Raw genomic sequence first — 72,089 nt, forward strand, 5'->3', positions numbered from 1 at the left:
AGAAATAGGCAGTACTGGAATGTAGAAATCAGCCAAAATAGAAAGAAGAGTAGACCACTTACAGAAACTCCCATCCTTCATGAACAAAATGAAGCTGCTGGTGGTTCAGTAGATTATAGCTTCACTGTTGCACAGTTGAGAGAAGAGATCAAGACCAGAGGGCTTAATCAGAGAGGGCTTTCAAAATTAAAGAAACCTGAGCTGATATCTCTGCTCAAAACTTCCTGAAAGTTTACCCATTAACCCATTGAGTGGCAGCACTCTCCACTTGACAAGTAAATATGTCTGGTGTGAGACAGAGAAAAATAATAAACTAGGGCGCATCAGGGTGCATTGCCACTTAACGGGTTAACCTGCCATATTATTTTCATTCTCATCCCCATAGCCTATCTTAAGCACAGTCACAACAGGATGTATCTGGTAGCATCCATTTCATTGAGTTGTGTGATAGGACAAATGCGTATCATTGAAGTTGATGACTGATGGCAGGTCCTCTGCTGCCAGTTATATATTTTGCCAGAACCCCTTATCATGACTATGCATAAGAAGGGCTCTGGGAATGAGAATGTGCCTTTTCTGCATCCAGTTCAAGCTAACCCACTATGCTGCAATGCATCCCAACAGACCCTGCTAGATCATCAAGTGTAGGTTGTAATTAACAAAAACACAATTTTTGTAGTTTCAAAACTACCTGAAAAATATGAAAAGAACTTTGATTTTTTCGGCTAAGGCCCTTCATCTGGAAATTAGTAGCATGGGTTGGGGAAAGATATGAAATTTTATAGTGAATACAAAAGCAATCCCATGATAATAAATTAGAAGTAAAACAAGAAATTTTGAACATAATTTTCTTTATATATAGTCTATAAACAACATAAAATATTTTCTGTACATAAGAAGAACATTTGAGATATATGACTGATATGGATACTGTAAATAAGCTAGTTTAGTTTTGTATATACATAACCTTTATATTATAGGATACAATTTAATTCAGCATCTCAGTATACATGTACCCAAAAGACTGTGCAAATATGGTGTAAGTTTAGTATGCTTTTGTTCCAAAAATGTGGTTGATATAAGCTATATCACTTATCCAAACAATCCAAACGTGGACTGACTGGACAAGTGATATAGCTTCAAACTAAAACCATTTGCTTTCATAAGAAAGCACATATATAAATAAATATATTTCTTTGGTGTGTGAAAACACCATGGATAACTTTTGTTCAGGTGCTTTGTGCTTGAGTGCGAGCATCACCTCAATTCTCATCTTGTCCACACACTCCTCAATGACCTCTGAAGGTGGACAAGGCTTGCTAAAATACCTAGGGTCGAGATAAGAATAAAGTTTCATCCTAATATATGTTATAATTAATAGTAACTAGTTCAATGATTTAATCAAAATCACCTAGCTATGGTAGGGAGTGAAAGTTGCCAGATTTGGTACATATAAAGAGAATATTTGGTTTTGCACTAACTACTAAATTGCACATTTAAGTGCCAGAGAACATTACCAGATTAACTCAAATTTATAATCATTAGAAAACATTTACAGAAGCCACCTGCTTTGTAGTAGAATTTATTGCAAGCATACCTTAAGGACGCTTGAGAAATGTGCTCCTTTGGCTCCCAAGTATTCTTGAAGGAGCTATACCCCTTCCATTTTACCAAATAGTTTTCAGTGCCCTAGAAACAAATGAAATGTTCAAAGTTGAAACTTAAATAAAACAATATATAAAAAATATACTAAAAGGGAAATTCATATAAAACAAAACTATTAAATAATACAAGTATTGTGATAGCCTGGTAGATGCTTGCAAAAATTTTTAAATCATAGATATAAGAAAGAATAGAATGATATAACTAGTGTGAGATTATTTACTATACAAACAGGCAATTATTTACCTTTTTATCCTTCCTTCGCGCTATCGATCTTTCGGCATCATACACCCCAGCTATCCGACGTCTTTTTGTTGATTTATTTTCATCATACAGTATATCGACCGAACTTAAATTATTTAAAACACTGTATGGAACAGCGCCTTTCACGGCAGATCTGGTCGCCATTTTGTATTCTGAATATACTTATGAAGCGATTTTTCGCTGACGTAACGCGGCCGCAAAATGTCCCATATTTCTGGTAATGATATTAAAAGATGTTCGATTTTTTAAATGATAGTCTTGAGACTACCAGCTGAACTGCTTCGCTCCATATTAGGGCTCATCAGCATGCCTAGGATACACTTTTAAAAATATACGGTTAAAATTTTTTTTTGAGATGACATTGAGGAGAGAATTTACTTATTCCCAAAGTATTCCTTAGTCCCTACTTTGAGTAGTCCCAACTTTGAGTATTATTGTTACCTACTAGTACTAGGGCCGATGCTGAAGCGTCAGAACTTAGGAGAAGTAGGAAAATATTCAAAACACGAAATTAAAATCACGCTAGGTCAAGTTCAGACAATTATATCGCGGACTGACGGCAGAGCTACAATGTCAACATCATGATGTATATTCACTCAGAATTTTCATATGAACGTATTTATACATGTGATATACATCAGGAATATGAATAATAATAAGTATCTAAAAGTGAACATGCTAAGTTTGTGTCTTTCATATCATATTTAAGTTATATATTCATATATAGCAACCTTTGACCTGGCCAGCGCAGACTTATGTAAGTGCAAGCCTTTTTCTTGCCATTTCAAAGTGTGTTCCAGCCTCTGCTCCTGTGAAGAGTAAAGCAGAAAGTGAAATTATTGCAAATACATCTGCCAAGCGAAGTAAGTCAAGAGCTGAAATGGAATTTGCTGTTGACACATTATTGGTGAAAACCGTAAAAGATATGCAGGAACCCCAGTCAAATTCTAGCACTGTTAATGATCAAGATGAAGATATATTGTTTTGTAAAAGCCTTGTACCAATACTAAAAAAAATGCCTGTAAGACAAAATAGGCTTGCCAAAATAAAAATAATTTATCAATTTTTGTTTGATATAGAGTTTAATGATGAACTGTGACTAATTTCATCAAAATAGAGTGAACACAATAAACACTCAAAATTTTAAAGTTAAAGTTGTATATATAGTATGCTTTATTTACTGGAAGTTTCTTTCATAAGATGTAAATTAAACAGTATTTTATTTGTCAAGTGAATGTAAGGTTCGCGCAGGGTTCAAATTAACGGTGTGCAAAGTGCAATTTGCACATTGTTTTGGCCAAAATGGAGAAGAATAATTGCTATTTATAGCATCAACACGCCCAATTGCAAATTGCTCGCATTGCTTTGTGTCACAAGGTGCTACAAATTTAATTTGCTGCAACAATAAAACTCGCGTTTTTTTCCTTTTTTGCTATCATGGCTTCCTCGTCAAAAGGTTGTACCAGCAAAGTGAACACAGTGAAAAAATGGAAGGAAGCACTAAACGCTGATTGGTTTGAGTACCATGATGATGGCAAAGTGGTGAATTTATTGCGTTGTAAAGTTTGTACAAGCAAGGAGGAGAGAATAACATCGGCGAAAAACTTCTCACGCACATTTATCATTGGATCAGCAATTGTAAAGAAGAACACCGTCGTTAATCACATGAATTCCGATCAACACCGGATGGCAGTTAAGCTGAATTTGAAGGAAACCTTGAAGGAGAAATATGTGGACGAATATGTTAACAAAACCCCCATTGGCCAAGGACTCAGCAAAATGGCAGTGGACGATCGCATAAGGATGGGGCATCTTTTTGCTGCCGAGCGTAGCGAGCCAGCACACTATTCTTTACACGGCAGAGATTTCTTCAGAGTTCATTTGACCCAGTCTCCCGCGCCGAACTATGTATAGTCGAAATCTAGATTCGTGTCCATTTGTCCGATGGATTGTCTGCATTTTCCAGGCCAAAGGTCGATCATCAAGTCACTTTTAAAATTGGGGGGACAAAATATTAGAGTCGTCGATACTGGACAAATAGGATATGCAGGGATATGTTTTTTTTCTGCTTTAATACAGACTCATAATACACGAAGGCGATTCATGAATGTTCATTGTTCAATCTTAGAGGAGTCCTTAATTGGCTACATGGTTCTCAAAGCAATGTTCTCATCTCAATCTAGAGCGGTGCTTTTATTAGTTTATCGGCTATAAGCCTATATGGTTCTTATATGACAAATATTAAATATATTATGGCTCATATACCCAAGCAAATGGATATTGTTAATCACATACCATATACGCAGTAACGGAAGTAAGACATTTTTAGAACAAGGATATATTTCTTCCTGCACTTAGACAGATACACATACATCAGGGTGATGAATTTTTATTGTCAATCTAGCGTGGTGCTTTTATGAATTTATCGCCTATATCAGTATATGGTTAATGGTTCTTATGACTTAATTCATAGTAAGCAAATAAGTATATGGGCATGAATATATGCAAGTGAACAAATATTGTAGGTACTAGACAAATGGGATATGCAGCAGGGATATATTTTTTATGCTTTTATACAGATACATATACATGAAGGCGATGCATGAACGTTCATTGTTCAATCCTAGAGGAGTCCTTCATTTGTTTATCGGCCACATGGTTTTCATGGCAATGTTCTCATCTCAATCTAGAGCGGTGCTTTCATTAGTTTATCGGCTATAGCCTATATGGTTCTTATATGACAAATATTGAATATTTTATAGCTTATATACCTAAGCGAATGGATATTGTAATGTCCAGACACACCGAACACAATTTGACAACGCGATGCGATTTTACGATTTTCACTGACCGATAACTTTGATCCTGGTTTAATTTCTGCATATATTTAGATGCGCTATAACATTTGAAATTATTTGCTTGACATATTTTTTTAAATCTTCTCTCATTGAGTGTTTTATCAGCTTTTGAAAACTTAAAATTCTTGTTGCGTTGTCGATTCATGTCCGGTGTATCTTGGCCTATTAATGATGTAATTGTATACGCAGTAACGCAGGATCGGAATCGGCAGAAGATAGACATTTTCAGAACAAGGATATATTTTTGCCGCTCTTATATAGATACATATACATCAAGGCGATAAATTTCTAGAGCGGTGCTTTTATGAGTTTATGGCCTATATCAGTATGTGGTTCTTATGACTTAATTAAACATATGCAAGCAAACAAATATTGTAAATGTTATTGAATATTGGATATGCAAAATGTTTATCTCGTTAGTCCATTATTGTTCAGCTCATCTGACTTTTACGGTAAACAAATAAAGTTTGGACTGTGGGTATTCAATACTACAGGGTGTCCCAAAAGACGCAAACAATAGCCTTGACGATTATTAGAATTTGAATACCCAACATGAGGACCCGCACGATGTGTGAAAAAATTAAGGCAAAAGGTGTCCGTTACTATGACATAATTTAGCAAGGCGTTTGAGGGCTGACATGTGTAAATTAAATTAACTCGCTCGAAGACAAGGCGCAAGTGTAATTCAATTCCCCCAGTTCTATGCGTGGTTTAAACATTGATAAATCCGGTTTTATATTAGTACTAGTTTAATAAATAACTACCTATAGTTGAACACATCTGTCAACGCCATCATTTGAGACTAAAAGGTAAACGCGCGCAAACTATTGAATAGTATCGCGAAGCAGTTGGTAGTGCAATAGGTCTGGGCATTTGCGCAATGGATATGTACTTTCGAATATATTCACATTGCTTGGACTATAACAAGAATTGGTACTCTTATAACGACTTGCTTTTTGGGTATCCGAAATCGATTAGAAAGCATGAACGAAGCGCAGTCTTTCAACTATTCCCAGGCGAAGTAAAGAAGGTCAATATCACCAACCTTCAAGACCGCAATGGCAAAATGCCATCCTACCGATGGTTCAATGGCCAAGTGCAGAAAGCAAAAGAAGTTTATGCTATAACCTCTCTTGGGATCTTCATTCTGGCGGTACGACAAGCAAGTCCAAGTCAGGAATGCCTGGAATGCAGAAGCGTTTCAAAATATAAAAATATAGTCAACACAGTGTGCTTAGAACAGTTCATTGCAGACGCCACAGATGATAACTACGAGCCAAGCCCAAAGCGCATTCGCTTGGAAAGACAAATACGTCTTCTACAAGAAAAGAATGAAGAACAAGTGACAGTTATTTGCTCGGCACGTGCTCAGAATGTAAAGACAGGGTTTCCCGCGCAAATCTCAAGTCCGCAATCGTCAACAAGTGCTTTGATACAGTCGAATGAAATAACACCGCAAGAAAGGAAACGCGTGAAAATGAAAGGCGAACAATTCTTTAAGTCTCTGAAGGTTATCGCAGATGCCCACCAGGAAAATATCAATGAAATCATCGGCAATTTAGCCTCAGAAGGCGATCCGTTTTATTCTGATAGTCATGTTTTCTAGGCTCGGCGCGAAAAAGGCCTTTTCTTTGACCCTTTCTGAAAAAAGTCACTCAATGCTACTTGAATCACTTCGTATGCCAGATTGGACCTACGTTCTCCTAAAAGTCAGAACGAAGATATCCGATTCAGCATGGCAGACGCTTTTAAATCTTACTCAGCTGGGACGCACTGGGGTATGTTGATATTTGATACTGTATATTGATATTATCCATAATTTATGTGATACTTTCTTTTATATGAACGTATGAAAGTCGGTCTCGCATTAAATAGCGAACTATTTTTAATTGCATCTAGTAATTGCAAAAGCGTTGCACTACGTCCACAGGGTTGTAAACAAAGAATGCGATCATAAAAAAATATAGAAACTGTTTTTGTCATATAATTCAAACAGTACAAGCAATGTTTGTACAATACCAGTAGACACTAGCCTTAACTTGTTCATGTTAAGCATTCTATGTTAGGCTTAGAACCATGGCTCTGTTGCATGAAAGTGTTAGACATTTAACAAGATCATTTGGCTCTTTAGGCCAGTTGACAGTATCTAACTAGTGCCATTCCCTACAGAGCCATAAATGTTATATATATATATTTTGATTTACTATTGCAAATGCTGTGATTTGATTGGTTACTTGGATTGATTGATAGATAACGAGTAGCAAAACAATAATTTTTCTAGTAAATTTTTGAAAATATTGAATTACTTTGTGGAGTATTTTAACTAGTATGATTCTACTAAAATAATTAAATTATTAATTACACTATTACAAGTAGTGCGTTGCGGTAACTTCACAACAAATATTTTCTAATGCAAATGTTTCAGAAAACCAGACTTTGCTATTCTTCCCACTAAAAATCAGATTGGTGCAATAAAAGAAGTTATCTTTCGCACAACATACCAGGCTGTTGGTATTGGTGAATTGCCTGATGGACTACCAGGTGGACAAGTTCAATTAGCGTCTGTTATGGCATGGAGTATTCGGGAAATGAGATTACATCAAGTGGACGGGGCTGCCAATGATCGTACACTGCACTTCAATTTGAAATTGGATGGTAGACCTTTCTGGGGTAAGTCTAATAAAGGTTTAGAATATCTTACTCTTAATTAATTCACTTTTGACCCTATGCCCTTGTTTTCATGCGGTATTTATTCATGTTTCGCCGGTGCACAATAGGTTTTGAAATTTGCGATTGCGCTTAACTTTAAAATGAACTAACTAGATTTCGTAGTCGCACTAGAGTTAGTCGTAGGCGTAGCGATTCTAAAAGTATTAGAAGCTAAACATGCACATGTTAGGTTGAGACATCAAGACCGAATGATTGTATTTTCAAGGTAAAGAACAAATATCGTTTGGTATGGTGCCGCTAAAAGACATGCCATATTCAACTTCGCAGAGCTCAAAAGCTGTAATACCACTTGCAATAGCAAACTGTGGTGAAAATGTTATTAAAATGTTAAACGTTAGTGGATAAAATTGATTATTACAATTTTTGATTACCCGTGCAAGTGATTCTCAGTTTCAAGGAAATGTATGCACTTCAATTATTTTGTAAGCATTTGTATATGAGACAGAGTTTTGGAAAAGTCAGAAATATCGTAATTTTCTCAAATATAGTCTTTTAATTTTATAGATATATTTGTTCAGTACTATTATTAAAAACCCGGAAAAACCTGGATTAGCGAACTTAAAATAAGAACCAAGGGTAACTTGTTATATATATGTTTAGGCAAAACATCAAAAGCATGATTAAAGACATTACAGTTGCCAAAGAAGAAATTAAAAGCAACAGAATGACAGTCGATGGCAGAAGATATCAAGTCAACTTCACAGGTTTGAATTTTTGTTATCCAGGTTTTTCAACTGATTCAGGTTTTTGTCTCCATGCAAATTCCATAATTTTTAACCAGTCCAATCCGAAAGGCCATGCAAGCAATTAATAGGACTCACTGCAGTAAGTATTTCCAAATGTAAAAAAATTAATTGTGGTTTATGCATGTGGAACAGTTTTTTCAATTGTCAATTTTGATTGTCATCAAAAAAGAAAGGAAGGAAGAAGACCCACCAGCTGCAAAGATTAAAAGAAATATCCTTGGAGGAAGAGGATTAAGTGTAGAGTTTTGCGTATTTTGCACTGCTATTAGAGTAAGTATATAACAGTTTAGGACAACAACGGCGGTAAGGAATTTAGGAATCTCTAAACTATCCGTCCTTCGTTCAGCCGCCGGATACAATTTAGGCATGCAACGGCAGCAACGCGAATATATTTTACTGTACATGCATAATATATTTGATTGAAAAATTCAATTCATTTCAGTGACAGTTCTTTGCAAATGCATATATCGAGCTATTCGTGTTGATTTGACATGTGTTGTTGAATTATATACAATTCCCTTCACATTATTTAGGCATGTGCTTGTCCTGGGTTAGCAGCTGTTTTGCTAAAAACAAAGGAAACATTGGAAAGTATGAAAGATTAAATATAGGATTTAGAATAAATAATTCCATTCAGACTTTAAAATGCTGTTGCAATTAGTAATAGTTAGCAAGAAAGGTGAGTAATTTCAACTCAATAATATTTGTTTTCTTTTATACTATATAGTTGGAAAAGGATTCGTGATGATCTCACACTACTGCTGGATGAAGAAATGCATTCAGTAAATTTATGTGCATTACACTGCGAAATGAGAAACACGGAACAAATTCTTGGATCATTGGGCCTATACGCATAAAAAATTGGGAGTTTGGACAATCTAAATGCGAAGCTGGGAGAGTTGGGACCAAAATCCATGAAGAAAAACTTTGTAAGAATTAAGGATTGCAGGAATAAGAATTTAGAAGTCACGAAAAACCACATAAAGATAGCATCAATTTCAGGTAATTAACAGAGCCCAAAAATATGTCATAATTATACTATTCAACCAAACTGAACGGTCTGTGAAATGTCTATCTGTTCCAGGTCCGACTGAACGAACTTTCCTTGCCAACATAGAATCCATCGTAGACTCGGCCCTTGTAATAGATAAGCTCGTCGATTATATAACCATTCCGGCTGCCGAAGATTACCTTCTTAAGAAAATTGGATTTTGCGAAGAGATTAAAAAGGTAGCACTATATATAGACACAGTTCTAACATGTGGTGCTCTGAGAGCCGAACTACATGCATGAAGTACATCATGTTTAGGACTTTGAACTAACAAACAATATGCAGAATACATATATCTATGCCACACAATAGTGAAAAATTCGTAGAAAAGCATTTTGTTTAAAACATCTAAAGTATATTACTATGAGCATGAACAGTAAAATATATGGTATGCGCAACTTTTTACATGTAATGGTATAATTTTATATTTGCTATATAACATATCCTTAAGCAAATTTTGTATTAAAGTTTTTAGAGAGCAATCTGCCTGGAAAGACATTCGTGCGAGACTGTGGTGTTCGTCAAGAGGTTATAACCATCATGCCCAGAAATGAGTTCATCATTAAATCTACAGTAAATCCATACATTTATTAGGATTTTAATAAATTGTACGTCATATGCAGCAACATATAATGAAGGGCATTTCTCATTTGAAAAAAAGTGGGTTTTTTTACTATTTTTTCGACATTACTATTATGTCTTTTAGCAGTAAATCAAAATGAATACTGATTTTCCATGATAGGCAAGGTTGAGATGCATGTGCGAGAAAAATTGACCTTTTGGGAAAAGATGAGTGGCAGAATTGAAGAAACCCTTTGTGTTATCGATGCTATAGGAGATACAAATATCCAAAGGGTTGTAGCCGAAATTCAGAGGGAATTATTTAAAATGGTACATATCGGTCTAAGATTATATTGATATTGATAAGCACATGCATACTGTACAAATGCAGGTGGTTGTACATGCTTGTACATGTAAGATTTTTAGTTTAGTTTAGTTTTTGTAGGTGTACAGTATACAATATTAGCTAGAACGTTGTTCTTGGTGCGAGTATGTGACAACACTGAACTAATAATATTCTTTAGGTCGGATCCATGTGGAAAGAAATTGCTGAGGTAGTCCGCGATACCATTTTTCAAGAAGAGGAAGCTGATGAAATCGATGTATTTGACCTAAAGGTTCGTACTTGTATAAAGTATAGAAGAGTTTATAGAGTTACGAAGTCGTAAAACTTTATTGTATTGTTTACATTTCCCAATAACGATTGCCTACGATAATGAGAATCATCTATAAGCACCACTTAAAGTTAAAGTAATCAAATTAATTATACCATAACAACTGTTAATTCTGGTGTAAGGAGTGGAGCTACCACCTTCGTGATACCTTTGGTCCATTGCTTGGTACTGGCGACTATGGTCATCTAATTATTGAGCATGCCTCAATGTTGATGCGAACTTTTGGATCAATGAGGGAATTTAGCAACCAGGGATTTGAAAGTTCTCACAAGGTAGATCGCAGGCTTTACTTACAAGCCACCAATCATGATATTCAGGCAAAAGGTTCTTCAGGTTTGTGAAAATAGCTTAGGGTAAAACTCTTCCGGATATGAGTACTGTAGATACACATGTTTCAGTTATATTAGAAATTTTCCCTTGTTCTCTTTTGCAGTAAAACAAATTTTAACGCATGTCTATGTTGATAAGTTGTTGTTCCTTCGTCACTCATTGAGAAAAGCCTTGGAGTGCTTTAAAGCAGGTAAAGGGATTTACTTATGACATTTTGGAGATAGTCCGAGGATGATGATTATGATAATTGTTTTTTAATATAGATAAGGAATTTTACTTCCGTGGTTGTAGATGGAAGGTGAAGAAGGTAAAATGGACATTGGATGACATGAAATGGATGCAGAAAATGTGCTCATTGTTTGACATGTTATTTGGTCCTGATAAATTTCAGTTCAAAACCTCCAACAAATGCCTTGTAATTCCAAAACATCAACAGCCCAGCTTCACCTACAATCACAGCATTTGGGAACAACAGTTTGAACTGCCTGAAATAAAGTCAGAGACTAAATCAAAGGCTAGATGCTCACTCGAGAATGCTTTTACCAAGGTCAAATGCATCAATCCTGTGGATACTCCCAAAATAGATGTATGGTTCCCAAATGGGGTGGCTATGCTTATTTGCAGGATAATATTGTTATTAAGCTTATAAACACATGTCCTATGGATAACTACTTGACCATCCTTTATCTACATTTGAAAGATCATCCACCAGTGCTACATCATTTATTAGAATTAGCTGCTGTGCATGACTATGCTAGATGTCTCATTAATGTCGTCCAGGCCTTTGATGATGCGCTGCTGGTACTGGAAAGGTACATTGGCTGCAACAGTTTCCTAAATTCAAATTCTTAGAATCGTCCACTGTAAATATTTGGGGATGTGAGCAAGACATGTTTGTTCCTTGTTTAACACTTGCACTAGAAACATCTTAACAACAACTTGTACATCGCAGGACTGTCCCCGGCAAATACAGGAACACAACTACAACAGCATTCAAATTCTTGATTGTGATGTGGACACAAATGAAAATGTAACGTACCTCGAGTCACTATTTTACTACTGGTTGTGTCCTTCACCCAAAGCGTGCAATATAGTATTCCAGCAACAGCCTGCAATGACAGCACCAACAAAACTCGGCCATCCTCGACTTGATCTTTCCGATGATTCCTGGACTGAGCCTCTGTGTTGTGGAGGTACTCGCTTGTCAGAAACTCGACACTTCGCCAATGGACTATCCTGGTTTCTTCCAATTTTCCTTGGAGACTTGGCACAGACAGACAAGCTTCATGGGCTTGAAGAAATTCCAGCCAGCCTTCAGATTTCAGAAGCAAAATACCATTTGGGTGCAATCACATTTTGGAATAGAGTCCACTATTGTGCAAGACTCCAATATCATGGCAGATGGTATGATTATGACGGTATGCATAACATTCCTCTTAAAGAAATAATTGATGTTTCAGCTCCATCACCAATAGGTTTTATAATATCTTCCTGTGTGTATTTTAAAGAATAAACCGACAGTAAAATAGCTGTATGAATATGAATTGATCAATCAGTACAGTAATAGTAGCATATAATTTTGTATTGTAGATCTACAATTTCCAAATTTAAAAATAATTAGTGTTCTGTATAATCAGTCAAGTGAGTTGCTGTTGGAGTGATGAGCATTTAGTGAATGCTCTTGTGTCAGAAAGATGTACTCATCTTTTGCTGACAGATTAAGAAGATGCAGTCATCTTTGCTTGATCAGTTGAAGCTGAATGTCTGCTCATTTACTTTACAGCAACTTGAATATAAACCAACAACCATAATTTATCAAATCATAAGTTACTATTAAATTGTAAGTCAGCTAGGGATGGATGCATGATACTGTTTTTCTTTATCAATTATCATATTATACAGCTGAGTCTGAGGTTAAGCCATGTATATTTTGCTCAATTAATGCCTATATATTGTATATGTTGTATATTTTGACTTTTGAGGCATTATATTCAGTAAATTGCTATTGCAAGATAATAAATGACAATTCTTTCAGTGAATGCTCTTGTGTCAGAAAGATGTAGTCATCTTTTGCTGACAGATTAAGAAGATGCAGTCATCTTTGCTTGATCAGTTGAAGCTGAATGTCTGATCATTGACCATACAGCCACTTGAATATAAACCGACAATCATAATTTAATTATACAATACAATTATACAATTACATTATCATAAAATAATTGGGCAATTTCACTTCTTTTTTAATGTCTAATGCTTGTACAGAAGTCAGATTTTTGTAACAATTAAAATACTTTTGAACAATAACAATATCGAACTTCTTTTGCACAATGTTACCAGGTATTAATATTGATTGTTTATTATAGAAATTGACTTTCAACATCAAAAAAGAATAAATAATGTTGTGAAAAAATCTTCTTATTTAATTTAAGAGGATATAAAAAAAGTAATATAAGAAGAAAAGCCAACCCTGGGTTAAATAAACCATGTATATTATTGATGATATAAGCCCCGTTTACACTCCACTCAATTTATTGGCACGGCGGCATGTTGAATTTACGTGCAGTGCAATTACATTTCAGTTCAAGAAATATCATTGCAGGTAATGAATTCATATCAGCAATAATCTAACACATTCCAAATAGATGGGGGATAGCACAATATTCAATACGAATTTCTTAACTTATTTTTAATTGCATGTATCCTGTCAAAATTTTACTCGCTATTGCGTCGAGCTTTTTCTTGGGGATTCGAATTCTAAGCCTTTTATTGTTTGCGTTTTTTTGAGACACCCTGTATATTCGGCGACAACGCGCAAAACGCCACCGCAACACTTGGTCTTGGGGAACTGTCAACTAACTCCATTTGCAACAAGCTTAATAAGCTAAAATCATTATCAGGAAATGAGATCACAACAGTTTAGTTAAAATATGTTTCAAAATGTTGATCTCGTTAGTCGAAATGACTATTTTTTGTATTTTTGAGCGTATATATAGCGCTTTTGAAGTATTAAAGCATTTCAAGTTAACATCCAGTTCCACAAATTAAATAACGATCTTTTAAAAATGAATACTGTAAGAAAAAACAAAACCTTGACTAGCTTAAATTGATCACCCTAGTCACGACCGAAACCCCCACGGTCGACACATCGCCGAACATCTACCCACGTAAGTTTTTAGGACCCGGGATATTTTACTACCCACAGATGACGATATTGCATTGTAATTCCTCACCAAAGTCCAAAACAACTCGACCATACTTGTATTAACTCATGACTACGGTGATATAATAAAATGAAACTTGAACAATAATAACGAACCATACTACATGAAGTACAACATACGAACAAAACACAATTAAACCTCGATGTCCACACACAACCATAATTGACACGTAAACCCCACTATCTCCCACACAGACTTTGACACCTGACCCCAGTGACGTAACATACTAACGCATTTTATGCACACACGTGTAATCCCTGACCCCTTTTCGATCAAGCTTCTTGAACGGATACAAGCTCTGCTGTTAAGCAATTTCTTACACGAATTTGATAAAATTCCACACGGTCTCACAACTTTAATCATTAAGATGGCTCATCGCGTTGGTCTATCGAAGTACAACAACAACTTTGGTAAGACACACAGTTTAAATTTTCTATTTTACCCTTACGAATACACTCTCACGCAGTCTTGATCCTTTATGATTCTCCTGTAAACACACACAACTTTTACTCACTTCTTATCTTCATGGTTCTTTTACACAAAGCCAACCCTGCTCCCCGCTGACGAGTCCGCAAAAGGATGAAACGCCGTGTACGGGGATACTGATTCGCACGCTTGCCTTTCTTGTCTTCTGTTTTACTTTTCTACCTACCTCCTTACATCACCTTGACTTAACACCACCAATAACGCTACACAACCTATTACTACTAACGCAACTACATAGTTTCTTGAAGAACTCCATCATACACAAACAAAACCCTTTTTAAAAAAATTTTATTTCAAACACACCACATGGTTGGCAGTTGTCCAACAAATTCCAAACTACCCCATCTGGTTATTTTTATTTATTTCTACGCCCCTCAATTCGCAATTAACTATTCAACAAATTACTCATTATGTTCCCCTTTAGCCCACATACACATAATGTTCTATTTTTTTCTCTAGTTTGTTTAATTCAAATTAACTTATAACTATATAAGAACTACCATATAATTCCAATTACCTATGTCAAAATATAAAATAAACATCGCTACTTTGTGTTTTGGCTTAGGTTACATATCTGCAGCAGAATTTTGTGTTTTACATGATGAATACAAATCCTACAATCCAGATTTTCCATATGAAGAATATGTGCCTTTCAAGCTTGACAATATGGATGAAAATGAATGCCTAGCAGAGTTTCGATTTGAAAAAGAGCATATTCCACTTCTAGCTGAAGCGTTGAGAATCCCAGCTTATTTCATTATGCTGCAAAGAAGCCGAGCGAGTGGCTTAGAAGGGTTGTGTATGTTGTTAAGGAGAGTTGCATATCCATGCCGTTACAGCGACATGATCCCTTGATTTGCTCGCCCAGTTCCAGTATTGTGTATGATCACAAACCAGGTAATAAATTACCTTCACCAAACTCATAGCCAGTGGAATCATACTGAATTCACACAGTGAAATCATACTATTCCTCCATCCTGAAGCACTTGAACAGCACGCTCAAGCAATTCATAATAAAGGTGCTCCATTACCAAATTGCTTTGGTTTCGTAGATGGAACTGTCAGACCCATTTGTCGTCCGAGAAGGAATCAACGTGACGTTTTCAATGGACACAAATGTGTGCTATAAAATTCCAGTCTGTTGTAATTTCAAATGGGCTTATTGCCAACATGTATGGGCCAGTAGGTAAGAGTATAATTATATTTGTTTGAATTAAAATGTTATTGCATTACTGAATTAACCATTTTTTTCACATTTATTCAGAAGGAAAAAGGCATGATTCAGGAATGTTAGCAGAATCTGGTCTGCTGCAGCAATTTGGTGAATGCGCACTCAACCAGTAACCAACCAATGTGTCTTTATGTGGACCCAGCTTACCCTCTTAGGGTTCATCTCTAAGCATCTTACCGCATTGCACATCCAACCGAACAAATGAGGCTCTTTAATACCCAGATGAGTTCAACAAGAGTCGCTGTTGAATGGTTATTTGGAGATATAACAAATTATTTAAAATTTGTTGATTTCAAAAAGAACTTAAAGATTGGCCTTAGCAGTGTAGGTAGAATGTATGTGACATGTGCACTACTGCAAAATGCTCACACATGTTTGTATGGTAACCAAACATCTACTTTTTTTGAGCTTAATCCACCCACACTTAAACAATACTTTGTTTGAATGTCAATATGAACATTAAATAACAATTTCTATAAAGCTATAAACAACAATGTCCAGTAAAAACCATATAAATAATATTAAATCAAAGAATTTTACTTAAGTACTATTATTACAGTCAGTGCAGTATATTACGGTAAAGCACAACTATTTTCAACATATAATGGTGAACAATCACATTTTGATTAATAATAAAGAAAATTTCACTCACCAAATTAAATATAGAATATAAACAGTCAAAAAATGCAAATAAATACCTTCCAGTGGTCGCTGAGTTTGTCTCCTGAGATGCCATGTGAAATTGGACGTCAAAAAATGTGATAATCTTGAAACTAATTTAGCGTTATCTCGATGACCAGAAATCATGCCAAATCAAGTCGTTGTAGAGGCGACTACGACGCAAGCCCATAAGATAATATGCAAAGTCAGCAAAAAAACAGAGGGTTCACTTCCGGTTAGGCATCATCATCGCAATTACGCATTTTGCTTAAGGTCGCTATTGATAGCGTACATACATTAGAAAAAGGAGACCTTTAGAAAATGAATTGACGTTTAATAACATAAAGAAAAATAACAAATATTTGCCATTAATTTTTAACACTGCATGCGAGTATTAGGGCTGTTCACATGAGTTAGAATTGACTTTGAATCCGAAATGGCTCAGCATTCCATTTCACAAACCCTGTCTATTAAAATGTTTACATGAGTCAGGAATAAATTACAACTTGATCTAACACAGATTCACTTGACATTTTGATCCGGATTGAAAATTACTGATAAATTTAACATCAAAAGAACTGAATGTCATGGACCATGTCCTTCAACGTGTCCTCCATTTCTCTTAACACAAACTATTGTATGCTTGTGCATATCGCGAACTGCTTTTCTGATGACGGCAGGCTGCCTCGTAATGCATTACACTTGTTGCTTCATTTGAGTATTTTTGCACGTTTTTAAAAATTGTACTTTTTACTGGTGGATTGCGATCATGAAACCTTTTTCGAAAAGCGTTTTGCACCTCAGCTATACTGCGAGTCTGGGTATAAGTTAAGACTACAAAAACTCTTTGCTCCGAAGTCATTTGAACCATTTTTGTACTGGTAGTGTGCTTAGTCATCTGTATATTTTTGGGTCGTTATTTTTCCTTATGCTATTAAAGTTATTTTCAAATTCCCAGGAGCAGACAATCTTGTGTACAAACGTCAATTCATTTTCTAAAGGTATCCTTTTTCTAATGTATGCATCAATATTTCACACACTACGGTTCAGCATATGTGCAAATGCAATTGAAAAGGCATTCAAATTTTAACAATAGCTTGATTTCTAAGGGTCTCCTTTTTTTTTGATACACCCTGTATATTGACATACGCTGTCACCATGCCATGACTCATCGAAATATTAAATATCTAATTTGTCAAGTATCTAATATTTCTATGTCGCGATTGTACGTCACTACATGTAACTATGAAGTATACCCAGATTCCCAAACCCATGGGAACTCAGATTACTTTGCAATTTTACATGATGTTTTTGCATCTTTCAGGGATCAATCCATGAGAATAATCTTACTTCACTGTGAATCTAGTCCTGGCTATGACCGATGCTTTTGCTCTGTTTGGTATCGTAAACTTTGAATCTAAACTAGCAGTGGCTGGCCTGGACGGAGCAAGTGTTAATAATGGAAGAAATACGGATTCAGCAGCTCGTTTGAAAGAAATCGCTCCTTGGCTTACTGCTGTCCACTGCTTCAATCATCGTCTCGAACTAGCTGCAGCTGACGCGTTCAATAGAGAGTTTGGCAATCGCAACGTGATTGGCAACGGCAACGTGAAATGCGCGAAAAAAATGGGACGAGACAAATTCTCACGTTGCAACGTCGCTTTGACGTTTACCTTCAACGCTAATTTAGTTGTTTTCACGTCGTATGACAACGGCAGACAAAAACCTCGACAAAAACATGAGTGAAATTGCCGAGAACAGGTAAGCATTACGATTTCACTACATAAAACACATGTTTTATTCTTGCCAAATTTAAATTTTTATCATTTTAGAAAACCTATCATGAAATGGACTCGCACACATGACTTGGAGTTACTTCGAGAGATTTTGGCGGAGAGGCCATTTGAGCAACCGAAGGGTTCTAGAATGATTGGATTAGTTTGGCAAAAAATTGTAGACAACTTAAATGCGAAGACTTCTCCATGCTTTGTTTTAAAGGATATACGAGCTGTGAGAGAGAGATATGGCATACTTGAAAAAAAGTTCAAAAGCAAGACTCGTGAGGAAATAAATGCGAGTGGTATCAGCGTTGAAGAACCAGACGAATTTTACGTTATGATGGAGGAAATAATTGGCTTGTTTGAAAGCAATGAAGAGCGTAGAGAAAAGGAGAAGGAAGAAAAATGTGCGAGTGAAAAAAGCGTAGCAGAAGATACGAGACTTAGGGCTTTAGAAACGATCGGTGAAACGAGAAGAAGGAGAATGGAATCTGATGACGATAGCGATCTGCCTAGTGTGTCTACAAAACGAAGGGCAACCTTGGCATATTTTAAAGAGAAGCACAGAAATGATCTAGACATAAAGCAGCAGGAAATCGAAGTACGAAAGCAGGAAATCGAGCTCAGAAAATCAGAGTTGGAGATACAAAAGGCTCAGAACGAAAACCTAATGAAGCTTCTTGTTGAATTAGCCAAGAAATGACAGTAACTGGCTTTTGCCTATTTTACTAGTTCTGTTACAGTTGACAGAAGTCCTTTGGATTAAGTCTTATTTCATAGATTTTTTAAAAGCATTGGACAAAGTAAGTTACTAGATGCTTGTCATACATATATGCTAATTTGATGCCAATTTTAAGTAATAGGACTTTCAAACTATTTATTTATGTATTTATTTATTTATTTATTTATTACACAGTTATTTATTAACAAAATATTTAAAATCTATCTTCCAGATTATTATTCCATATAAGTCTTAATACTTCAATACTAGAGCTGGGCAACAAATTTAAATGATTGGATGGAGAACTGATGTACAGTGAATAATCATTTTCATGTCAATCATTTGCAGAGATAATTTATTGCAAACTGGATTAACAAGTATTAATAAAAAATCATCAGTTCTCATCTATTATATATTTGTGACCATGCAAATGTTGCCTTGTGACTAAAATTTCCACTGATTACAACTATGAGAATAGGTCAGATATTGTTTATAAAGTACTCTTCAAGGTTTGGAGGGGAAATACCAAATGCTTCAGAGACAATGTTTCCATAACAGCATGTCAATGCATTTTCTAAAAGAGCAGCTGTAATATAATATTTACCAATGGGGCTTAATCCTAAGCATAAATTCCTTTTAAAATCAACAAATTTGAAGAATGTTGCTATTTGTCCAAAAAGCCATTCAACACTGATTCTTACAGAACTCATTAACCTATTATACTCTTTCATTTCGTCTGTAAGGGGATTGTTCTGAAATGGGGTTTGAAGATGGATCCTTAGAGGATATGCTGCATCTCCATAAACGCAAAGTGGAGTTCCATCTGGGGCAAAGGCATGTTGATCTAATTCTGCCATTACTTGAGATTCTCCAAAAATGAAAGCATCATGTCTTCTGCCCTCTATAAGAAAAAACCTTTCAACTTCATATCAGACTGAAACAAACATATCTTAATTTGAATTTATTATTGAATCTGAATTAATGTGGTGGTAATATTTTTTAAGTTTAAGCTTTTACTATCATGTAATTAATTAATTTTTATGGTGCATTGAGGTAGAACCAGACTCTTTTAATTTTATTTCAAGCAAATAAATTTCTTTCCTAGTTAAATGTTGGTAACTTATTAAGGGGTTGTTGGAATCAGATAACTTCATGTTTATTAGGAACCATTATAAATTGGCCAAATAAATGTTTTTATTTCCTGTATTGTCTGCCAATGACATTTTCTCAGTTGTTGTTCCACTTATAGTTATACAATTGCATGCAATGCAATAAATTCAAAGGCCCCTACCCCATGGCCCGGAAAGGTTTCCTATGATTCCATTTGGAAGACAAATGCTCTGAAATTTAAGGGCATGGGTTCGCTTATGGCCATTGTATACTTCTCGTTGGTTTGTGACTGGTCTACAAATTGGCCTGACGGTGCCATCAATGAAGCCGAAGCAGTTCGTTAGTGGTGCACCTTTGTTGTGTATAGAAGTGGCATAAAGCTGTAGGTTTTCGCGTGAAAGGAATGATTGATTCCAACTTGTTAGTCTAAACTTGTTTCTTTCGTAAATAAAATTAACCATGAAATTTACAATCCTGCATAGTTCAGGGACAGATCTGCCAAATAATGGCACCATATCGCAGTATCTCACAGGAAAGGCAAATCTTTTTAACAGTATACATAAGGCTTCAAGACTATTGCACGGGGTGCATCGTTGTATTCGGATTTCGTCGGGAATCATTAAAACTGTTTTTAGTCTGGAAATGTCTTCTTTTTTAAATCTAAACTCAACTTTACAAAACAGTTCATCTGTTGTATTCCAGTTAAACTTATCGTATCCTTGAAAAGGAAAATTTGATTGCTTAAACATGTTTTCATTTTCTGCGATTAATAAAAAATATTCTTCTTCATCAATATCTTCCTCTGCCAACAGGAACAGGAGTAAATCTTCATATTCTACGTTTTCATCGAGTATGTCTTCAATATTTATATTTTCCGCCATTTTCAATTTACCGCCAAAACACCCGTCGAGCAAGAAATGCCAAACATTTCTTTTTCGCGACGGGTACGCCGTCTTCGCCTCAACCCCCGCGCAATGTGGACGTAGCCGTTGCCAATCACGTTGCGATTGCCAAACTCTCTAATGATACGTTTTTCGCTCAGTTAGATGAAATGTTGCGTCAACTATTTTCACTGTATCAAAAGTCGCCAAAAAGGCTCGGAGAACTGAAAAAACTTTCTGAGGCATACGGAGAGGCTGTGGATAAGCCTGTGAAGGCAAGCGGCACAAGGTGGATAGGTCACAAAGTGTGTGCTGCTAAAGTTTTCCTTGAGAACTATGGCATGTATAATGCAGCATCTTGAGCAGGTCGCAACTACCACACCAGATATCTAAAAGCAGAAGATAAAAGGCTTCTTGGCTAGGTGGAAAGATGCTCGTTTCCCAATGTTCGCTGTTATCTTCGTCGACATTGTTGGCCCTTTGCGTGTTTTGTCCCTCGGACTACAAGCTGATGATAATGACCCAGTGAAAGCTTTGAGGAGAATTAAAGAATTTCACTGGACTATGGTCAAGCTAGAGGCTAGCACTTTCGACACGGCTACTTTTGATGCGTTCAAAAAAGATTGTAAAGCCTCTGAAGATGACGAGACCCAGGTTTTGTATCAAGATGCGGTACTCACAAATTATCCCCGTGCACTCAATGGCGCTGCTGGACAAAGATGAGAAGTGGATAGACATGATTATTGTATGTTTGGGCAATCGCTTTAAAGATCTTCAAGAGGCACCAGTTTATAAGCATCTTTGTCCTATTCTAGACACTCAATCTTGGCCAGGCGAAGAAGTTAATTTGTTCAGCAACAGAGATGAATACGTCTTTTAAAGCAAAACAGCTGTGATGTGTTGCGTGATACAATGCTAGCAGAGTGGAGTGCGCTGAAGTTGTTGATTTCAGAGACGTATGGCAAAGCTATTCCATATTTGGATATCTGGGCTGCCATACTCTCTTCACCAGGTATTGATTACGCCAATCTCCAATGCTGTGGTTGAACGAATGTTCTCCACAATGGCGAGAATGAAACCACAGCTATGCAACAGAATGTGTCGGGACAGATTGGACAGTCTTTTAAGAATAAGTGAGGAGGGTCCTTCAGTCAAAGATTATTATCCAACTGCTGCACTCGAGCAGTGGTACAGCCAAAAGAAATGAAGGATTGGTTTTGAAGGCCACAATTATCAAGCAAATAATTATTATATAAAAATATAAAAAAGTATAAATTCGAATTCAAAAAGTTGGAATTATAGTATAGATGTAAGATCAATCGTATTACTTAACCTGTTTTTGACGCTGGTCTTCGCACCCTGTTATGTGCTATGTACGATAATGCGCGATTTGGTAAAGACCAAAGGGATTGCAGACTCAGGATTGCATGTCGCTTGGTCACTTTCCATATCAGTATTTCACATGTCGGAGAAAAACATAGAGAAAATAAACGTTTCCTCCTGTAAATTTTACTGAGTATGATCCGGATCTAGAATTTGGGAAGTGCTGATTTGGCTGAACAAGAAATTGTATTTTGTCAAGTGAGTATAAAGGCCGGGTCACGCCCATGTTTATTTTGCTACAAATGGCATCAATGTGAAAAGTCAAAATATGACTGAACATCAATCAACGTTACATGGAGTGAGTGGGTAGATGAAGAAATAATGTAGATTCGTGGCAACATGAATACAGACTGAAGGGCTAAAAAATTTGTTTATTGCATATATGACACTGTTCTGGAAATAATATAACAGGATTCTTGTTTAGATTATGTTTGTTGGTATCTCATTTATAATATTTATGTGAGAGTTAAGGAGTGTTCAATATATATATGATGGGGGATATGTATATATGATGGGGGGGGGGGTCACAAAGGTTTTTGGTCTTTTCTAAGGGGGGGGGGTCATGTGAGTTTTGCTGTTGCCAGAGAGGGGTCATGCAGATATTGAGAGTCATGTAACTTATATTGGTAAACCATCTGCTATTATTGTGGGATTATTTGTTTTCTTTACACATGCCTAACATGCTGTCTATCTTTGCAGTGTACATTTACATATGTTCAACATGTCTTAAAACCTCCCACAATTATTACAGGATCATTCGAACTAGAACCATTGATGAGTAAAATTGTCTGGCGTTAGACAAGTAGGGGTGCACTGTATGTGACTTAATGCCTAATTATTGTTTGTTAATTTGTTGAAATAGAATGCTTCTGATAGTTCACAAAACAACGGCAGTGATGAAGGTGAGAGTGATGACGATATGAGAGAAGCTGGTAGTACAAGTAACATGGGAGAATCATATGGTTCAAATGACAACAATGAGCAGGTAATTTTTTCACATTTCTTATTCCAGCTGAAAAAAGTTATTCAGCTGTTATAACTTGTCTAATGTTATACTGAGTAAAGTTGTCTGCTATTAACCCATTAGGCTGCAGAGCTTCCCCATTGACAAATAAAATAGTCTGTGGGAAATAACAAATAATGATAGTTGGGCCACAAATTTCACATGCCACCAACTGCAAATTTCTGTCCTTTATTATTTGGCTCATTGTGATATTTATTTATTTATTTATTTATTTACTGAAATTCGCCAATTGTAAAAATCAATTGGCAGGGATACCACAACAGTGTACACCAATTACAGTGGGCCCTTACAAAAAACAGAGTACATTCACTACGAAGCGCAGCCATACGATACAACAACAAACAACATAGAACGAAACAACGAAACGAAACGAGACAAAACAAAGCAGAGCGAAACAAGATAAAACAGGGAAAACAAAACGTATACAAGATTCAACTTCCACCGACACTGCCACTGCCACTGTAGGATTTAAACCAACCAATATAAATTATACACACAAGGTCAGCAAGAGGCAACGACAGTGGCGGTGAGAGCCAAATCCCGGCTTTCTAAAAACAACAAGTGATCGGTCTAGCCAGGACTCGAGCCTTGTTACATTTTAGGCAAATGGATCTCCATGTCCGTGGATTATTATGTTCATAGACTAGATTTAAAGCAGTACGGTAGTAATCCGTTAACAAAGTTTTAAAATTGACCAAGCTTAAAGATTGATGTCTTAGTTCATCAGGCAGAATGTTCCATGTTCTGGTTGATCTATTGATGAATGAGCGTTGAAATGTCACCGTTCTGCATTTCGTTTCCCGGAGCAGGATGCATTCTGGGTTGTTCTTGGCCCTTGTTCTTCTTGAGTTACCAATAACGATCCTTTCTGGAATAATGTCATCGCTAACCTGCACCAGACCATTCATCATCTTGAATAGGAACACAAGGTCTAAGTATTCGCGCCAGAAACTAAGTGGTAATAACTTGCTTTCTATAAGCCGGTACTTATAGTTCATCTGATAATTGTGTGGAAGGTTTAATATAAATTTAGACGCACAACGTTGGACCTGTTCTACTCGTTTAATCAGTTCGATTGTTTGGGGAGCCCAAGTCTGTGTGGCATAACCGAGGTGAGGTTGTACAATCGCTAGAAATAAACATCTTCTTGTTCTAGGATTTTTCATCTCCTTACATGATCTCTTGATAAAACCCAAAAGTAAGTTTGTTTTTGAGCTCTGTTCAATAACTTGCTTGTTCCAAGTCAAGTCGCTCTGAATCCATACGCCGAGATCTTTTTCGTGCTTAACATCATAAAGTAATTGGCCATTCATAGTGTATGGATAGACTAAAGGAGTTTTTTTCCTTGTTATGCGCTGAGACTTACATTTTGAACCATTGAACGTCAATCCATTGAGTGCGGCCCAAGAATAGAGATTGTCGATATCACTTTGAAGATCAACGCTATCATGGTGATTTACAACTCTCTTTAAGGCTTTGGTATCATCAGCGAAGCAGGCGACTTTTGATGACGAAACAGTCTCGGGTAGATCGTTCACATATAAGACAAAAAGAACCGGTCCTAGGATCGAGCCCTGGGGAACTCCCGACGTTACCTTTTGTTCTTGAGATGTTGCTCCATGAACCGTTACTCGTTGTTTTCGACCACACAGATATGAAGTGAACCAACTCAGCAAACTTCCGGAAATGTTAAATTGCCGCAATTTAGCAATGACGAGAGAATGTTGAACTTTATCAAAAGCTTTAGACATGTCCAGGTATATCACATCAGTTTGCTGGCCAGAATCCAGCAACGAGCCAATATAGTTGAGAATTTCGACCAGTTGGGTAACACAAGATCTACCGGGAATGAAACCATGTTGCGCTTGGTGAAACAATTGGAGGAGGTGATCCCGTAGTCTGACTAGAACACACCGTTCCAGAACCTTGGATATAATAAATAGCAGAGATATTGGTCGATAATTCTCTACATATTCCTTGATTTCTTTCTTGAACACCGGGACAATGTTTGCCATCTTCCACTCGTCTGGAAACACACCTGCATTGAGTGATTGATTGTATAGTAGTGTTAATGATGGTGCAATTTGTTCGGATGTTTCTTTCAAAAGCCTTGTAGAGATCTCGTCAGGTCCAGTTGCTTTTGTAACATCAAGTGAGCGAAGGGCGGCTGCTACCTCGCTAGGAGACAGAGAAATTTCAGAGAATTCCGGCCCGCTGGTAGGTGGTAATTGTGGAGGAGGAGTGGCTGTGTCATTAGAGATAATGGATGCAAAATGATTATTGAAGACTTTGGCGATCTCAGTAGGAGTGGAGACTAATTCTCGAATAGGCTTATCAGTGTCGGTGTCGGGGCTAGTTGATGGTATTGAGACTTGGAACACTGCTCGCATTATTAGAGGGTTTAAAAGCAGACCAGAATCTTTTCGGATTTGACTGAATAGCTTGTTCCAGGCACGCAAAGTATCTAGCTCGACTTTTGTTGATCATACGTTTCACTGACATCCGCAGTTGCTTGAATTTGGTGGTTAAGTAACTTGATGATGAATTTCTCAATTTCTTACGTAACGTTTCCTTCTTCCGAATCAAATACAGTACATGAGCGGATATCCATGGTGGTGAGCTCTTACCTTTTATCTTTTTCATAGGAATAAAGTTACATACTTCGGCCAAATACCTCGCTTTCCATTCTAACCAGGTTCCATTTACATCAGAATTGCTTTCTACGATGTTGCAAAAGTCAGTGTTCTGCAAGCTCAATCGCAAACCATCAAAATCACCTTTCTGATAGTCATATATGAATCTATTCAATTTAATTGGTGCTTTCACGTTCACATTCACATGGAAGATGAGGCAATTGTGATCCGTGAATATTCCACTTTCCTCTGGTTGCAGAATGGTATCAACTTGAACTTTCTCTGGAACACTTTTGATGACTAGATCCAAGATGTTATTAGCTCTAGTTGGTTTGTGGTTAACTTGCGAGAGAAAATAGTCATTTAAGAGTTCAGTGAATTGTATCTCTTCAACACCGGTGGTTTGATCTGGAGAAACCCAAGAGATTTTAGGTAAATTAAAGTCTCCACAAATAATAATATCGTCATATCGCGCCGACAGATTAGCGAGGTACAAATCAAATTGTTGAAACCAATCTCTTTTGGAGTTCGGTGGTCTATAGCAGCAGCACACACACAGTTTAGATCTTGATGCTGTAGTGAGTTCCACAGAAGTCAATTCTAGTTCATTCTTTTCATCAACTATTTCCTGTACTGAAGTAAACGAACCCGATTTCACCACCAATAGCACCCCGCCTCCACGAGATCCTCTATCCTTTCTGTAAACTTCATATTTCAGTATATTTCAGCGCTTTCAATACCTTCAAGATCTGCATTTTCGGTGTAGATCAGATTCTGAAAGCAGGATATATTATTGACTTGTTGCCCATTTACGTGGTGAGAACTCTTCAAGCTTCGAGTATTGATTGCAAGGCAGTTTAGCGATGAACTGGCAGAATGTTTTTGTGCTGATGCGTCGCTTCTTGATAGAATAGGTTGTTCAATTGCTGGGGAGACATATACTAGACCAGGATTAATTTCTACGTCATTTGCCAATAAAATCAATATGATGGGCAAGGTGGACCTCTGTAGCAATACAAATCCGCGTACAAAGCAATGAACAGATAGCAAAGTTACACGTTTCTTAACTTGACGAGCTTAATAATAACACGAAGAACCAGAAACTTTTGTTGATGCGTAGAACAAATGAAGCTTACTTTCTTCCTTTTTTTGAAATCCGCGTAAAACAAGCCACAGGAAAATAATACTGTAGCCCCAATTGAAGATAATCATTGCTAATTGGTTTAGTATTGGTCTAAATTTGTTCTAATTAAATCAGCACACGCTAAAATAGATTTGATTTTAAATGCACGTGTTCGTTTGCACTCGTGATCAACGGTCTTTAGTTTGCGCGAGCGGAAACTGTCCAACGGGAAAATTAAAATTCAACCCTGAACCGTGAGCAAATCCACCAAATTCCTTTACGAATGATCAGGATAACTGAATAATTACTAATAATTTCCAAAGACCAAAACTTTATCCAACGTTTCGTGGTATATTTTGTTGATGGATCCAATAAATAGTGGAAAAAATTATTCAATTTCGCGGAGCAGAGCGGCGCGCGGCAGCACGCGCCACGTATCACGTATATCAGAGGGTCTATATTATGTAGGATTTTGTTTTTTATTTCATAAAATATATTCATTCAATTTGTAATATTTTATTGAAATAGAAAATTTCAAACAACTCAAGTGATGAAGATGGGAGTAATGACAATAGCATTGAAGCAGGCACAAGTAACATGGGAGGTGGATCAAATGGCAACAATCACCAGGTTATTTCACGTTATGTTTAGCATTCACCTTGTATATGTACATCATCATTCTGTTCAAGTAGTTTTCTGGCATTAAGCTGGTTTTCCACTGCGATATCTTTCGCACGAAGCGACTTTATTCCTTTGTTATTTGAGCAATTTGTTCCAAGTAAAATGTCGCTTGACGCGAAAGATTTCGCTAGTGGAAAACCGGCTTTAGGGACCATGCTCACACACTGTTTTTCAGTGCTTTGTGGATCAAAATGAGCCTATATATCCTGGTTCAAATGTTAGCAGAAGCCAAAGCCTACTCCTGATCCTTAGTTTCTTCCTGTGACACAACCTTACTGATGTGGCACTGGGCGATCTCTTACTGATACTGAATGTACTTTTGCCTAGTACTATTCCTGCTACAAAGTACAAGTTTTACAAATCACTCAAAACTGGAACAGTCAAAGGTATATACTGTACTTCATTCATGTTTTAGCTGTGTTGTCTTTTAACAACTGTTCTTTTAAACCATTTGGCTTTTCATTCTTTCTGATTTTAGAAACACTTCTACTGTTCAACCTGCATGTCCTATTTGGATAAGGATACCAGCATTGGAAGCTGCCAATCATGTAACAGCCCATTCAATAAAGATGATGACAGTAGGAAGAATGGCAATTATTTATAATTATATTCTCTTCTACAGCAATTTAAAACATTGCTGTCAAATACTAAGCTATTTCCATATTTAACTAATCAAAACTTAGATATTAGCCTTAAAGGACATTGGCAACGAAAATTTTTATTTGCCAAATCTGTTAAAATCGTGTAGGAAATACTTAATTTAATGTTTTTGTGTGTCTATCGTATTTGGTTCTTGAGAAAATTTCCAAAAATGTTCATCGGTGGTCCGCCATTTTGAAAATAGAGCCTTATGCTAATTTATGCTAGCGTATATTTGTGACGTCATTTGATGGGTTCGGGAAATATGATTATATAAACTATTGTTGTATTCTCATATGGCAACTTGAAAAATTTGGTAGAATAAAGTATAGAGGGGGAACAGAATCAAATACGTATGCAAAATAATGCATCGACATTGCAGGGACATGTTTTTCAAAATATTTGGAAGAGAACGTTGATTATGAGCTATGTACACACATATTTACACACATAGTGCACGTCGATACACAACACAACTAATAACCAATCTCCCAAAGTTTAGAATTCTACTTATATTTAGATTAATACTAAAGCTAAGGCGCGCAATTTTTCCCCTGTTTACAATTTTACTATATTTTAGCATAAACAAGACGCCTTTTCTGGCGTTAACTCCGGCATGCCGCGCACATGCTAGTCTTCAATATAAAGGCTCTGAACATAAACAATACAGTTCATATTCATTTAGATGGCTTGCAAACCTAAATGTTGTTCGATCGCAAAATTCAAAAGCTCATTGTACTTTAAAAAGCATAGAAGTTCAATTGTTCAAAAATGTAAATAAACTGCATGATACGTTCACTTTGTCTTACACTTTGGAATTTGTGCTTTGTATATTAAATCTTCAATCCTGTGCAAATTAACTGTGACGTGTCAACGCACCCATAAATGATCATATCTTGTTAAACGGCGAAATAGTAGCGATAATATTAAAATAGGACCAGAATGGTTTATTTGTTCCTTTTGGAGGAATTGCCGTATTATGTGAGAGAAATCAAATGAACATGTCATATGACACGACAAAATATTATTTGAGTTCACCACACAACGAAGCCGCGAGTTTGCAAAATGTTCGTATTCGTCGTACTCTAGTGCTTTTTCATAGCAGCAATAATATTCTACAGCCCTTGTTAATAATGCGCAATGTCCACATTTACACCAAGTAAGTTCTTCAAGGCGCCCGGCATTTGCTCTTTCAAACTCGCAATCGAAATCCTCATCAGAGGAAGATGGATCACTGCTGTTTTCGGCATCGCTATCGTTGCTAGATATATATCACAAGATTTTCCCTGCGCCTCTGGCTCATATTGGTAGGGCAACACTTCCTCTAACTGCATGGTTTTCGTTATTATGTTCCATGACAATCATAAAAAACTACAACTCCCTTTTTAAAGCAAAAAATCTCGATAAACACAGTAAACACGCTAGTAAAATATATTGATGTGTTTAGGGAACCCATCAAATGACGTCACTTCCGCCAAATATAATTTTTTAAAATAACTCATAAACGAAACTTTTTGGAACAAATTAAGGCCATATCTATAATTAGACGGTTGAACATTTTAAAAATAGCAAATAAAAATTTTCGTTGCCAATGTCCTTTAAGTCAAGCACTGTAAAGTTAATATGTCAGCATTGTACAAGGAGCTCATAGTTAAGCATGGTCTTGGTCCAAGTGACATGACGTTGACATGGAATACAGATGGCAACCATATCTTTAATTCTTCCAATTTCTCTGTATGGCCTTTACAAGCTTCTGTCAATGAACTTCCTCCACATTTACGGGCTAAAAATATTCTTGGTCTTTGGTTTGGCCAGAAGCCAGACATGAATGTATTCTTGCAACCATTTGTTCAGGAATGTAGAGAGCTGGAATCAAAAGGTTTCATTTTTGGCAATGAGATTCATCCAAGGAAAGTATTTGCTTTGCTTTTATCTGCCGATCCCCCAGCACAAGCAATTGTACGTAATGTAAAGCAGTTCAATGGTCAGCATGGGTGTGATTGGTGCGAATTTGACGGAGTAGCTGTTCCAACTAACAATGGTCCTCCTGTTAAGTACTATCCTTACAGAACACCAGTTGTTTTGCGTACTGCTAAAAAGCAAGCAAAATATGCACTAGAGGCTACACCTAACGTTCCCATTAAAGGTGTGAAGGGAATGACATTTGTTGACCTCTTACCAACTTTTGACACATTTAGAGGGACAATAACACACTACATGCATTCTGTGTGCCTAGGAGTTATGAGGCAAATGGTTCACCTTTGGGTTGTCAGCAGTCACCATGGTGAAGAGTATTATATTGGCCAAAGAGTTAAGTTGATCAATGAACGCCTGCAGCTTATTAGCCCTCCCAGTGAGATTCATAGAAGCCCTCATAGTCTTTCTCAAAGATGCTTTTGGACAGCATCTGAATGGAGGGCATTTATCTTTTACAGCTTTATCGTACTTCAAGGAATTCTCCATTCTCGTTCCTGGAATCACTTCTTTCTTTTTGTGTACGGCATTTTCACTTCTTTCTTTTTGTGTACGGCGTTTATGCACTTTTGGGTGACTCCATATCTAATGACTCAATTGTCCTTGCTGATGTTTGCCTTACAAAGTTTGTAATTAAGCTTGAGCAGTTGTATGGGATTTCCAGCTGTAAGTTTAATGCTCATTGTTTGACACATCTTGCACAATGTGTTAGGGACTGTGGTCCTTTGCAGGCAACTTCTGCCTTTACTTTTGAGTCGCACAATCACACGCTTATAATTATGTTTCATGGGACACAATGTGTTCCACAGCAAATAACGGATACCTTTTTGCTTAGAAACAAGGTTGCATCATTGACAAGGATTTGTGTCAATGATGATTCTTCTACTTCTGTGAGAGATATACTTGTCAAGCTGACTGATAATGTAAGAATGACTGCAATGGGTTAAGCCCATTAGGTTCTGGTAAGTTAGTTACATTAGATGCTAGAAGGATAGTTGCTTTGGAAGGTCTTTTGGATGTAGATGTACATAATCAAATTGGAAAGCTTTATGACAGATTTGTTTACAATCATCAATTGTCACCCAAATCACAATGTCTCTTTTGCACATCCAGTTTTTGCATATGGAGTCATTTTAGGTGAGTGTCAGACCATCTTGTACTTGTGCATTAGATGTCTGTAGTGGTTTTCTGATAGAAGTTGAAAAAACTAGCAATGTCATTGCACTTTATCCTTCTCAAATAGAACAAAAATGTATTGGTATGAGTTCAGAGAATAAGACATATTTTTATCCATTCCCATACCGTATTTGCGAAGACTAGTGTTGTGCACACGTTGTTGTATGTAATATTTGTAACATAATACTTTGTTGAATAATAAATTGAAATTGCTACAGTTTGATACAACTGCTACATTTTTATATTTCCTTTCAGGTGGTTCGTTACATTTATCACAAAAACCCTGTTTATTACAGATCTCACCAAATTGTGGAATGCATTAAAAATTTGTATTGCCACCACTCCCACAAATGTCTATGACCACACCCACATTCACCTACATATTTTGCATCTTAACAATTCTAACAGAGTTGGTTTTTCTTCCAACAACAGTAGTTTTTCTTGCAAGTAAATAATGCACGAAAAACTATAGGGTCCCTGTGTTTAAGGTCATAGCTACAAACTCCAGTATCTGTTACTAAAATTAATATAATTGAAAGTAGAGTTTGAAAAGCTAAAGTATTCAATTAGTAATTTTTTATATTATAAAATATGTCTAATGAAAATCCCTGACAGTCAGCACAGTATAAAAGTAGTCATCCTCAAACAAAAATATGCTATAGAATATCCCATAAATTTCTATAGAATATGCTATAGAATTGTATTCTAGAATATTCTATAGAATATGTCTTTGGATTTTTAGTGTGAATATGTGATAGAATAATTTTGATATTCTATAGAATATTCTATAAGATATAGAATATTCTATAGAATATTCTATAGGATTCTATAGAATATTTTCGTAAGGGTAAGCAAATATCTGGCACAGAAAGTCTTTTAGTGTCCTGAGCATATGATGGTATGTGTTGTAGGAGTGGTTTGAGTAGATGGTCAGCATATTGGGAAAGCTTGACTGTTGGTCCACCACAACTAGAGATAACAGGTCGGCCTGGAATGTTAGTTTCGGGTATTTTTGGTAAAAGGTATAGTTTTTGTGTTCTGGCTTGATTGTCAGTTGTGAGATATTTAAATGTTGTGCAGTCGATTTCAGTTAAAATTTCAGTGTGGCTCCTCCTTTGTCTGCTGGTTTGATTATTATATCATCATCCTTTTTCAGATCATGGTTGGTTTTGAGGCTTTGTGAGGTTATGCTGGTTTTGGAGTTTGTTTTTGCGTTCCAAATTCAGTTTTGAGATCGCAGAGTACATTTGATATGTATTCTAACAGGTTGCTGTTGTTGGGGTCCAGTGCTGTGGAGCTACTGGGTAGTTTAAATGGATTTTTTTAGTGTCCTTTCTGCTTCTGAAGAAATATTTATTGTACATGCTTTTTTATATTTCAGAAAAGAGTCATATGGTCTTGTTACTGTTGTTGTTGTTGTGCTAGTTGTTCTGGGGGTTTGTGATAGTCAATGGTTACATTAACTAGTTCTTGTGAGGCATCCATTAAGATGTCCTCCCATCTTTGTCATAAGTGTTTGTTTAAGAAGTGTTTGCTATTGTGTGTAATTTTTAGTCCAGGGGGCAGTGTCTGTGCTTTTTTGTGTTCTTCCTGTTTTCAAGTGTGCTGCACTTGAGTTTAGATAATTTGGTTTTCTGTGTGCTAATAATGCGGAATGTTTTCAGGAGGTGTGGTGGTATGTTGTTGGGGTTAAGAATGGTTTGTGGGTTGTCATTGTGTGGTGTGTTGTTGGTTTTGATTTGGGGTTTACTCTTTGTCTTTGGGTTTTTTGTCTTCTTTCAAAATACAAAAATCTACCCATTTACCATCTAATTGAATCAAAGTTTTTCGATCCGAAAGCATCTTTTACTTGTGAATTCTTCGTACACTTTAAAAGAAAAAAAAATTTTTAAAAAGGTTTTATAATTTATGATTCAAAATATCAGTTATGCTGACATTATCAAAATTCTAATTTAGCCAATCGCACACTTGTAAACGTTTGCTAGTTTTTAACTAGTCTTAAACTCCTGAGCTAGCCAAACCTAACCTTCAATATTATGAAATGACCTAAGTGTAAAGCCAATAGCTGATGTTTCAAATTTTTCGGAAACAAACACTTGAAATTACCTGTTTTCCCACTGGATTATGTTCCATTAAGTTATAGACTTTCACACATTAAGTGATAGTCACTATAGCTAAACCTTCAAAACATCAAAACAGCACAAATAATATAAATAACCAAGCAGTAAACAATGAATGTTGTTTTTCGATTATTGAATTTATGCAGTGATTGCAGCCAACGCTATAAAAGCTTTAAAGTGATATTTGTTATAATAAAACTCCAAATTACACTTTTAAAGGGAAATAGCAATATATTTTAATAATAGACTTTAAAATAAAGCCCACCCTATAACATATTAAAAATCAGTAAAAGTTTAGTCTTCAGACAATTGCATCTTCAGAAAATCGCAATTGTTTATACTCGTGTGATGCATCCTTGTCGATCATCTTGGATTAAATTTCGAACAAATTAGAGTTATTCTGAAGTTTCTGTGTGACGTCACAACCTGGGTTGTTGGTTTTTGCCTAATATATACGTTTCAATATGGCTAGTAAAGAAAGCGTCAAAACTACTGAAATAAAAGACAGCAAAGAGCAGATTATTAAATTGTGCATGTTTGAGCCAAATAAAAGGGATGAAGGCATGCATAAATTAGATGTACTGTTGGATGTTGTGACAAACACTCACTGCAGTATATACTGTAATATAACCTTTTATTTTGTTGTATCGTTAATAAAACTTACTGTATCTTGTTTCTTCTTTTATTTTTATGGCAATAGATTTTTCTCCTTTGTGAACTTTTGGGTAAATGACTGCCCATTAATCTTCCCCCTGTTGTGTCTTGGCCTGTTTCCTTTGTGAATTTTCGTTGTAATGCATATTGGAACAAAACAACCTGAAATAAAATAAAATGATCCACTTATTATGATTTACTATTCACACAAAGTACACCAATTTGTAAGTTGATTAAATTCATAAGTTGAATATGATATTAAAAACCTGGCCATCAGAAAATGATATGGGTAGTATGTCTTCTTAGAAGCAAAATGGTTGTCCAGTGCATGTTTTGCTTCCAATGAGGATGTTTGATGGTAGTCTTAAAGCTTTCGAATTGCAGTTACCAGTCTAGGTCGTGTTAAAATTTCTTTAAAAAAATAGTAATTTTGGAAGTGGGCATATATGAATGAGCCTGTGTGCAAAGTCATGTTAATTATACAGATCAATATATGGGCATCATACCTCGCTTGAATCAATCGCGATCCAATGCTTCATGAGTGCATTTTTTAAAAATTTTGAAATTATCATGAACATGTACATCAGTTATATGATTTAGAAGGCTCAACCACTTTTCCTCTCTTTCGTCTGCTTGTGTGCTTGAACTGGCCACCCAGTAAATATGACTTATGATTGACTAGAGAAAAGACTCCCATCAATATTTACAGTCCTAATAGTTACTTGTAAAATACTGTAAATATTTACCCCAATCCAAGGCTGTATTGCTCAAAACTTCTTGGTTTTTGCAGCTTTCAATAACTTTTTCTTTTCACCTATAAATGCAGACGTCAACCAAATTAAGCCATACAAATTAAAAGCATGATCACGTGATATGAACAATTTTAATTACCTTTTGCTAAATGCCAAACATCATAAGTATTTTGGTATGTGGCACCTGGGTGTGTCTATCTGTAATTATCTCTTTTACTGCTATTTCTTTTTCTTCTAAATATCTAAGTTGCCTCTTCAAGGATTGCAATTCCATTGCATTAGAATTCTTAACTTATGTGGTCTATAAATGTAATGAGATATGTTAGCAAGTTTTGGTTAGCAAGTAGCATATTATTACCAGCACCCCATCAATTTACCTTGATTATTTGAGTGTCCAGAATTACATTTTTGTTTACATCCAGTGTACTTCCAGCACCAAGTAACCCACAGTGTTCTGGACTATCCACTCTCATGTCTGATGCTACTTCAACTGGTTTGCCATTTATTTCACTCAACAGTTTACATTGTTCCCGTTTCCACACATTTAATACAGCTGGGATAACATATGCACTTTGTATACTCGTTAACTCTTGTCTCTTAAAGCGCAATATGTTTAAGGACTCCAAAAATCTCATTATTTTGTTCAACTCCATTCCAGTGGTTAGAATACTAGAAGCCAAAAGTAGGTTAAAAGCAGGTAATCTATTAATAAGGGGGTCTCTTGACCATGATATATCATGTGCTGCTGAAGTGGAACATGAGATCAAAATTGTAAAATAGCTTCCAATCATACTCTTCACTGAAACAGAGCAGTGACTTCCACATTTAAAGCAGACACCAAAGGTTGTGGCAATGGACTCCTCACATATAACAAATTTTAATTGGTCCTTGACAGATTTTTCAGTTGTAAGTATTATTGGTTCTTCCCCTTATTCATCTTGCATCTCTTCTTCATCTCTTTTTCATCACATTCTTCAGTTTCATTTTCTGCATCTGGGATCACCATATATTCTTTGTCATTACTGTCCTCACCATCTGACTCATTCTCTGACTGTTCTAGATCCAACTCTTCGGCACCACTACTAACCTCTATTGCAGGCTCTGTGATGCTTGCACCTTCATATTGCCTATCACTTTTGCAAATGTTGGCATTTTCTTCAGGTTCAATAGCTATGTCTACGTTGATTGGATCAGTTTGGACACTGGTTGACACCATCTTAGGCTTTGAAAGACCTGTACTTAGATAACAAGTCACTGGTGATGCAAGTTTGTGTTCCTTTTGTGAGCATGGTTTTACTCTCTTTGGTTTGTGTTCCTTGACTCCTTCCAAAATATTCCAATGGCAAAGTCTGTATATGAACTGAGTTTAATGAGCTGACATCTTGACAGGCAACCTCTCTTGTTTGCACATTTCACTACTTGTCATTGCTTCTGCCATTTTGGTGGTATTTGGCACTTTTACACATTTTTCTGCTTGGAAAATCAAGTACTCAACCTCCTAAGAGAATCAATAAAACCAAATAATGTAGATCTACATACCCATGTTGCCTGCTTTAACTCTTTATGTTTATATTACTATTTACCAACTTTTTGGTACGAATCCAACTTGCTGGGGACTGACCAAAATATTAAATACATACTCATTAACATAAACAAAATAACATACACTTGCTTTCCTCCTTGACAGAATTCCCGTCTGCCTCTTCTTTGATGCTAAAGGCTTGTCTGTTGCATCAAGTGCTTTATTTATAGTCGGAACAGTGTCGGGTTTAAGTATTAATTTGCATTTACCAGAAAAGTTTATTGACTCCAAAAAGTATGGGGAATGCGATGGAATATACGCATCTTGGCTAAAGTGTAATGAACATAAACACATGCATTTTGACGGAACAAAGTTTTTTCGTTTGCAAAATTCAATCCAGAATTTGCATTGTTTTTGTTCTTTCTTATTAACCGGTTTTGGGAATGAGAAAACATGTAATTTCTTTTCAGCGTTCGTTTTGCTGTCGCCATTGCACCATGAGCCAGAGGCGCACGGAAAATCTAGTGATATATATCTAGCGACAATAGCGATGCTGAAAACCGTAGTGATCCCTCTTCCACTAGAGCACTAGAGTACGACGAATATGAACATTTCACAAACTCGCGCTTCGTCGTGTGGTGAACTCAAATAATGTTTTGTTGTGTCATATGACATGTTCATTTGATTTCGCTTACATTATACGGCAATTCCTCCAAAAGGAACAAATAAACCGTTCGTTCAATGAAGTTTAGATTTAATTGGGGAAAGAATATATTTAATACATGTAGATTCTGGTCCTATTTTAATATTATTGCTGCCATTTCGCCGTTTAACAATATATGATCATTTACAGGCACGTTGACACGTCAGAGTTAATTTGCACAGGATTGAAGATTTAATATATAAAGCACGAATTCCAAACTGTAAGACGAAGTGAACGACGCAAACGCAAACAGATGAAAGAATGGGGGCAGCGCTGTTAGAAAGTTAATCGCATTGCGGGGAAAAACATCCTGGGATGTGCTTAAATTGCAAGAAGGAAATCAATTTAAAATCGCATAATATCCCTTAGCTTTAGTATAAATCTAAATATAAGTAGAATTCCAAACTTTGGGAGATTGGTTATTAGTTGTGTTGTGTTGTCACCGTAATGTTGTGTTGTGATCGACGTGCACTACATGTGTAAATATGTGTGTACATAGTTCATATTCAATGTTCTCTTCCAAATATTTTGAAAAACATGTTCCTGCAATGTTGATGCACTAATTTTGCATAGGTATTTGATTTTGTTCCCCCTCTATACTCTATTTTACCAAGTTTTCAAGTTGCCATATGAGAATACAATAATAGTTTATATAATCATATTTCCTGAACCCATTAAATGACGTCACAAATGTATGCTAGCATAAATTAGCATAAGGCTCTATTTTCAAAATGGCGGACCACCCATGAACATTTTTGGAAATTTTCTCAAGAACTAATTACGATAGACACACAAAAACATTAAATTAAGTATTTCCTATATGATTTTAACTGATTTGGCGAATAAAAGTTTTTGTTGCCAATGTCCTTTAAATAGTTGGTTATGTCTTCGCAAAACCAAGCAAAAAACATACTGTACCAAGGTCATAAAATGTATTTGTACAGCGAACACGAAATAAACTTGGAAATAAACAAAATAGACACCTACTATTTCAAGGATTATAAACTGTGAGTTGTTTCTTTTCACCAATAACTCTTCCAGTTCTGATAATATTTCAAACTAAATATTGTGTTTTTGAAACATTTTTTAAAAACAATAGTTTGCAAAACGACAGTTAATATGCTGACGTTTTTCACTGAAACACAATTAGCCAATCAGCAAGTTGCTAGTTACCAGTCATCTCTTGTTCAATTTTTGCACATGCGGACAAGTACTATGACCATTGAACATCCATGGTCTATGACATAGAATTTGGGCAACTTTGGATTCCGCTATGTTCTGTCACAATACCCAGATGTAATTATTTTCTCCCAGCAGATTTAGTACCCTTGTACCTGCTCGGGGACAAACAAGTGTGTAACTAGCCCCCGTTGTATTAATACGACATCTCACAATTGTTTAAAGGTTATAGTTCTCCAAAATCTCAAAGCTTAAATTTCACAGTTTGCTCAAAATTCTCTCCTCGCACACAACACACTCCTACATTTTTATTACCTAACATGTGCTCTGACATAAATCCGGTTAAAACTGATTTCTAATATGTAATATTAGGGACTGGTATAAGTATACCTGTCAATGTTCCACCAAATCAAAAGCCGTAGAAATTACACACTGATATTAACTGGTCAAGAAGCACGTTTATGTTGAGTATTATAATAGCAAGTTGGCAAGAAGAGATTTAAGCAAACATCAAGCATTATCTGTTCATGTGCATCTGTTGATGAGCATCATCGAATAATTAAATAATTATTACACATACTGAACCGAGAAAGAAAAACTCTATTTATCATAAGCATTCCAATTGTTAATTCTGTTCAAATATACAATGAAAGTTATAAATCCAGGTAAAGTGTGCAATAATGAAGGATTAATGCACTCTGTATGTGCATTATCGGGTTGTACATGCACGAGTTCAAAAACAAGGAACGAGAAGTTCAATACAGTATTGAACTTCGAGTTCCTTGCTTGTGAACGAGTGCATGTAAAACCCGATAATGCACAAACAAAGAGTGCTTTAATGCTTTTAATATTCATTTTTTGTAAACTCATAATGACTTTATATCATTTTTAAACTTAACTAAACAACACATGCTTACCTTTAAATAATAAAACACCCCAAGCCGGTTTGCCCTTTTAGTATTTTTCTGTGTTGATTCATCTATAATTACATTAATTTCCTCTTAACTAAGTTCGGCAAATTTTTTGTTTGTTGCCGCCATTTTGATAGTCCAATAAATCCTATAACGGCACTGCCGTGGCGTTGTTGTTATATAACATTCACTCACATGGTACAATTCGACCAATCAGAACGTAAGTTTACAAAAATGAATATTAATAACTTATAAATAATATACTCTTCAATTATTCCATTTGGAACAAGTTCCAATTCCCAGCATAACGTCCATGGCGTGTCTTCACAACTAGTGGCAGGGGGTTGTCTGTAGACAATTCATTGTCATCTAGTTCATTTCCAGAACTGTCAGTTCCAATCTCGTCAATCACAAGATCCTCATCACTGCTATCGCTACTTACTCCTTCTGATGGCACCACCTTCTCAAATGCTGTCTCGACAATGTTGGCCTGGCTTGTTCTCAACACATTCGCTGTAATTGCTTTAACTTTGTCTGACTTCCATCCCTTCAAATTTAGCTTATGCTTCTTCAAGTACTTATCTAATCTCAAAACTGTTAGTTTGCTAAGTTCACCTTGCAGAACAAGTTTTAGCCAATCATACTCCTTGTAAGTCCTCTCTTTCTGCTTGGCCTGCTCTAAGATTCTCTCGTTCTGGTGGATCTTCTTAGCAGTTGAAAGGTTAGTGAGATGCAATAGATAACTTACAACATGCTCTTTGTTTGCAATATACTTCTTGGCAAATTTTATAATTCTATCCTCTTGTTCCAGAGAAAGTTCACCAGAGGCAAACAGCTTCGTTATGTTGGCTCTCGGTTGCCAATCATCAACTTCTCTCTCAGTTCCATTCTCATGAGATGGAGTGGTCGAAACATTCTGGTAATGTCTAGGCCTTGTATGGTCAGGGACAGGCTGAGATACTCTCTTTACAGGATGCAACTCCAAGTATGGCAGAAATTGCATTCATCATCTTTGTGTTCCAGTTTCACAAACTCCATAAACAATTCACCAATCCAAGTAGTGTGATGGAAAAACTCAAGTATTTTGGTAAAGTATGCAGCTCCAGGAACTGCCTTCTTGGTGTCTTGACCTGTTGCAGCATGGTACTACAAAAGATATTCCTGGTTGAAAAAGAACAGTTTGTCTTGTTCTTCAGGCAAATACGCTGTTATTCTTTCACTGAGGACAGGGGCACCGTCAATTTTTTCCACCAATATTTTGGAAACACGCCATGCATTTTTTTCTATTCTTCTTTTCTCCAACTCTTCAAACTCTTTGACACTCAAAGCATCTTTTTCATTAGGACTCAAGCCTTCAAACTGTTTATACTTCTCCCATTCTATTGTTGATCCATCAACCACTGAATCACCAATTGCCAACTTTGTCCTTTCAGCTTCATTTTGGCTGCTGTCTCCCCTTGACCGGTGAACACCGACACAATAATCTGAGTTGAAAACATGACATAACTCTGCATCTCGGAACTTACACCTTGGTCGTACAATAGGTAGCTTCAGGTCTTACACCGACAATATCCCTTGACAGCAGGTTGCAACTTCTCTGACCAATTGATGTAGCTCTTCTTCCTCTTCAGGTTCTTTCAGGGGCGGATCTAGGGTAAGTCCAGTCAGTCGCGCGACTTACGTATTTTTGGCAGTAAAAATGTTAATTAAATATTCAAATTTATCTTGAAATATGAATAATTAACCCCTTCAAGATTGTAATAAGAATTAAAATCATAGTCCAGTTAAAGGGTTCAGTTTCAAAAAAGAGCAATGTTCTTTCATCCAGAGCAGCGGTAAAACGCAAAAAACTCGCAGAATCGGGTGGGTCAGCCGGCTCATTTGATTGGTCGATAAGCCATTTGGACTTATCTCGACTGATTTGTGGGGTGGCCGGACTGATTTGCACCTTAACGGGGCCAAATCAGTCCATTTCTTGCATTGCGATTGGTCAGTTTGAATTTACCGGACTTATCTCGACTGATATGCGGGGTGGCCGGACTGACTTGAACTTTAAACGGGGTTCGATCGCTCTGTCTTCAGAATGATAAAATTACAAAATTTATTATTAAACGAAGCCAGGCTCTCCACTTCCAATATTCTGTTATACGAACGATTACAACTTTATTGTTAGAAAATTATTTTAATACGCGGACATTCGAAGCAGGATTTTACAAGATAACTGGCTCTTGATAAGCATTATCGTGGAGCAGCGATTTCATGCGAGCAACTGTGTTGATGTTAGACTTTAATAGACGAGGGAATTAATCACGATATCCCTGCTGAACATGCAAACTAAGACTGTGTTGGTAAGAGAAACGTTTAACATGGATATAATATAACAAATATAGCAATATACCTAAAAATATAATGATTTAGGAGTGTTCCATGGGCATGCGACAAGTTCGTTCACAGTTATTGATTTCATGCCGCTTTGTTGTGTAACTGATCAATTATCAATATATAGTTTATATATCATAATCTTCCTAGTAGTTCCTATGCTCATAATATTAGTTATAAAACTATCCTGTCGTAAAATGTACTAGAATGGATAAGCCTACTTACTCAACACTCGCTAGAGTGTTTGAGAATTTGCATTATACTGAAGTTTGCGATGCATATTATAATATTCGCGTCTATTTATAGCATTATGTTTGTTATGATTAGCATGGTTTTGTAAAGTTCTTGTACGCCTAATGCATCTTACGCGAAGCAATGGAATATTTCTCTTTATATTATTTGAGGATATTGTTTAATTTGTGTTAAGTCAACTATTGCTATCATAAGGGGATAATATATGGGAAAGTTGTGTGTTTTGAAATATGACCCTCGCCAGCTCTGTTAATAAGCGGAATCTAGTATGTCTTTCCTGGGCATTGTGATGAACCCTAAAATGAGCCGAAATAATCAAAATTCCGATCTGCCGATTTGAAAAATTTTCTTAAAATTTCACAATTTGGACTTATGTTTGAAAAATCCTAGATCCGCCCCTGGGTTCTTTCTCATCTCCACATTCACGAACACAACTATCGATTAGTTTGAGAAGAAATTCCAGCTTCTGTTTGTTCTGCTTGATTTTTCATTCTATTCTCTTCTGCAACAACTGGAGATAATTCCTGCTTGAGATGGTTTGACCTAAAATTATATAAATTAATATATTAAAGGTTCATACACAAATATTAAAATTCAGGCTTAAATATCTTAATTGGTGAATGGTTGGGCACGTAACCCATTGATGTGTCAAATAGAAAATATAACCAACCATTCAAGTACAATTTTGAGATCTGTGTTGTCCCCTTATTAATTATACTGTGCTCTATATAATATTTGTTTTGTAGACCACTATTGCTATCAGATATATATAAAAACAAAAGTGAATAGACCTTTGAAATTACAGTACAGGGGTACCTTGCACAGAAACCTTGTACTATTTAAAACTGCTATTGAACGTACATGTGCTTTTACTAATTAAAATATTTCTTTTCACATTTGTAACTTGTATAAGCACAATCTTTTTGACAGGTTGCTTTAAGACGATCTTCCTTCTCGGTCATGTCTTTGTAAAGAAAACATGAACTCTGTATCACTGAACATGCTTGTCTGAATTGATCACTAGTATCCATTATCCATCCTATAGTATCCATTATCTACTTCAAATAAGAATGGGTTGCGCTGCCTCAGACGGATGGTTTCACTTGCCCAGGTAGATCCACTTGACCCAATAATAGCTTTAGGCCGGATAAAGACAAAATGATTATTGTCATCTCTCAAGAGCTTCTCCTCATTGCTTCCTTCAGACATATCAGACATCTTGGTGGATATGCGATGGGAACCAGGCATTTGGTAGACAAGTTTTTCTGACCAGTCATATTTCGGCAGTTGTTTTTTGCTTTTGCAACATCTGTCAATGTTAAAATCTTTTGATTTTGAGTGTTCTGGAAACCTTCTGATGTCCCAGGCCTTAGATATGCCTTGTGATATAATGATATAAATATGAATACAACACCAACGACAACCAAGCTGACTTGTGTTAAACGATAAACGAGGAAAGGCTCAATGTAGTAAGTGGATTTCTTTCATATATTACACTGTTGACTGTTTATATTGATTTTTCATTTGTATTAATATAGTTAACATTAAATTATTAATTGAATGATTGATCAAACAATTAAGCTGTAGTGTCAGGTTGTTTTGTTAACCATTGAGCTGCAGAACAATCCCCTTGTCTGGCATTATTAATTATACAAAATATACAATTTTGTCACTCACTTGTTGGGACAAACTGTCAAGAGAACAGCTTATTAATTGGCCAAATATACAAATACATGTATTAATATACTGTCAGAGGATATATTTTATAAAATATTTTATAAAATATTATACAATGGCATTTACTTGTTTCCCATTCTTCCTTTTATACACATCTAAAATATTAATTAATTTTTTATATATTATTTAAATATTAATTGCTTTTTTATAGCTTTAACTCTTGTTGGTGGAAAGTTTAAACTGGCAGGCAAAGCAAGTGTTGTAAAGAAGCAAACCTGGAACAGGTTTCTCATCCCAAATGTGAAGACTGAGAGATTAAGATATTTTAATGATATTACAAGAGGAGTATATGAGTCTGCCTTTGTTGGAAAACAAACCGGTTTCCAAGCCTATTTGGATGGTCAGCAGAGATTTTGATATGGTATCAAATTGAAATGTGACACATTACAAAATATTTACTCTTCTTATCAGTAAGGGTTAATTCCCAAGCTAAACATTTGTTGGAAAAGATACAATGACTTCCCTTCAGATGTTAAGGTAGATGATGTCTCCAAAGTCAACGTGCGGTTGATCATTTTAATGGAGCTATAAGTTCATTAAAGTCCTTGAAAGATCAACTGTTGTCAAGGAAAAAGGAACTCTGTAATGAACATATGAAGGAAAAATCATGGGCTGGTGATGAAATTAAATTTATTTCTGAATCAATTTTCCAAATTGAGGAAATGATGAACGGAATCGAAAAGATCATACATGATGTTCATTATGTTATGCATCAATTTGAGAAGAGATTTGATGCAGCTGATGTTCGAAAGACTGAAAAGAGGAGACGGGCCAGAAGAGACAAAGAAAGTAATCATGTCCAAATTACCTGGGGACGTTCGACTTGAATTTGCTAGGAAATCTGTGAAACAGGTCTGGGAGATAAAGGAGTTACTAGATAAAGAAGTTACTGCCTCACTAACAGCTCAAGGGAGGAATGGCAAACCATTTGGTGCCATCACAGTTAATCGAAGGGAGATGGTTAGGCTAGCCCGGTCATGTGACAAAATATGTTATTCAACCAAAAATATTTTGGTCACGTGGTCCGGAGCCTGCATCACTTCGGAAATTCCACTGCGACGCTATATAGCAAACACGATCGGGAGCAATAGAAAATTGAATGTTAGAGAAGATCTTTTTAGTATTTGTTTTATTTTTTGGTTTGTATGGCGAGTTGAAAGCTATGCCTGGTGAAAACTGTGCGTTTTATGGCTGTCCAACAAGCCGAAAACACAGGATTTCGTTATTTAAAATACCGTCCGCTCGCACTGATGAAAGCCAGGAGACGTCTCATATAGAAACAACGTGAGATAAGCTTGGTTAAAGCTGATATTAAGAACCCAAGAATCAACACCAGAGTTGAAGAAAAGTATTGACGCAAACATCTACATTTCAGCCTGAATGCATTCTAACATGTGAGTATATAGTTGCATTTTGTGCACCTATTTATTGTTGCCAATATTGATTACATTTGTGACTAATTAGAATGTTAAAACAAAGGGCCATTCATGCATAACAACTGCTTGTTGTTAATGCTGTTTCTAATTTTTCTTTAAGATCCAAAAAGAAAGGTCTTGGTAACTGGCAGCATTCCCACCGAGAACTTGCCGACCAAAAGTCATGATAAACCTACGAAAGAGCGTCAAGATTTGATGAGGTTTGTTGATGTTGACATGCCATTAACGTCCACGTCTGTGCTGACATAATTAACGCTCAAAGATCTGACAAATGTGATAAAAAAGAATACTATCTGAATGGCGAAATTTAATAGTGACGAAAGTGCAAAGTTTGAGTATGACGACGAGTCCCATAGCATCCCAAAATTTACAGTTGATGTGAATACTTGCTTAGAATTTACTGTGTATGTGTATAACTGGCCCATTCCAGACGACCACAGTATATACCAGGAATGAAAGAGATGCCTTAAAGTAGTAGATGTGATTTTTTTTTTGGGGGGGGAGCGTGAACCAGCACACTTTTATTATATTTTAGTATTACAAAAAATGACGTCACATCCTGTTTACTCAAGAAATCATGCTCTACGGACGGGGGTACCGTAACATTAACCGTCCACAAACAGGTCACACGTCAGCGTGTGGTGACGGAGCGAAGGAGATGTTACCCGAAGCCTTGGTTGAGCCGACTGAGTGAATTTGAACTTAGCGCTAATACTTATGCGCGTGATGATGGTGGTGTCATGTTCACCGAATGACGTCATAGCAGGGTCAAAGGTGCGGGGGGAAAATATCCGATCACTGTTGCGGTTGACGATGGTGTAGTAAAATTAAAATGTGATTAGTAAAAGCCGAATTATAAGTTAAGTGGTTGTTTGATGCTTTCTTGCAAAAACGAATATGACATTTTTGGAGTTGCTTGAACTATTTGTCATATAAATCAATAAAATAAAGAGGACAAGACAACAGAGGATGTGAAGAAGCGTTGACGTGTGCCCATGTCATTCCAGTGTATGTGAAGATGAAAAATTTGCGATCAGTGTCAAAAAACACAAGAGTTTGCCTGTTCACACGTGTATTATGCGTGATATGGAAGTCGAAGCGTTGACGGGTAACGATAGCGTAGTAAAATTAAAATGTGTTTAGTAGAACTCGCATTGCAAGTTAAGCGGTTGTTTGATGCTTTCTTGCGAAAATGAGTATGAAATTATTGGAGTTAGTTGAACGATTTGTCATGAAAATATATAGAGAATGAGACTGTGAAAAAGTGCGTTGACGGGTGACGATGGCATTCCAGTGTATGTGAAGACAAAAAAATTGCGATCAGTGTCAAAAAAGAGCATGTCGCGGGATTACACGTTTAAACCCCGTTTTCCACTAGGCGAATTTTTTCGCGGGACGCGAAGTGATATCTGAAATCTGGTGATATAATCGGTTTGCGAATAAATTCGCTGCGAAAAAGTGGAATCGCTTCCTACTTTTTTTCTGTTCGCGCGAATAAATTCGCCCAGGGGAGAACGGGTTTAATAATACTTATGCATGATACTAATATTAGTTCATTATGTTTACCAAACGAGATTAATGTGATTCAAAGGTGAGATGAAAAGAAAACCGATGCGTTGATGAGTGACGATGGCATTCCAGTGTAGACGAAGTAAATCGGTGTAGACGAAAAAAAATGCGTTGATGTAATATAATAAAACTACTGTGTTTGGTAAATCTTGCATTGCAAGTGAAGCGGTGGTTTGATGCTTCCTTACAAAATGAATATGAAATTATTGTAGTTGTTGAACGATTTGTCATGAAGGTCAATAAAGTTCACAGCTTTAATAATAATTATGCGTTATACCTATATTAGTTCATTATGTTGGCCAAACGAGATTAATGCGATTTAAACGTGGGAAAAAACCTGAGCCAAACCGATGCGTTGAAGGATATCACTGACGTGATGAAATAAAACTGTTTAGTAAATCTCGCATTGCAATTCAAGTGAAGCGCTGGTTTGATGCTTTTTTGCAAAATGAAAATGAAATTATTGCAGGTGATTAAACGATTTGTCATGAAGGTCAATAAGAATAAGACAGTGTATTAATTGATGGGTGTGGATGGCATTCCAGTGTATGTGTAGATGAAAAAATTGCGATTAGCCGGGTGTCAAAAAAGAGCGCGCCGCGGGTTATGATACTAATTAATATGAGTTCATTATGTTTGCCAAACAAGATTAATGCGATTCAAAGGTGAGGAGAAAAGAAAACCGATGTGTTGATGGGTGACGATGGCATTCCAGTGTATGTGTAGACAAAAAAAATGCGATTAATGTCAAAAAAGAGTGCGCTGCTGGTTCAGTGCTTAGAGGTGTAATAATACTTACACGTGATATTAATATTAGTTGATTATGTTCGCTAAACAACATTAATGCGAATCGATTGAAGGTGGGAAAAAAATTGAGAAAATCAATGCGTTGACGGATATCACTGTCGTGATAAAATAAAACTGTGTTTACTAAATCTCGCATTGCAAGTGAAGCGCTGTTTGATCGGTACTCGTGTCCAGAATGAATATCAAATTATTGGAGTTGCTGGAACGATTTACTATGAAAATCAATAGAATAAAGAAAATGAGACGGTGTGAAAACGAGGAGTGTCGGTGGGTGGTGCATTGGTTCAAGGAAGGCGAGAGTACAGACCTAGAATGCATCGGATACCGTGTTGTTGCATGTGGTTATGTAGCCAGAGATGTTCGTTCAAGCAAATGTGCGCCTACTTGACCGCGGAACAAGTAGAAGAAATTGAACAAATATTATATTAAGGTTGGTTTCTAGCTGCCCATAAGACTATATGTATAGGCAGTTTTATTTTTAAAACCTTAAAGCATGATGTGTTGTTTAGGGTTTAATCAAGGTCGTGTGCATTGGTTAAATAACGAAGGCGTGGATACGCTATGGCTGTGCCGCAAAGATTCAGTACTCGGTTAAGGACAAATTGAACTTTTTTTAGTATTATCTTAACACCTTTTTTATATGAATAGTTTTTTTACGTATTATATAATATATCTCATATACATTGCCAATATTATTATAAAAAGTACTGATGTTACAATATAATCTTTATACATTGATTGTTTTTGATATTCTTACTGCTGAAAGATTCCTGTCTTTAATGTTCTTTTGTACCTTTTGTTCTCTTGATATGATTTTTCTTGCGTATTTCTCGGGAAGCAATATTGTTCTGTTTTCTTCTATGATGATAAAGTCGCGAAAGAGATCGTATTTGCTTTCTTCAATCGCGCCTTCTAGTTTTAATTTATTTATAAGTTTTATAAAATTGTTCTCATTGAAAGTTGTGCTTGTGTTTTGATTTCCATGATAAAGAAAGGTTAATTTATATAGTACGGCCATTACCATTCTGTCTTATATATTCTATTCTACGGAATGTTTTTCGATATTATGATATGTCCGTTTGTTTTATTATCCTTATAAACTATGTGTCCGTTACTTCCACAAACATTTTTCTCCTTTTCTTAATGAATATTTTCGCGGTTTTTCAATTTTCGTTTTTTTTCTTTCTGGCGGCGTTACTGCTGGTAGGGCGTGGTCATCATTTGTTGAAATCATCATACAATCTGTGAAATTACTCCATGATTTTTTTCCCTTTTTTTCATCAGGAATTGTTTTGCGCTTGGTTTATTTCGCAATTTCCACGCATTGAACCAATTCCAGCGATATTCATCTATTTCCAAATCGATATCATCATACGCCTTTAGCAACTGAACCATCCAATCGCAGCTATTTTTTTGCTCAAACTCATATTCGGATAAGAGTAGAAGTAGGTTGAAATATTGTGTTCGCGAAAGATTTGTGTGATATAAGTTTGTTTCATTTTCAATCATGAATTCTATAAATTTAAAGAGTTTTTCTGTGTCAAGCGATAATATGCATTTTGTTCGTTTTTGCAGACCATCTCAAATGATTTTTTAGTTGAAATAATATGTTGATGTTCCGTGTTTAAAGCTGAGGTGTTTTCAATGCAACGTGTGTCATAGCAAGTTGTTATAATGCATGTGCCCGGATTAATTTCTTTAAATTCATGATTGTAGCATGTTCCGTAGTATAGTTTCTTCATTTTAACGTCTTCTTCCAATGTGGTTTCACTATCCTTTTAAAGTTGATCTTGTTTTTAAATTCATCCATTGTTGAACTTTTTAGTTTGATTTCTCTTTGGTTTTTCGCTGTCCACACACTTGATCCAAGTACTAGCTCTTTAAGGTCTGACAGTCTGAAAAAATCCACGGCTTTTAAATGATCCGGGTAGCAGAATTTGAACTGTTCGGCTTTATCTAGTTCTCCCTGTTTTGCAATAATGCTACCTTTAATACCGTATATTTTTGAAATAATTTTTTCGTTGATCTCATGTTCACAATCTTTCATTGTGATTGGGAAGTATGTTTGAATGCAAAAATTGATGAAGTATTTTTCAGCTTCTTTGTATGCGACAACGATAATTTCGTTGAATAGTGATAGATTTGTCTCGTGTTTTTGTAGGAAGATTTGTTTTATTTCTTCTATAAATTCCTTTTCTTCGCATTGCATTTGTAAAAAGAAGTATTCAAATTCCCCTTCGTCTTCGCGAAATGAAATCACAGGATCACACATTGTAATATAAAGATTTATTAAAAGAGTAATGATATGAGGTTATATTTATATGTACAACTTGAATAAAAAATGATATTATTTTTTTACAACTTTTTTCTTTAATTGGTTTGTTTTTAGTTCATTTCGGTGTCTCACATAATTTATACCTTGATTAATATTGTATATTGCTTTAAGTATCTTTTTTTTTCATTGAGGCGATCTCGAAGTTCGCAGGAGAGATTTGCAATTGCTGAGAAGGAACGTTGATCATACACTAATATCGGGTAATTATTTCTATTTTGCGAGTAGACTTTGGTTGTTTTTTTTGTATACCCTTTGGTTGAGCATAAACGAAGTTCGTGTTCTGTGAATTCCGATTTTATTTTTTTTAATTCTTCGTTTAGCTTGTTTGATTCCATTTTCTCGTTTTCATCTTCTTCGATTTCATCATCCGAATCACTAATTTCCGCAAACAGACTTTCGATATCGTTTTCGCTACTAATCTCATCCGAATGTTTTTCAATAGTTTGTTTCATCGCGATGATGTTTTTGCCGCTTCCCTTGCCATGAAATGCTTGTGAGAGAAGATCGGATTGAATCGGAGTGAATTACGTCATAGTTGATCTCTCCGTTGGTGTTGGATCCATCGCGATCACTTGATTTGGGGTTGGATTTCAAGCTGGTGAACTTGAGGTAAGTAGGTTTGGTATTGTTCGCGATGATAAAAGTGTGTGGTTTGAAAGGAGAGGGGACGAGGAAGGAAGCGAAATTGGTGAGTTTAGGAAGGATAAATCGTTGAATTGTTGCTGATCTCGAATTTTGTGTGTTTGTTCTTGCGGAGGTTGAGTTGATGGTAGGCGAATGTCTTGGGATTCTTGCATTTTACTTTTCGTATATGCCATAAATTCGTTCCATAATTTCAATGGGTCAATGTTCCCAATTGTTGGTTGTGCAGTAGAATGTGCCATGTTGCGAATGAAGAAAAATTTTGGTTTTTTTTCTTATGAAATGATAAGTCCCGCCCCTTTTCATAAAAAAATCGAAGTTACAAAATATTTTGTGGTAGAATATTTGAGTTTTTCAATTTTTTAACGATGCGGAATTAGATAATGTTTTTTGTTCTAGTTAATTAGATAATTTTTTTAGCGTGATGAATGATATGGTGTGTTCTGGAAGAATTATGTTGAAACGATGCATAATTGGATTATTCTATTTGGTTGAGTTAAATTGATCTTTTTCAGCGTGATGAATGATATGGTGTGTTCTTGAAGAATTATGTTGAAACAATGCATATAATGGGATATTCTATTTGACTGAGTTAAATTGATTTTTTTAGCGTGATGAATGATATGGTGTGTTCTGGAAGAATTATGTTGATGCATGGATATGGTGTCAATAAAATGCGGGAACATATTGCTGAAAGTTATTCCAGATGGCGGCGGGAAACGTCTATTCTTTATAGACGTTCGGAATTATTTAGAGGAGCAGAAAAGTCATATGACATTTACAGTTTTTATTACTCTTCTTCCGGTTATTACCCTGTGAAAGCACCTAATATTATGGTAATTTAGATTCTGCTTTTTTTTCTCGAAGTGGGATTCCCTTTCCATTTTTACGCGAGGATGAAGAGCTTATTTCGTTTTGTGAAATTCCAGATCGTGATTTCCGAATTGAGCTTTTAATGGCTGTTGAAGAACGTCGAATTAAAAAAGATATTGATTCTCGTTTTAAAGGTTTTAGAATGGAATTGCGTGATTTTAATAAAGTTGTGAAATTGTTTGAGTATGAGAATGATCAATGTTTGAAGTTGAAAAAAAAATATTTTACCTATGAGGATGGGTTTTATCTTCGAGATGATCATTTTTGCATTAATGAAAGATTTCATAGAGTATATTTAATGTGGAAAGAAAGATTTGGAAATTCGGGGTATTTAGCTTTGGAAACAAGTGTTAGTCGCTTATTTGATGGGGAGCTTTTTTATCGTAAAGATCTAAAAACTGACAAAGATTACCCTTGCAATTATGAAATTACGCAGACGATGTCAGATTTGTCATTTACATGTTGCCGCTAAGAAAACTTTAAGATGTAAAAATTGTAAAGTTATAAATCGGAGAAAAAAGAGAAATGATTTTCTTTTTGTTTGGTTCAAAATAAAGCAAACTAATGGAAGACATTATTTTGAGTATGGTACTTGTGAATGCAGAGGCCGGAACATGTCGTCTGAAAGGTTATAATACGCTTGAGTATTAAATGATAGGGTAAACAATGAATTTTTGTGAACAATAAATATTCAGTAGTTCAACTTAAAGACATTAATCAAAGGAAAGAAGAAATTTTAAAGAGAGTGACACATATTATAGATATTGATGGGTGGCGAATTAGTGAAAGGTATCTTTATGCTGAGGTCAGCATTTTTTCTGTTCATGATATGATTTGTCATACTTATTATGTTTATCACCCTGGTGTTTTTTTGAGTGATCATGATTTCTCATCAGTTTCATATGTTTCAAACAGAATACATGGTTTACCATTTTTGAGAAAAAGCTTATTCTGATATTACTCAGCATGAATTCCATAATATTTTTAAACGGAATTTTTCAGATGATACATTTGTTTTTGCTTTTAAGGGTGGGCATATTGAAAAGGATTTATGTTCTATTATTCTCTTGAATGCATTAATCTTGAACTGTTTGGTTGTGCAAATATGAAAAGCAATTACAAATTTTTGAAATGAAAAGTAAATCATGTTTTCGTCATGGAAAAAGTTCTCAAGGATTACCATTTCACTGTTCTCGATTTGAGGTTTATTGTTTTACTTTATTTGTATTTAATGAACTTCAAAGGGTTGATAAATTTGAAAAGGTAAAATGGTTATATATTCAAGGTGCTTGATTGTCCAGGTATACATTTTGAGGAGAAATGAGTGGAAATGCATGTATAAAGTTAGCTGATCCTGCATTAATTTATTTGAAACCATTGGATAAATATATGAAAAAAAAGCAATTGCGTCATTGTTTTGATCTTTGTGTTTATGCATTACCCTTTTATTTTGGGTGGAAAGAGGATGATTTTGAAAGAAAAGTTCGTGAAATTCAAAGAAGTAACGAAGTTCAAGGATTTGTATCATTTACTCAAGTTGGAAATTTTGAATATTGGATAAATAAAATTGAAAATTATGAAGAGTTTCAGTTTGTTTTTGTTTGCAGTTATAAAAATTTTAAAAAATGCGTTATTTTTTTCCCTTTCATATTTTCTCAAACGAACATATTCAAAAAATTATATCCATTAAACCTATTTCAAAATACATTTTTGATGAAAATTTGGATTCATATGCTTTTCCTTTAGATGGAACATTTAAAATTTTTCAAGTTTTTTTAGCTGATAATTTTTCAAGTTTTCCAAAGGAAACCCGCATTCAAATTACAGGGTTAATTCGCTTAACACATTTGTTAGTAAAGTCAGAATTGAAAAATAGATATGTTTTCGATATGCGAAATTTAACATCTGTTTTAAAGTATGAACAGCAAAAGGATTATGGAAAATTTTTGTTTGAAAATTATCTTTGCTTTTTATCATATTATGAAAATAGAAGCATGTATTTATATGGTCATTCGTGTAATAGCATTAAAGATGGGGAGCATAGAGTTGAAAAAAAGTCAACGACCTGAGAAAGTGATGATGGTCATGCTTATTCCTTTCAAATTTGGTCAATTAAAAAAGAAATGAGCAAGAGTCCTTTGTATAAAGAGAATTGGTGGAAATTCTACGAGGACTATTTTCATGCTAGAGAGATATTGTAAAATTTTAAAACAATTAATCATGGAATACTGTGACTTTAAAAGAAATGTAAGATTGAAAATGGTGTTGGAAAGATTAAAATTGTATTTTTTTTCAAAAAATATATTTAAATGAAATCTTGTTTTTCATTTCTTCATTTGCCCAACATTTTTTGTCATGGCAAAGGAAAGGAAGGAGGTCCAGTGGCGGAGTTGACAAAGATGGGATGGTTCATAATGAGCCCTGGAACAGAATTCGACCGGAAGCGAATGCTGTTGACGCAAACGTCACAAACCGATTATGAAGGTTTATGTCGAATGGACATTCTTGGACTTGCAGATGCGACTGAGAATGACCAAAGTATCGTACATGGTGAGTTCAAGGAGCAACTTCATCGCGACAAGGAAGGCTGGTATGAGACGGGGTTGCCCTGGCGAGCTAATCACCCGAATTTGCCAAGTAACGAAACGGGAAGCTTGCAGCGATTGAACAAGCTTGAGAAGAATTTAGAGCGAAAAGATTTAACAGCAGCGTATGATGAAGTTATTGAGAATCAAATTAAAGAAAATATCGTTAATAAAGCTCCTGTCAGATTTTCTATAAATTTTATCATATTTTCAATTTTGCTTTTAACATTGCTGCTAATGTCTGGAATTTTTAATTGCATCATCTTATATCTATTTTTTAGAATTTCAGGAGGAATAAAATTTACTACATTATCTTCTCTTTCGTAAAAATCGATAATATCGAAGAATATAAAGGGTGATATACGAATTGTCTCATCATTGTCTTCAACATCGAAAGTTGTATACTTATCCCCTTGTATAAAGTAAACTTCAATTGTAGGGACAATATCCATGTTAACGAGATATGGGAAGTGTGTGTTTTAAGGCAAAAGATCCTTTATTGACATTTAAATGCAATTGTGTAGTGGTTGATCATTCGCCTAATGCTGAAATAGGTACATGCATAAAAATGGATAATAAAAAAATATAGAATTAACTAAATTTATAAAAACTACCTAAATTTTTTAAAAAATTGATATCTAGATATTCCTGATGGAGTGACTGAAGAGGACAGAAACACTCAAGAAAAAGAAAAAGAAAAAAAGAATTTACCGAATTGCTGCTGTTTTGTTTCTTCCGTATAATTGATGAAAAATGATGAATGATTTATCTGAAGATGTGAGAAGATTAGTAAGTGCTTTAACTGAACATCGTGAAATTTTACAAGCAAATGATAATACGTCATTTTCATTGGAGCAAATTCATGAAAAAAGAAAAAAATATGAAAAATTTAAAAGTAAAACGTTAACGTATGTAGTTAATGTACCCAGAATTCAAGACATGAGTATCTTTGATTTTATTGATAGTTTAAAAGAACTTTTTGAAGCGCTTTTGAGTGTCGCACGTTTAAACAGCACAAGTGATAATGACTATGCGCGTTTTGTTTTTTTAAATGCGCCTTCATACCCGTTTTCAACACCTGTTGTGAAATTGAGTGAATTGTCGTCGCAATTTTTCTTGGATACGTTTTCAAATATGATGCAAAGTGGAAATAATGCAGTTGCAGAAGGGTGGACAACATCGGTTTCGATTTCGATATTTTCACCGGAACATGTAAAAGCTAAACGGAAAAAAAAACCTAAAAATAATTGAAAATCAAAAACTTACACGCTTCTGAAAGACGATTCAGGTGGTGCATGTGTTCGATTTTCAAAAAAAAATGGTAGAATGTACACGCATGGTGCATATCAAATTAATTGTGTTGATTTCAAAATTTCAGGATGTTGTTTTGGGGTGGCGTTACTAACTGCCCTTTTACATTTGAGAAACCCAAAAAAGTTTGAATTACTTAGAAGGGATAATAAATTGATTAATGTTTTTACGGAAGAAAATATTTATGATATTTACGAAAAAATTAACCTACCCGTTGGGAAAGTTTCAGGATCAAATTATGAGTCAGTCTATGAGGATTACCTAAAACAGGAAAATGTTGATCTTGTTGTTTACTCCGATAAGTATTTTAATCAGATTGTTTTCGACACGAGGGTTGATAATAATGGTAACATTTTACGCATAACAAATGATGTTATTATTTTATGGTTGAATAATAGTCATTACGATATTATTACGAATTCACAAATTTTCTGTAATAATCAATATTCATGTTTTCGTTGTATGAAACAATTTTCACGTTTTGAATTTCAATACAATCATATTTGCAACCCCACATTATCGTGTAGAAAGTGTTATTCGTCGCCAACAAAATGCGTAAAAACATGCAACAACATTAAATGCAGTAAATGTAATTTGATCTTTAACAATCAAAAGTGTTTTAAGGCACATCTTTTTAATAAAATTTTTGAGTCCACAAAGAAAAATGTCAAATTGACACCATGTGATTACTTTTTCTTTTGTGATACTTGTTTTAAAATAGTGCCACGCTTTTTTTTTTGTTTTAAATCAAAAGAATAGGCGTAAATTTTATTATCACAGTTGCGAGAAATCATTTCGCGTTAAGTGTAAAACATTTGAAAAAGATCATAAGTGTTTCATGAAACCACTTAGGAAAAGTAATAATACAGCGACATTTCCGACGTTACTTTTTTTTACTTCGAAACAAAAACTGATGAAAATGATGAAATGATCCCCTTCTATGCTGTGGTTCAAAAAGTTTGTCAATATTGTGAAAAACAGGAATTTGAAGGATGTGAAAAGAAAGATGAGAATGCTGAAAAATTTGCGGATCCATTTATTAAAAAAGCAAATTGTTCAAATTGCGTTTGTGGATATAGACAGTATGTTTTTGATAATAATGGAGATAATATTATTTCAGACTTAATTAGTTTTATAATTGAACAAAGAAATAGTATTTGGATTGCACACAACGGAAGTCGTTTTGACACAATTTTTTTATTACGAAAATTAATTAATGAACAGGAAATAATTCCCGATGTTATAATGAATGGGAATAAGGTAATGCGATTAAATGTACCCTGTGTTAATACGACATTTCTTGATAGTTACTTGTTTTTGCATATGTCGTTAGCTAAATTTCCAACTTGCTTAGGTTTTGAAGATTTAACCAAAGGGTATCACCCCTATTTCTTTTATGATTTACAATACAAAGGTGCAATGATTGATGTTCGATTTTTTGACCTAACAAAAATGGGTGATGAAGAAAGAAAGGCATTTAATTCTTGGTATAATAAGAAATGTAAATCAACACAAAATATGTATTTCGTGATGAGATTTATTATTATTGTGTTTCGGATGTAAATATTCTTCTAAAGGGATGTTTAATTTTTTCAAATTTAATGAATGAAATTGCGAATGTTCGATCGTTTTACGATTCGTCCATGCTAACAATCGCAAGTGTTGCATTAAAGGTTTTTAAGTTAAACTTTTTAAAAAAACATCAAATGGCATTAATTCCAAAACAAGGATATCCAGGGAATACCAATCAATCATTAATTGCATTATGTTGGTTGAATTCTATTCCTAATTTAACACACTCAAAAATGCATCGAAATGGTGAAAAGCAAATTTGTGGGCGACATGTTGATGGCTTTGATGAAAACACAAACACTGTATATCAGTTTCACGGATGTTATTTTCATGGATGTGAAAAATGTTTTGAGCTCGAAGGTTTCAATAGTACAACTAATGAAAGTTTTTTTAATTTGCGAGAAAAAACAAGACGATTCACAGAATTAATGTTATCATGCGGATATAAAGTTATTGAAAAATGGGAATGTGACTTTCTAATTGAAAACAAGTTAACTGAAAAAAGTTAACTCTTTGTGGAACATGGACAAGTGTTGAAGTTAAAAAAGCAATTGGCATGGGATATAAAATAATTGAAATTTTTGAAGTATATGATTATACACGGTCAGCAGAGATTTTCGGGGAAGATGTGAACACGTTTTTAAAGATAAAACAAGAAAGTAGCGGAGTTCCAAAAGGATGTTTTGATGAAGAGGGAAACATTAATGATAATCTTTTAAATCACTTCATAAATGAATACGAAAGAATTGAAAAAATAAAATTGAATAAAGAGAAATTAGTGCAAAAAAATCACGCATTACGAACAATTGCCAAAATTTTATTAAATGCGTTATGGGGTAAATTGGCACAAAATGATAACAGCTTTGTTGTTGGTTTCATTAATTCATATATGGAATTATGCGAATTATTAAACGACAATACCGTCATGTAACATCAATTGATTTTATTTCGGATAATTGTGCGCGAACAACACATAGGAAAAAAATGTCAACATCTGTTCACTTGGATAATAGAAATGTTGTTGTTGCTTCATTTGTGACCGCTTATGCTCGATTAGAACTATATAATGTATTAGAGAAATTAGGTCAAAATGTATTGTATTATGATACTGATTCTGTTTTTTTTGCTGAAACTGAAAAAAACAAAAATATTATTCAAACTGGGAATTTTCTTGGCGACTTAACAGATGAAATGCAAAAGGATAATTGTAGCGAAATTTGGATAACAAGTTTTTGTAGTACCGGACCAAAGTGTTATTCGTATTTAACAAAGTATATTCGTATTTTAATAAAAAGTCGAAAAAGAGCGAAATTAAATGCGATGAGATTACACATGCAAAAGGTTTTTCATTGAATAATGAAGCAAAAAAAAATTAATTTTGAATCAATAAAACGGTGTGTGGAAAATAAAGAACAAATTATCGATATTTATTATAATCGAAAAATTACACGAAATAATCGCCAACAGGTAATGGTGTTACCCGAAATTAAAAAATTCAAATTCACATTTAATAAAAGATACATTATGGAAAATTCTTATAAATCATTTCCGTTTGGTTTTTGTTTTAGCGAAACGAGATAACCAATGTAACGCTACCCCTTTCCCATCCGTTTACAGATGTGCATTACGGGACCAACACAATGTGGAAAGACATATTTCATAAAACAGCTAATTGCAAACATCGACGAAATTATTGACCCGACACCTGATAAAATCGTCTTTCTTTATACCACCTTTCAACCGATTTACGATGAAATTCGAAAAGAAATTTATGAAAAACGAAATGAAAGCGATCTTCAAGATATGAAGTTTATTGATTGTGATAAAGGTATCCCAACAATCGATGATTTAAAAAATGAATTTGGTGTAAGAACATTGTTAATCTTAGATGATCTAATGGTTCATGTTGGTTCGGCAACTGCATCATGCACAGCATCAGAAAATCAAAGAAATTTGAATAATTTAGTTTGCCGCGATAGTCATCACCATGACATGTCATTGATATTTGTCTGCCAAGATATCAGGTATAAATACGTCCTTTCAACATTAAAAAAAAATAGTCATTATCATTGTGTGTTTATCAATCATACAGATGTAAAACCAATTTACCAAATGGCTAAAAGCAAAGGAAGTGAAAAAAGAAGATTCAATTAAATATATAATGACATTAAAGATAAAAAGAATTTGTATTTGTTTTTTGATGGGAAACCTGACAGTTATGCAAATGCATGATTTCGCACAAAAATAATGCCAAATGAAGACACAACATTGTATATAATTTAATTTTTTTTATTAATGAAATAAAAGTTTTACATTTCTTGACTATTTTCTACTTTTTTACATTTTTTTTCATATAACGATTTAATGTCAAAATTGTTTTTGGATATTTCAAATAATTTCATTTCATTTTCAAGTGTTTTTCTTACTTGTTCTTTTTTTTTAATTTTACCTTTCACACCAAAAAATATTTCATTATCCTCCAGAAATAACGATTCATTCCAAAGATATAATAAACTCCACATCCCGCATGTTACAGTAAACATGTTTTGAATAAATTTGTTATTAATGTGAATCAATTGTAAATTATTTTCCTTTGCGAATGTATTCCAAAATTGTTGGTATTTTTCTGCTTTTATTCCAAAACTGTCAAAAAAACATTTTACCCGCCTTTATTTTTACTGCAACCCAATGTTGACCTGGTTTATTAGCTGTATCTGTATTCCATATCCATGAACATTTTTTATTTAATTCACTAAATGGTAAAATATCAGCAGGATATGCACCCAGAAAATTGTCTATGTATCTTTTTCCAAGTTTATCAATGTCATTGGTCATCAAATACTTGCTAACAAAACAGATCGCGTTAAACTTCATTACTTCCCCATTAATGAAGAAAGAAGAGGCATTGCCAACATTGGAGCCATCATTGCCAAGGATCCAACACCCCCTTTTTGTTTTATATATTTTTTTTCCTTTTTCCAACAATTTTTTTTCCGAAACCACCTTTTTGTGTTTTTGCAAAGTGTGCTAATTTTTTTCGTCGTTTACTTCGTTGAATTCTATTATAATTGGGAAAGGGACCAGGATATCCAAAAATTGGCCAATCATTAATCATCCCACCTCTTTGTTTTATTTTATTTGTCAATCTCCTTGAAGCCGACCCACTTAAACCTTTTTGCTTTCTTTTTACACCCATTCCCATTTGTTTCATTAATAACAATGGTAATATTCCACCTTTGTGTCATGTTTGTACAACTTTTTTTAAAGCAAAGAATTTATAAACTTTAAACTCCAACCCTTTTTGTTTCCCTTTTCTCCAAAAATACCTGGGTGTTTTTCAAAATGTTTTACTTTATAAGTTATTACTACTACTATTTGTAAATATTTTCCCAAAAAAAAATTATTGAAACATAAACATTACTTATTTATATAATTTTCGTCTTTCTACATGTGAATAGGGATAGTCTTTAGCTCTTCGTAATTTCTCAGCACTTCTTCTTAAATCATCTGATTTTTTCAGTGCTGCATCAGCTTCTAATAATGGTGATCCGCGTCTTGATCTTGGAATACGCAATGTAAATTCATCACTGCTTTCACTAGCACTGCCATCAATCATATTCTTGTACATGGTTCTTATTCCTCTTTTTTATATATGACACAGGCATTTTACTTTTTTTTAACTTTGTTAGGGCAAAATTAAGACTTCGCTCACCCAGATTTAAATTTTGCATTGCTCTTTGGTGTGATAAATCATGAACCAAATCAGATTGCATTCGTTCGGTTATTCATGATTTTTTTATGTTTAATAAATTTAGCAATTTTTTCAGCATCTCTATTATCAAATTGCAGTTGTTTTTCATCTCCATCTTTTTCTTCCTCTTTTTCATTGTTAATGGGGGGAATTTTTTTTCCTTTTTTCCTTCCAAAAATTTCTCCTTTTTTCTCAAAAACTGAATAACAGCATTTTCACGATCTGAAATATCACCCTGCTTCATTTTTTCATTCGCCATCAACATTTGTTGCAATTTCGGTTCAACAATTCCGCGTAATAATTTTTTTTCCTTTCTTTCCTCTTCAAAAGCATTCAATAAGTCATTAAATTTAGACGAGTCAATGAGAGTTAAGGATTTATTCATTTTTGTTTTTCTCGCGTTCAATTAACTTTATGGCTCTACTAAAACATGAATTCAACGCAAAATCTTCAATAAATAAGATCTTCAAATCTTCTGAACTAAATTTGTCTTTTACCACTCTTTTAAGCAAATGTTTCTCCGTATCAGTTAAATTTATACTAATTTTTTCATTAACAATATTCGTAGCAAGATACATTAATTTCCTTTTTATATTATTATCGTATAGCTTATTTTTTGTTTTCATATCAACACGAAGAAAACGTTTCAAATTGAATAAAAAAGACTTATTTTCTTTTTTTCTATGTTTGTTTTTAATTTTATTAAATCTCATAAGAATGTTAAGTAATGTATCTGTATCAATTTCCTCTTCATCACTGCTCATTTCATCATCCCCAATATTTCCAATTGATTCAGGTGTGCTAATTTCTTCATCATCAAATTCATAAATGAATTCATCATCATTATTACCAGCATCATAATTATTCTCTTGATCAAAATTAAATTCAATTTCTGATTGGGGGGTTCGTCTTCATTTTCCGCATTTTTCGTTTCTTCTTTTTGTTCATTTTTCTTACTTTTGCTTTCCATCACTTACGCATAAAGCGAAATCGGAATTTTTTTATGTATAATGGGGCGTTTAAACCTAACACCATCAATAACGACACCAAATGGATAATGAATACAATATCTTTTTGATTTTAAATATTCACATCGGTGATTTTTTGGTTGTGGCTTGAATTTTTTTTTCTCATTTTTTTAAAATGTATATAGTCTTCGAGGCTCCTGTTGATACGAAATGTGAATTTGGTTTCGAAAATCTCCAATAAATACAACACGCAAATTATTTGCAACATCTTGAGAAAAACGTAAATCAACCGAAACATTTCCAGTTGTATTCAATGGAAGAGTTTTTAAATGACTATTTCGATTTGGTGTTAAGTCAAACATTATCACAGAATATCCATTTTCATAATCCTCGTAAGGAAAAGGCATTTCGCCAAATTGTTTTCCGAGATTATCACGCAACAAATTGTATGCTTGTTTCGAATTCTTAAGTTCAGGATATACAACATTTCCATTTTCTTTAACAGAAACAAAATTTAAATTTCCCCATATAAAATTATTTGGGCTTCGTGCAAAATCACCTTCAAAATCTCTTTGATCAAAATAGAATAAACAAACGTGAAGGTGTTTTTCCATTAAAAATATCGGTTGCTTGATAATTTCGAATGCCGGCACTAATCGTTTGAACAACGCTTCGGTATTCCGAGGTGTAATATTTACACTCTTCAGCTTTATCAACCATCGTTTATTTATTGCTGTTCGCATTTGTTCATTTGGTTTAAAAATTGGGAATGTTAATCGTAAATTAGATAAGTGTAGACGCCACGTTGCCGCTGTTGCAGCACCAGGCCCCCACCATCAGCAGCAGCCAAAATAAGATTATTTGCAGCTCTTGTTAATTGAATTTCAATGTCAAAACTTGTAGGTAAATATCGATCACGACCATTATCATTAAAAACGGGGCAAGCAAGAATATCCTCGGCATAAAATGACGCTCTTGGTCTTGTTGCAAAATAATGTCTTTGTTCAGCACCATAATTTCCAAGGGCATCAGCAAGGTTGTGAGAAAGAGCTCGATCACCGTGATCAGCGTAATTAAAAGCACCCGCTGTATCTCTGTATGCGAGATTAATTTGCTGACCATCATTATAAGTGTTTGGCGTTTCAGTCATTAACCATTCAAGGTATGCATGTAACCCCTCGTAATTACTTGACAAGTTAATTAGATTATGATTTATTTTAATCTCCGTTTTCCACATGGTGCGTAAAAAACATGGGGATTTTAATAAACATTGTGAATCAGCTGCTGCTGCCACAGCATTATTCGTGTCATGATTCATCAATTGACAATCAGCGGGAATTCGTACTTTGTTTATTAAAATTAATCCGGATGGTGTTGCTGAGTGACGGAATGTGTAAACGTCGGCAAGCGGGTCAACAGGGGTGGCATTAATAATTTCATGATGATTTTCTACAAATGTTTTGTCAACAGGAAAATTTCTGTACAACTCAATCCCTGTTGCGTAAACATTATCATGTTTTTCAATTCTTTGATCGGGGTCACTCAATCCCGCTTCCTTGGCACTTCGTTTCACCATGATGACACAAAGAAAATGAAATGCAGACAAAAAATTAAAGTAATAATATATTTATCGCTTCCCTTCTATCTGAAAGATACCTTGTCATGACGAGCTCTGTTTTCTGTGTTCTAGATCTCGTACAAAAACAACTCAGACACAGAGTTGGAATAATTTTCGCAATGTGCGTAATTGTCTAACGCACATGCCGATTTATTAATTTTTACTTAACAACAAATTAATTATTAATCAACAAACAATAAATTCAATTACTAAACAATTTGCACAGAAAAGGTGGGGCTAATTTAAAGGCCCTACCGAATATACTAAGATACCTTTACATTAAGCTCGCGTGAGAAAACGGGGAGGAGGGCGGGTTCAAATTTGATCTGTAATGACCTTGTCGAAGCGAGGAGCAGAATGAATTGGCAGCACATTCTGCTCTTTATCTATACTGACCCTCATCTCCGCTTTCCCAGGCGTTACCTATATGTCATCAGAATTCCAGGGAAATTACCTGCGCGTCAAACTAAAGTATTTAATCCACTTTATTATAAAGTCTCAAGTGCAGGAAGCAATAAATTCTTTATTGGTATGCCAATAATTCCTTTATCGCTTCCCTTCATATCTGAAAGATACCTTGTCATGACGAGCTCTGTTTTCTGTTTCTAGATTCGTACAAAAACAACTCAGACACAGAGTTGGAATAATTTTGGCAATGTGCGTAATTGTCTAACGCACATGCCGATTTATTAATTTTTACTTAACAACAAATTAATTATTAATCAACAAACAATAAATTCAATTACTAAACAATTTGCACAGAAAAGGTGGGGCTAATTTAAAGGCCACAAGGCTCCTTGGGTAAAGGAGACAAACCCCACCCCGTCATGACAAGGTATCCACAGACAGACTTGTAAAATCAGCAAAACAAATAATATATAAAACATGCATATAAGAAACCCACATATAAGAATCGCAGCGTGGAAAAGATACAGATCTCCAACCAGTTGTGCCCCTGCATTGACCGGCCGAGTATCTGCAACCGGAGTCGCCAATATGAAAATAGTGACATGAGGTAGAGGAGCGCAGCTTTACCCCTGTATCAGCATTGCGCCCGATTACCAATGAGTCTCATCGTAGTGATCGTAGTTGCAACTAATATGGGATATAACGAAATAAGTACGAACTAAGAAGTGTGCAGCCAAGGTCAACCCCCGCCAGGCACGGCAATAAATGACTCATGTCGACATATGATGCGACATAGGTCGCGAAGATAAGTTTGGACTACGAATGTACTTGCGGAATGCGTCGGATTTCCACCTACCCATTACTCTGATTTGAGCGTCTGAAAAACCGGATTCCGCAGCGAAAGTAGCTGCACCAATTCGAAAACTATGCCCCTTATACTTAGTAGGGTCAAGACCACATGCACGAAAAATCAAAGCCAAATGCTCAGTAAATAGTCTGCGTGTTACTGCGCGCCCATCGAGAGTGCGAAAAAGTGGACCATCGGATAAACCGCGACGCGCAAAATAGTCGAGTAATGTCTGCACAGGGCAAATATCGGAACGGCGGTGAAGTGTAAGAGGAACACGAGGTTGATTGTAGGAATGTTTAAAGTTCGCAAAATTGATTTTCAAACCGGAAATATTGCCCAAATTATCAACAAGCTGAACCACTTGAGATAATTGAAGCACGCCTGGAGACTGTGGGCAAGTCGTTATTTCACCAACCCGCAAAAAGGCAAAAAAGGCTGTCGTACACATTGCCCTAAATAAAAGTGCGCGATATTCACTAGATGCAACGAGAGAAGTCTGTTGCAAAATTGTGCGGAGGATAGAAATAGTGATTGGAAGGCGTGCATCAACACCGGAGCCAAGCTTACCATATCCTTTCAACATTTCGAGAACCCAAAATACCTTTGTAGGGTCATGCACGCCCGTTAAACGGTGACAATAACCTAATGCAGAAACATAAGTATTCGCGGTCGAGGCTGCATAATGGCGCTGAAACATGAATGCGATAAATAAACCCAAGTCTGAAGGCGATATGGGCAGTTGACTGAAGCAGATTGAAAACTGCAGAAGAAAACTGATTGTAGAGTTTCCATGCCCTGCGATAGGTAGGGATTGACGATGGCTGCAAACTAGATTGAATTAACCGCGAGGTAATAGCAGCCAATTGTGTGGTAGAAGGTGAGGCGGTATGACTGTCAGTGTTGGCCGAACGCCCACCGGAGCTAGCCATTTGAACTTCGAAACCTGCAAGCAAGATAAGGAGTCAGCCAAAACATTTGTAACCCCCGCTACATGGCGAGCGCGAAAGAGAATATTAAATTGCAAACAAGCCAGCACCAGGCATCGAACAAACACCATAACAGTCACATCACGAGAAGTAGCCTTATTTATAATATCAACCAATGCCGCATTATCGGTGAAAAAAGTTATACGCTGGTTACGCATCTGGTCTCCCCATAGAAGAACGCTTAATACGATTGGGTAGAATTCCAAAATCGTTATGTTAAAAGTTTTCCAATTGTCGGGCCAGGCACCGTAACACCACTCAAAACCAAAAAGCGCGCCGTAGCCAAGGCTAGCCGCAGAATCAGTGTACAGGTTAAGGCTAGCAGAGTCATGCCACATGTCATTGAGAAAAAACGATCGGCCATTAAAATTGGCTAAAAACGACTGCCAAATTTCGAGATCAGCCTTTACCGATTTAGTTAGGCGAATGAAATGATGAGCACACCGTACGCCCTTAGTTAAATCAATAAGACGTCGGAGAAAGGCCCGCCCAGGGACAACGACTGAACAAGCAAAATTGAGCAAACCGGTTAAAGATTGTATCTCGCGTAATGTGACCTTTTTGCGACAAAGAAAAGCCGATATCAATTGCTTGCATTTGTCAGTTTTATCCAAAGGTAAGCGGGCTTCCATGCGCAAAGTATCTAATTCAATGCCGGCAAAGGAAAGAACGTTGTGTGGGCCGATTGTTTTTTCTGGAGCGATTGGCACGCCTACGTGTTCACAGAGAGACAAAAAGCGAACAAGGTCAATGCGACATTGGTGATAAGTAGGTGCGGCCATTAGATAATCATCGAGAATGTGGATTAGATGCGCGATTGACAAGTGTGTCTTAGCAACCCATTCGATAGCAGTGCTAAACATCTCGAAAGTGCGACATGACGACGCACACCCCATAGGCATAACTCGATCATAATAATATTTGCCTTGCCAAAAAATACCCAAGAGATCGTAATCGGCAGGGCGTATGGGAATAATACGAAATGCGCTTTTGATATCTGTCTTCGCAAGAAAACAACCGCGCCCAAGCTGCTTGATCATAGAAACTGCATCATCGACACGAGCATAGTTCACAGAGGTATGCTCGGGAGCAATCCCATCGTTAACAGAAGCACCGTTCGGAAATGACAAATGGTGAATCAAACGGTACTCCCCTGGAGTTTTCTTAGGAACAACGCCTAGCGGAGAGACTCGAAAATTGGGAAAAGGGGGATTGTCAAAGGGCCCAGCAATGCGATTCGCCGCTAATTCTTTCGAAAGTTTAGCACTAACGATTTCCGGGTTCTGCAGGGCCGAAACAAGATTTGTTGCAAAAAACGATATACGAATGCCTTCAAAATGAAGGGGAAAACCAAATTGAAAACCATTATATAACATAGATGTCAATCGCACATCATATCCACATAGTAGAGGGAGAGTTTATTAATTTGTACTGGTGTTGGCAGGACGGGACTTGGATGCTGCAGGGGTTGACTGCGAATTTGAGCGTGAGGGACGAAAATTACATCGGAGTGCGGAGTGGACTACACCACATTTAAAGCATTGATGTTTAAAATTACAGCCCGGACAATCGCCGCCCCGATGGAACTTGCGACAAAATCCCCTGGGAACAAATAGGGCAGGAACTGACGCTGGCGAATTAGACCCATGATTACGCGTAGGTAGCTGGGTTTTAGTGAAGCGTGAATGATTGAAATTTTGCGCCCTTATCCACAGTTCCCAGTGAGTGTCGCTCCACGGTGCATCGGCTGGGTTAGTTTGACGCAAAAGACGAAATTGAGCGTCGTAAAAACGCCAGTCACCCCCGCGAGCAGCCAAATCGCGAACAACTTCGCCGTATTTCATCAAAGCGGGGGCCTCCATGGGGAATTTAGTTGTGTACACCCCGACAAAAATTTGAAACGCTGAAGTCCATGCCTCGATATTAGGGATGGACTTCACTTTGTGTGTTGGTTCCAAAGATAAAAGCGGAACATTGGAGCCTTCTTGAGGCCCCACCGACAGCTGATAACGAGTATCACAAGCCCCAGAACCAAGCAATAGGCTGAAATCTAAAAATTCATTGGCCCAAATTTTCGACTTCAATTTGGCACTAACGTTTGCTCCGATAGGCAAACTGATGGAATTAAATTTGGAGCTTGGCGTTGGGGACCGCGATACCGGCACTAAGTTAGGCTCACCTGATATATTGAGTAAAGCAGACGCCACCGGCCCCTGCATCGTGGCGTCTGCCGTACCCAACACACCCGAAGCAACCACTGGCAATTCACGCGTCTCCGTCGAGAACTCGGGCGGTGTAGATGGGATGGTGTGTGACTGGAGGTTGGCCATGACCGCCTGCGTTGTTTCCGAAATTATTCGGGCAAGAGTAGCTTCTGAGAGGGTAAAATGGTTGGTAGACCCCGCAGAGGTGTTGTCTGTTGTTGGTGCAGTAGTTGGCGCGGACAATGGCTGCGGCAAGGTATTCACCGATGTACTGGGAGCCGTGAGTGGACCGGAGCGGGACGATCGTCGCGGACGGCCGGGTCGGGTTGGTTGCGTTCGCCTTTTCACTCGTTTACTCGCTCTGGTAGTGGTAGCAGGCATAATTCCGTATAGCAAGAACTAAGGAATAAACAAAGAGCGGAGCAAGAGCGAAACGAATGTCTGTGGTGATACGTAAAATACTATATACCAGAGACACGCCACGCACAATACAATTGACAAAGATTAAAAAAGACAGGAAGAATGGAAAAGGCAGCGAAATAATCATGGCATACAACGAGGGTAGCCGCATTTGATTATCCCGTGATGCTGCAAATACTGAAAATTATCGGGCAATCTGAAAACAACATGCCGCACCATCCCACAATATATTGACTCAACTGTGGGCATCCGGAAACGTAAAACGCCCTACCCACTTAGACATGCATTTTTTCCTACACAGAACGAACGAGCGATATATGCATAAAACTACATCAGCACAACAAACATCACAAACCATACAACGCATATATAACAAGTAAAATCATGAACTCGTCCTGCGCAGCAAAAAACCCAATGTTGAAATCTCAACGTGGGCATCTGTAAACAGTCATGTCGCTCTAGCCCATATTGGGTAAGTCAAACGTATGATAAACAACAAATAAAAAATGCGGAGTATGCGTAGTAAGAGATATACAGAAAAACATATACACACATATATGAATATATTATATGCATAATATACACACGATAAATGAACTACAACAGTGCCAGAGCTTTCAAAATAGCCCCGCGATAGCTCCTATACAAACAATATTGCCCTTGTGTTACAATGAACGCCGTCCGTGGATAACAGAACACGGGCGGGATTGAAAAATTCCCGATGTTCCCATAGAAAAATACCCTGCTCCTCTGCAAGAACCACGGACAAATACTGGCGCAAAATAGCGGCCTTGGTGTTAAAAACACTATCAGATTCCCGCGTTTTGGCGATGTTGCGGTCAATCACCTGGCACACCCCAATTACGCGAACGTGAAATTCGTCGCGAAGTTGGCGAGCGAGCTCTTCAAGCCTCGATCCTACTACCTCAGGGGCATGTGTAGTCAGATCATTTGTGCCCAACTCGAGAATTATAATGTCAGGTTTGGCAGATCGGACAGAAGAAAGATCGAATTGAATCACTTTTTCAACTGTCCGGCCACCTGTACCCAGCATAGTGACATAACCCGATTCGGGAATATGGAAATTTTGGGATGCGCGGGAATCGAAATTAGCCTTTAAATCATCCCGTAAGCGACGGACAAAAGAATGACCAAAAATTAGAATATTGGGGAAGCCAAAAGACATTCTAAATTAGCTCTAATAAGAATAAATATAGAGATAGTTACCTGTTCAAAGAAGTGTCAAAAAATTCAAATTTGATCTGTAATGACCTTGTCGAAGCGAGGAGCAGAATGAATTGGCAGCACATTCTGCTCTTTATCTATACTGACCCTCATCTCCGCTTTCCCAGGCGTTACCTATATGTCATCAGAATTCCAGGGAAATTACCTGCGCGTCAAACTAAAGTATTTAATCCACTTTATTATAAAGTCTCAAGTGCAGGAAGCAATAAATTCTTTATTGGTATGCCAATAATTCCTTTTTTCTTAATCGCTTACAAATTTTTTACTTAAATGTTCACTTTTAAAACATTCCCCAAAGTTGATGTTAAATTAGGAATTAATAAACCTGCAGCCATTCCCCCCACCAAATCCTTTCCCTATCTGTTTTTTTTTCTTCCCCTCTTTGCTTTTTCTTTCCACGTTGACGTTTTTTTCCCCGGAAAATCCCTTCTCCCATCTGTTGATATCGATGTAATCTCCTTTGATGATAAACCCTTTCTTAATCTCCACCAAAAATTGTTTTTAACACTTTTGCGTCATTCGGGATTTTCTTTTCTGTTGTTTTCCTGAATTTCGTTTTAAAGTTGTTTCTTGATTCAAATTACTCGGAGGAATTAGATCCGTGCTTGTGGCTTCAACAATTGATTCTTTTTTTATTCCCCCCCCCCCTTTTTTATGCTTTTTATGTAAAATAAGTTTCCAGCATAATTTTTTCCTCGTGAATTTCCATATAACATTGATTTACACAACTCAATATCTTCTTCCCTTCGTGCCATATTAAAAAATGAAGAAACTAATTTCAATCAGATACTAATATCCATCTGATAACACAAAATGCAAATTAATTTCTTCATTTGTAAAAGCACCATTAGTACTGTCTTCATATTCACAAATAAACTTAAATTTTTTGTTAAAATTATCCTTTGTGGTTAAAAGAGATTTGGGTAGCTTAAACTTGCTACTAAATTTTTCTTTATTTGCATTTACATTAATAAAATGAAAAAAATTTTTGGCTAATAAAAAATATTGATCGTCACCTAATTCATCACCTGCTGAATTTTGAGGGGTTGACAAACCACCTTCCTCTTTTCTATTGTGATGAGGTGCGAAAAAATGTATATATTGCATATTACTATAACTACGATAAGTATACTTGCATGAATGTAATGTTGGTTTCAAGGATGGAGTTGATATTCGACTAAGTATGTTAAGAGTCTTCGCCTCAGCTGGTGAATAATAAGATCTCTTAATTATAGATGAATCGAAATAATCTGACAATCTGTGGGCAAAAATTGTATAATCGCCATAATCTATACCCTTCCACCCCATCGTATTATTGTCACTAGCCCAAGGTGAATCAGCATTATTTAAATCTTCATCATTAAGATCAATCATGCGACAATATGAAATTATGAAATTTCCCTTCACATTTTTTCCACTATAATTCTCAAGTGAAGCATATATATCCTGATCTTCATAATCACTTTTAAACATAAAATTATATGAAATATCATAGTCTTTTGCAACAATAAAATCCTTTGTTTTTTTCGCAAGTTAACTTAAGCTTAAGCATAGTGAACAAGAGCTTGAATATTAACGTTTCCGAAATTAAAGGGTATATGTTTTCCACTTGAATCCTTTATCGTAAAATGCAAGGAATTAATATTATTTTTTTTTAATTTCCGCTCCAATGACGGGGGTGTATAGGACACAGAATCCCCTTCTCCTTGATCTTTTTAAATTGGCACTACACATAATAACTCTGAGATACTATTACCTACTGCAACACCTTGCAATTCATCGCAATAAATAAATAAATCATGAACACCGTTATTTATGTCGGGTAAAAAAGAACCCTCAATAAATTCAGTTGAAGAACAATTATATGATTCACCAAAACTTTTTTTTTTTAAAGCGTTATTTTTTGGTTTTTTCCAAATCCTAACAAATACTTCAAAGAATCTGACAAAAAGAAATTTAATTCAACCTCGGTTTTTGCATCTGTAACCCCTTCAATAAAATCTTTATTAAGACCAACAGCGGGATAATAAGTACCATCAATGTCAATAACATAAGTACCATCATTTTGTCTATTAAAATTATTATTTTCCTTTCTAAATGAATCTATATCACCGCCATCATATGCTATAAATTTATTAGTAAAAGTATTTTAATTTTTTTTCCAGACGTGCTATTTTCTTATTTCCGGAAAATACTTCCCAATGATCATTATTGGTCTGATTATACTCAGACTTTTTGAATTGAACATGATGGTCAAAATTGATTTCTGCACCACCATCGAGATCAGGAAAACCATTTTTTTGAGTAAACCATAACTCAAAAAATGAATTCCAAACTAACTTAATTTTTCCATTTGCTTGTTGTAAAAAACTAATTCCATATTCCTCAATATTCCCATTAATAAATTTTAATATCTTTTTTAAACTATAAATTCCATTGGGAATTTTTTTTTTTCTTAATTTTAATTTCAATATAATTTTTATGCCCCAAATATGAATAAAAATAGACAGTATGGTCAGCAAGAGTTTTAAAATGTTTTATTTCAAACGGTGAAAGATGTTTGTAGGAAAAAGAAAAACTAAAATAAAATTTATCATCTACAATGTTAATAATAGACTTTGGATACGATACATTCACAACCTCCATTCGTACATCATTATTTACACCATCAATTGGTGATAAAAGAGACATAACAAAATCATT

Source organism: Dendronephthya gigantea, unplaced genomic scaffold, assembly GCF_004324835.1.
Source record: "Dendronephthya gigantea isolate DGI-Jeju-01 unplaced genomic scaffold, DenGig_1.0 000041F, whole genome shotgun sequence".
Classification (NCBI taxonomy): Eukaryota; Metazoa; Cnidaria; class Anthozoa; order Malacalcyonacea; family Nephtheidae; genus Dendronephthya; species Dendronephthya gigantea.